The following is a 72,089-nucleotide window of genomic DNA, read 5'->3' on the forward strand; positions in this document are numbered from 1 at the left end:
TACATATACAAATATATGCGACTATGCATGCATCCACCCACATCCTCAAAGGCACAAACATATGCACATATGTGGACATGCGTACATATACAAATATATGCGACTATGCATGCATCCACCCACATCCTCAAAGGCACAAACATATGCACATATGTGGACATGCGTACATATATAAATATATGCGACTATGCGTACACACATGCATGTAAATATAATTTGGAAGTTGCTAACATGACATCTATCTAGTATTCCATTGGCACTTACATGAGTGTTGGTGCCCACAAATTTCAAAAGTGTATGGTACTACGGCCATAATCTGGCATACATGTCCAGACGACTGTTTTTTATGAATAAAATATCATATTTCTAGTATACTATTATAGAGCATCTATTTCTGACCAGGCATCTATCCTGGTATGTCATCATCATCAAAAACCTTTCCCCAACTATTTGGGGTCGGCTATCTGTCTTGGTATTATGTGATTTTGCGTTTGTATATTGAATGTCCAACCTTATCATGGGTACTAGTGTCGTCTAGTGGCAAACGCTACCTATATTTGTTATCTATGGGGAGGATTTATTGTGCACATAGGGTGCTAAATGTAGAATGGTAATTGAAATATTAGTGCTTTGTTACCTAGTTTGCGTTGCCACCAATGAAATTGCCTTTTCATAAGGCATCTTGCATTGTGAGGATACATGTATCAAGTTTACCTAAGAGGTGCAAAGGAGTCCCAGCCTTGACCTGGACCCAAACCTGACCCAGATAGGTAGACCTGGACTCAGACACAATTGGGTTCAGGTCTGTAGTTCTCGGCCTCATCCTTCAGGTCCACTTCTGAGGTCTAGGCTGGTCAGGTATCTTGGCAATAAACAATGAGAAACATCATGGAAAGGATAAGAGAAATGAACTTCATAAAATTATATAAGAGAATAAAGTTACAGCAGTTTGCCCATTGACAAGAATTACTAACACTTGAGATGCAACCATGCTAAAAAGATTATGGGAGCTACAGAATAAGGTAATTGCTTTTGGAGCTAATTGGGGTTTATGATGAAATTTGAAAGAGAAATCTAAATTTAGAGAATGAAAAAACTACATAAGCATGCATATATATATATATATATATATATATATATATATATATATATATATATATATATATATATATATATCATAGGAAAAAATGAGACCAACGGTCCAGATTGAATTTAAGCCGATCTGACGATCACGAATGTCCGGTAGTGTTTGAATTTTAATTTTTTTTCTACAAATCCAAATCACTTGAAATTTGGAGCTTGCGTCATAAAAAATAGATGAATCTTCGAAAAATATCAAAAAATTATTTTACATGAAATAAATTGACCAAAATACATTAAAAAAGATTTGGAGGTATTTTGGTCAATTGTTTTTCTCAAATTATTTTTTATATATTTTTATTAGGTGTGGCTTGATGAGAAGAACACACGTTTAAAATTTCAAGTGATTTGGATTTGTAGAAAAAAAAAAAATTTAGAACTCAAGCACTACTAGATATCTGTGTTTGTCAGATCGGTCTAGATTCAGTCTGGGCCATTGGGCTTGTACTATTCCATAGGCTAGTGGGCTCACTCAAGCTTTTTCTTCTTTCTCTCTCCCTCTATATATATATATATATATTAAATCATGTGTGCTTTTTGGTTTTTTGGTTTTTCTAATAACATATTTTCATGGAAGACGATTCCCTTTCTTTGTGGAATCTCACTTGTACACTGCTCAAGCGAGTACACTTGGACTCGCCTTGGCTACTAACCAATGTTATCAAATTCGCTTCGCTTCGGCCAAAAAAGTTTAGACATAAACCGAAGAGAAGCGAAGCCTGGTGTTGCCGTTCGGTCAGATTGGCGCTGATTCGGTCAAATTCGGATCGCTTCGGGTTTGCTTCGAATCTTCGGCCAACAAAGAAATAGCTATATAAATGTTTTTTTTTTTTAAATCCAAAGTCTTTTTCTGAATCGGCTAAAGCACCAAATTGCTTCATTTTTCTCACCAAACTGAAGAAGACTCCAAAAGCGAATCTAGTAACATTAACAAGCCGATTTTTTGAACATAGGTGGAGGAGAGGAGAGGAGAGGAGGATTATGTGTACATATATATGTGTAGATATGCATGCATTTGCACATACATAGAAATGCTTCATTTGGAGATCGTGGTGGAAATAGAAGCCCTTGTTTTCATACTCCTCATGTAGGAGAGGTGGCGATTGGTCAGGTTTGGCAAATGTCGATTGGTCAGGTTTGACTAATGATATGTGAAATTAAGTTTGGGTACTTTGTCCAAAAAAAATAAAAATAAAAGGGGAAAATAAGTTTGGTTAAGGTTTAGGTGATGCACCTATTACATTGAGTCCACCCTCCCAAAATCCATCTTGGATATGGATTTTGGATTTGAAATTTTGCATGTATATCATCTAAACCACCTCAATCTTTGCATATATATCATCTAGACCACCACAATCTTGAATATATATATATATATATATAATTTAACTTTTAAAATAATCTATTTTGTACTTGTTTTGGACCGTTTCATTGTAATTATTCAAAGATCATCAGATCCACACTGTTTTTAAAGCTTCATATTCATGCATCTGAGGTGGAAACAAATTTACAGCGACTCGGGTGTTTTGAGTCCTTAATCCTTCGAAACCAAGGCGCATGCTTGAAAACCTAATTGCATTTCGAGTTTCTAACCACTTGGATCTGTTTGTCGAAAAATTTGAGGTTCTATCTTCAATCTTATGACGTTGGCAAAAATAATTATGAAAGTGAAAAACTTCTCATGCTTATCTCCAAAATATTGCTTACTTTTTATTCTTGCAACAACTTCTTTGGAGGTTTGTATGACTCATCGATAAGTTGGATTTCATGCGAAAGCAATACGCTTTCCATTGTGGGCCTAAAATTTGGGCCAAGCCTATGCTCAAAATTGTGTAATTGTGTTTTTTTTTGTTTTTTTTGGAAAATTAGCATTGCCAGTGGTCACTTTCACCATCCCCATTAGATGTGGGTGGTTGGCATCATGCTATTAACCTTGCTCAGAGTATAAAAAACTTTTATCCAGACTTTATTCGATTTCACATCAGATAGCTAAGAGTAATAATAGTAATAATTTTTTATAGCAAAAACAGTATTATAATATGTGGTGTTCTAATTTTCACAAATTATGAAGACATTACCTTGTCAGAAGAGCATGCATATGCCAACATCCATTTGTTTATGAAAAGATGGTCCTAGTGGTCTATCATCACCCACTCTTACCCATCATTCTGAGTAGTTTTCCAGAAGATTTGCTGCTCTCACATGAGAATACTCTGTATTTTCTCCCTTGGGTAAAACCTAAGCTTGAAGTCTTCTTCGGAACTTAAAATCTAAACCTAGAAGTATTTTTCCGAACTTAAAACTTAAACCTTTTGTACTCCCTTTACTTCTATACAAAAGTTAACAATTTCATTAAAAAAAGAAAAAAACTTTGCGGATTTGGCGTTTTGAACCTCGTCACAAACCTAGAGATGAGAAAATTTGAAAGCGAATGCTCCATGCGCTTGAAAAGAACATTCCAATATTGAATAGGTCAAGTCTAATTTTCAGATAGTAAAAATCTGAGTGTTGGAAAACGCAAAATCGAACTTTTCTTCTTTTAAAAATAAGTACTTAATTAACTTTTAGGTAGACCTCAAAAAGTTCATATAAAAAAAATCCTCAAGTAGCTCGTTTGCTTGTAAGAATTAATGTACAGTGTGCTCCGTCACGGGAGCATGCTATGCGTGCCATTCATCGATAACACGTGACTCTGTTGCAATTAGTTTCTGCAATTATTTGTACTCAGGAAAAGATATAGCATGTTATTTTCCTCTTTAAATCCATTTTCAGAGCGAACCCAATTTGTTTAGAGAGAGAGAGAGAGAGAGAGACAGAGAGAGAAATTTGTTGAGGTTCCTATTCCTTTTTCTAGAGAGAGAATAAATGGTACCTTTTTTATGTCGATTATGTCGAGGTAAACACTCCCCCTCTCTCTCTCTAGATTATGTTGAAAATAACACCCTCACTCTCTCTCCATCAATTTATATGGGAATCCCAATAACTACCTCTCTCTCTCTCTCTCCTCTCTGATGATGATGATGCCGAAGTAGCAACCCCTTATCCTATTATTCCAAGAAAAAGGAACCTCTATACCCCTCACTCCTCACAGACGTCATGTAGTAAGTAACTCTTGCTCTTAAATCAAGAACCTCCCCCCTCTCTCTCTCAGTGATGGACGTGTTCATCCCAGAGGATTATGTCCTCAGACGGCAAGAGATGAAGAAGAAGATCACCAACCAAAAGCCCCTCCTTTTTATTCAGACCCCCAAATCCCAAACTATGCAAACTTGTGATGGATTGTCAGTGATCACAGATCAAAACTCTGCTTACTGTGCATCTTCTGCTGCGAAATCATCTGAAGCTTCTTCTTTTGATGCTCTTTTCAGTTGTTTTACACCTTAGGAAATTTCAAGGCCATGGGGTTCTTTCATCAAAGAATTATATCCATGTAATTTGTGTGAGCAATAGCAGAAACTATGTTTGAAGATGGACTCCCAAATGGGTTCCAATTTTTATCCTTTGATACTCTCTCCTGTCTTCCCTGTTCATTTATTTTCAATGGGATATTTTAACTTTATTCTCTACCCACCATCGAACCTATCAGTAAATCATGTGAGTTTGTGTAAGTTATATTAGAAAAATTTAACTTTCACAAACAAGGCTAGGACTGCGGTTGTTGTCCAAACACCACCGAGTCTATCAGTAAATCATGTGAGTTTGTGTAAGTTATGCTAGAAAAAGAGAAATTTACGTACAGATACTATTGGGGGTGTAATTACCAAATGAGATTATGTTTGTCCAAAATTAGGACCTTCTCCTGTAGCATATTTTTTCCTCAAGTTGCCCCCTGTCTGGTGTATTGTCTGGTGTATTATCAGACAGAGGGTTTATATCTTTCAAAATAAAAAATGGTCTTTGATGTTCGAAATACCGGATAGATTCACATACTTTAAAAACAAAAGAGCTATCCGGTGTTTCAATTATCAAACTGTTTTAAATGCTAACTGCTCGTTGGAATTTGGCCAGAAAATGGTCGAGGACTCTCCTGGAAACAAAAAGACACCCAAAGCTAGTGCCTGCTTCAAGCTGGAGTGGCCTGACTTTTCTAGGGAGTTCCCCAATGAGCGCTGGAGTCGCCTGACTTTTCCGGCGAGTTCCCCAATGAGCGAGTTGTTCTCCAGCATGGAGCTTGGGGTGAGGAGCGCCCGTTTTTTTTGAGGAGAAAAGCAAAGATAATTTTGTTAAGCTTCTATCAAATTTGGGGGAAAATTCATCTATTGCTCTAAGAAATGTACCCTCCATATGAACAAAATAGGGATCAAACATGTAGAGGGAAGAAAAAAGGAAGGTAGATGGTGATTTTCCGGCCAAAACTTCGTTGGAGTTTTGATGCAGAGAGAAACATTGGTAAAAATTCAAAAATATAATTTTATTTTTTTTTGAGTTTTTTTAAGTGCGCATAGATAAGGTGGGGTGGGAGTTTTAGGAAGATTCGGGATATGGTTGATTTTAATATTGGGCAAAGGGATTTAAGTCTCCTATTTTGATTGATTTGAGAGATTTACCTAGAGATTTATAAGAGATTTAGATAGAGATGTATTTATGGTGAAGGTAAAGATTGAGAAATTTTGGTGCACAAAATTGGGAGGAAAGAGAAAATAAGACAAGAGAGGTGGCACATGAGGTAAAGGAAAAAGAGATAAAGGAAGGTTCGTCCAAGTTAGGATACAAAAGAAGGTAATGGTGGACATTAGGGCCGAGTTGATTGCTAGGAAACATGGCAGATTTGGCCAGAAAATGGATTCATGTGAAATGCCAGAGGTTCAGAGATTACTGGAAGAGGGAGAGCTGTCCGGCAATTAAAACACTAGATAGCTTTTTTATTTTGAAAAACATTAGCCTTCTTGTCTCATGTTACCGGAGAGAAGGGCAACTTGGGAAGAAAAAAAAACGCCCCTAAGAGGGGGATGGTACTTGTAATTTCAGACAAACATGCATAAATTTTTCTTAGAAAAATATAGGAATCAAACAAGGTTCACAGATTCCTTGCTGGCTTGGAACCCTTCCGAGTCCAATTACACGGGTTTGTCCACGTGGATCCACTTTAGAATTGCCTAATGAGCGGTATGTTTGCATAAGGTGCGTACCTTATAAAATACAAGATATATTTCTAAATTTTATGGCAATGGACAGTTCCGGTGTCGAAAATTTTATGATGGCTTGAAAATCCATGTTCAACCTTGATTACAAAATTTAAAATTTTAAAAATGGTGCAGACTGAACAGATCTATAAATACTTAAAATTCTTAAAATAAACGGTCTAAATAATCTGTTACTAAGTATGTTATTTTTAGAGCTTGAAATTCAACTTTTTTCATTATATATATACAAAGATACCATTTACTTCTACTACAACGAAGTTACAACTCCTTGATTTCTATCAGATTTTAAATTACATGATTTTGTGTATGTCATTGACTAGACTCAAAGTTCAAAAAGAAATTTTTTTTTTTTAAATGTTCAACATGTTTGGATTACTGTGGATTAAATTACATTGAGTGCATGTACAAAAAAAGCTTTTGCTCTGTACAAAAAAAAAATCGGGCAACCCATCTCTAGGAGTGTCCTTGGCCTTGGGATACACCTCGAGAAGGATCTCTACAAGAGTCATAGCAGAAGAGATCAATCTTTCAAAAAAAAAATCTTTCAAACTTCGTATCACAAGCCATCCAATTTGACATCTAATAGCTAAAAATAATATATAACAAAGATAAATGCTCTCATAACATACAATTTAAATTTTGAGTTCAACACTTAGATTAGGCTATCTATAATTTGGATCTCTATGCAATCTCAAGGCATTATCACATAAATGTAGAATGCATATTTTTTTTGTTTATTTTGTAGCTTTGTTGATGAATATTTACATCCTAAGGGAATGAGTGACCAATAGGCTCCCGCATAAGCATGTAATCATTTCTCCATAAAGAGTGTGAATATGCAAAAGATAATGCAAACAAGAGAGGAATTGTGATCAAAAGAAGATCATTTTGTTAAATTTTACAAAAACTTCTTATCTTTTCTATTGCCCTTATTTGATAAGATAAGAAGGTTGCAGTGTTTAACAACTTGCCGGTGAAAAAGTATCAGGAATGCAATACTTGGAATCTCACCAACATGTCTTTATCAAGCCAATCTCATTATCACTGAAAAGGAGTTTCAATATGTTCATATTCGATATTCGTGCATATATTTACGGAAAAAGTTTATATAAGGATGCTACTTTATAATGTAGAACTATGGATGCCCCTCAAAAATCATTAGAAAAGGTAGTTTTAATGTTGCAAAACCCTTTGATTGATCATTTCGACATCGAGATGAATGACTATGAAGAATAAAAATATTTTAAGTCTTAGAAATAGTGTATTTTACAACATATTATCTACATCATCCATTTTCAAGATTTTCATATGTTTATAGATCTACTTGATTTTAACCATTTTTGAAATTTAAAATTTTATAATTAGATATAAAAATAGACTTTGAGATAATCCTAATAACATTTTACATCTAAATTATATACCATGATAAATTTTGAAAGGCACCGTACCTCTACACCTACGGAGGCGTCCGTATGCCAACTGCACCCTACATTTACAAATGTCAAATGGGAAAGTCATAAATAAGAGAGGATATATCGTGCACTTATAGGAGCATACTGTACACTTATTTCCATAGCAATTTCCATTATGCACATATGCATACTATTGAGAAAATTATAAATACCCCTTGAATCCACATGACTAACCCAAGCACTATTTATTTTTGCACCCACCACCTCAAGTACAAAAAACAATTTTTTAAGACAAAATTTCCCCCTCTAAACCCATACTTCTCTTATTTATCAAATGAAGTTGGTCTGGCATATAATGTGTTGGACCGGCATCTGGTCCTCTCTCTTTTGTATAAACGACAGGAGGAACTAGTAAAGTTGTTGTGGGACCGACGTCATTTTAGACACTGCCGGACAGGCTTCTTGCCACCATTGAAGCCAGTCTCGCACAATACATACTGGATCGGCTTCTTTTCCCTATTCGAGCTGATCCAACACACATCGTATCGGACTGGCTTCTAGTACTTATTGAAGCCAATCCGGCACAAGTAATTGAAGCCGGTCCAACATACATTATGCCGAACTGGTCTTTTTGTTTTTTTAGAGAGAGACAAAGATTGAGGTGCAAAAAGCATTGGTTTAGAGAAGCATTTTTGCTCAAAAGAAGTACTTTTAAAATTGGAGGATGGGTGCAAAAATAAATAATGTTGAGGTTAGTAATATGATTTAAAACATACTTTTTTGTTTTTTGTTTTTTGGGGGGGGGAGTAGAATTTCATTCTTAAATAGACTGTATATGCAATTAACGCACAGATACACACTTGGAGTAGAACTAAGAAGAGAAAGTTGACCTCATTAGCTTATATAAATGTGATTAAAACTCTCTCTCATATCACTAAAGGCAGAAATGAAGGCAAGAGAACGTCGCATATCTCGAACTCTCGGTTACATGTTGCTATTTTTTGTGGGATCATAAGGTCGTGTAGATGATTTTTTTGGATTTTTCATTCAAACGTGTTGCTATTTTTTTTGGGGTCATAAAGATTGTGTAGAGGATCATTGTTTTTTTGAAAAAATATCTCTATATCCTCTTTTTTTAGGTTTTATTTTTTGATAAATCTAATATTTGAAAAGATATCTTTTAAGGGAAAATATCTCTATACCCCCTATTTTTATGTTTCACTTACCCAATGTTTTAAAAGATGGGCATAAAAATTGTTGATTTTATTTCTTTTAACCGCTGAGCTAATTTAAACATGTTTTTTTAGGCCAAACAAATCTAAAACGACATACTTTTTCTAAAAGCCAACCTCTCAAATTTATAGAAAGAGAAAGGCTTCATGGAGGTGAGAGGTTATCGAGAGGAGAGAAAGAGGTGTTTGGAAAAACATAAGAGGAGAGAGAGAGTGAGAGACACAGGAATAGAGAGAAAAAGATAAGTTTGGGGTATATAAGTGAAGAGAGCGAAATATGTCTTTCTCACATTTGTTTAGGTTAAAAAATAGGTTTAGGTTTATCAAGAAATGAAACATAAGAATAGGGGATATGAAAATATTTTTCCATCTTGTAACCCCTCGCAACTTTAAACCTATTTTTTAACTTAAATAAATATGAAAAATACATACTCTTTTTAAACTCAATCATTTCTCTATCTTTACTGATATACCCCATCTTTTTCTCTCTTCCTTTATCTCTCACTCTCTCTCTCTCTCCCCCTCTAGTCTATATATACATAGGGTTTGTTTGGATGTTATCACTGATAATTATTATTTTAATAAAATTAATATTGATTATTATTATCCTCTATAAAATTATCCGAGATAAACTTATATGCAATTTTACATATAAACTTATGTTTTTGAAAGGTCATTCTTACTTTATACAAAGTAACTTGCCAAAAATTGTATGTTTTTAGTTGAGAATAACTAAAAATAATTGACAATTATAAAAAAATTAAAAAATTAAATAATATTACATATAATATAAGATACATACCAAACAACTAACAAAAGAATATTATGTATAATATGTTAATTTATATAATATACTCTATTCTTGATATGTGGGCCCGAAATGACATGGTTAGAAGCCGTGAAAAAGATAATAGGATTTATAACCACACTGAGAGTATGACCTTTAATAGAGCAGAATGATAGACCAAAATTCATGTAGCCGACTTCAATTAATTAGAAAAAAGCTATAAGATGATGACTCTACTCTTGATAAAATTGTCATTCCGAGCTGTACAAAGAGTATATGAAATTCAGAAAAAAAACTGTTTTTCTGGCACAACTAAGCTCCGAGTGAAAAACGATTGGGCCAGGTCCAACATTGCCCGACCCTAGGAGCCTCATAATGTGGTTAGAAATCAGGCTCGGCTTGAAGGCTGGAGAGGGGGAACCCAGCTGGCAGCAACCTATTTTGAAAGAAAAGGATCATCCCCACTAATTTATTCAAGGTTCTTTCTCTTTCTTTTTTTTTTTTAATTTTTATTTTTGGGGGTAAGTGACTTATTCACGGTTAGTACATGCTAAAAGCCTATTGTACGACAAACTCCCTCAAGCAAAGAAGCTACTAAATTTTTTGATCCATCTAAGTATCATTATCTTCGTATTTTCAAAAGAAAAAATAATTTAAAATTCAAGTTATTAGACATCTACATGTTTCCCTCCAAATTTTGAACAATTTTTACACACTCTTGGGGATGTTATTTATTTATTTAAGAAACGTAGGGAGTGAGAGCTTTTTTATTTTTTTCTTTTCAAGTTTGTCATGGGATCTCAAGACTTCATCTCCTTGAGATCTAAAAAATGTTCCTGATATAAATTTGGGTGCAGTTTCCATACGGACGCCTCCGTAGGTGTAGAGGTATGGTGCTCTTCAAATTTTATCTTGGTATAAAATTTTGATGTAAAATATTATTAGGATTATCTCAAAATCTATTTTTCTATCTAATCATAAAATTTTAAATTTAAAAAATGGTTAAAATCAAGTAGATCTATAAACATATGAAAATCTTGAAAATGGACGGTGTAGATAATATATTGTAAAATGCACTATTTATGAGGCTTAAAATCTTTTTATTTTTCATAGTCATAAATCTCGATGTCTAGATGATCAATCAAATGGTTTTTCAATGTTAAAACGCCCTTTTTCAATGGATTTTTGAGGGGCATCCGTAGTTCTATATTATAAGGTAGCATCCTTATATAAACCTTTTCCTATAAATTTTGTTGGAGGGAGATGATAAAAAACATACTCCCATGAGATTAAGAAAGATTTTAGCTTTAAACAATACCAACTAGGATAAGGAATAGGGATTACATACAATGAGACCATTTATCAATGAGGTAACAATTATTGACAACTGCCTCATATAAAATCATTTGATAGCTTGGGTGTGTTACAAAGTTCTAAAAAATTTATTTTGAAGTTTGAGTTTGGTCAATGGTATAAATGAAGCCATCTAATTTGACATCCAATTGTCAACATTAATTGTGACCACCTTATACCACGGATAAATATTATCATTATATATTTTTCGTAAAGAATAAAGAATAGCACTTAGGCGTGGCACATGGCTGTGCAAGAGAGAGAGCTCTTAAACTACATATTCCGCAATTATGGACTACGCATTCAACGAACTTATATAATCTAGGGCCATTATTGTAAAGAAAAGTTGTGTTTCAAAACTCAAATTCGTGAGGTGATCATCCACTCTACATATTCATGTCTTGGATTAGTTATTTGACTTAGTCATAATTAATGATCTTAAAAAATATTAAAATTAAAAAAAAACAACAATTAAAATAGGGATTTATATGGTTGGGGCTAAAAAAAGACATCAAATAATCTTAATAAAAAAATAAAAGGGACATTTAAGGTGGGATTGTTTTTTTTAAAAGAAAAAACAATTTAAATAGGGATTGAGAGGGTGAGGATTTAGAAGGCCTAAAAAAATACCTTGTATAATCGTAATAAAAAAGAAAAAAACAATTAAAAGGGGCTTTTAAAGGGAAATGTTGCGACTAACACCGTCTCATAACAAGCTTCGTCCCAGCCCATTCCTCATTCAGATCGGCCGTTTCGGGTCTAAGTCGCTAGGTTTTCAAACATTCAGGGCGTGTTTGTTTTTTTGAAAGTATTCTTTCATAAAGTATTCTTTCAGATTTTAAAAACGTTTCGCGTTTGTTTCACACTTTTCATGAAAAGTTCAAAAACTAATATTTCAACAAAAGTTCCTTTTACTTTGTTAAAAAGTGAAAGATTAAGTGACTAGAGGATACACTATTTACTATGCATAATATAAATACATAATATTAGTATTATTAATATGATCTAATATAATATAATATTACTATAACATAATATTATAATATTATATAATATATTTATATTTGTTTTAGAAAAAAGTTTATATAAGGTTGCATCCTTAAAATGTAAAAATATGGATGCACCTCCAAAATTCATCGGAGAAGATTGTTTTGATGTTGAAAAACCCTCTAGTTGATCATCTCGATATAAAGACGTATGAATATGACAAAAAAAGATTTTGAGTCCCGAAAATAGTGCATCTTATAACACATTATCTAGACCGTCTATTTTCAAGATTTTCATATGTGTTGTAGATCTACGTGATTTTAACTATTTTTGGAGTTTATAATTTTATAATTATATATAAAAAAATATTTTCAGATAATCCTAATAATTTTTTACACCAAAATTACATGTTATGATAAAAATTGGAGGTGCACCTTAATTGGATTGTTTAAGGTTGCAACCTTATAGAAACCACACCCTTTGTTTTATTAATATATTTTATATTATATAGTATATATTGATTATGTATTATATGTAATATATTATTATTATATTATTATACATAATATATATTTATCATATTACATATAAATATAATATATTACATGTTTTATATAATATATAATATTTATATTATTATATGATAATAATAAATAATCTATTTACTATATTAAATAAATATTATATTACATTATATATATATATATATATATATATATATATATATATATATATATATATAGTAATAAAATATATTATATTATGTTACATATTTATATTTATATATAAATATAAAACATAGTACCTATAACTTTATTAACATTCGAACATGTTATCAAACACAGTACTCAAAACTTATTTAAACTTTTTAAAAACAAAACATTCAACTTTTCAAAAAATTTAAAAACATTCAAACTTTCTATAAGATATCTTTGTAAAAACAAATGCCCGGAGGTAAAATGTACGGCCGTATACTCGTAACTACCCAAAAGAGAGAGGCTTCTCCTCCTCTTATGGAATGATAGGATCATTCAAGGCAATGATCCACATGGTGTTGAACCGTGATGGAAAGTGCATTTAAAAGGCTTCTCTCTTAAAGAAAACATGGTGTTGAACCGTGATAGAAAGTGCATTTAAAAGGCTTTTCTCTTAAAGAAAAGGAAAAAAATTATACGAGGATGCAACCTTATAATGTAGAACTCATGCACTTCAAAAATTTATTGAAAAAGGTAGTTTTAATGTTGAAAAACCCATAGATTGATCATCTCGACGGTCAGGATGTATGACAATGAAAAATAAAAAGATTTTAAGTATCAGAAACAATATATTTTACAACATATTATCTTGAACGTCTATTTTTAAGATTTTCATATGTTTATAGATTTCCTTGATTTTAATTATTTTTAAAATTTAAAATTTTTATAATTAAATATAAAAATAAATTATAAAATAATCCTCAAAACATTTTACCTCAAAATTATATACCTCAATAAAATTTAAAGGTACACTTTTACCTCTACAGCTACCGATGCATCCGTATGCGAACTGCACCCTAAAGAAAAGGGTGATTCTGCTCCATATTGGCCCATATAAAAAGGGTTATACGGTCTATATTGCTACATAGAAAATACAGAAGAGAGAGAATATGGAGATCTGCATACTTCATTCTTTCCCCTCTCCCTACCGCTTTAGACTCGTCCTCTTCCTTTGAGACCCTGCAAGGCCGCAACCTAAGTGGGAGAAGGACCCAAAAATCCAAGCCACAAGATCAGTAGAAATAACAAGAAGAAGATAGCCTGAAAAACCCATTGGAGTGCCTGAAAACTGCCATGAAAACCTCTCGCCAGAGCCCAAGAACCACTTTGCTAACTCATTTAAGAATCTGAGAGAAAAGCTCAAAAATCCCTCTAGAGAGAGAATCTCACCCTTTAGAGAAAGAGAACCAAATAGTGGCTAGTGTGCTCTTTAAGAGAGAGAACTACAACGCCTTTAGAGATCAAAGCCCCTATAGAGACAGAGGAAAGCCCCTTACTAAGGGCAGAGAAAACCTCTTCTCAGAGGCATAGAACCACCATAAGAGCCCAAGAGAATCTCCGGAAAACCACCATAAAACCCCCACAAAATCATTTCAGAATTACATAAAACCTGTACAAATCACCGGAAAACCACTATCAAAACCCAACATTAATCCCTGAGAAACCCACCGACAAAGCTCCTTGTAAATCCCTGAAAACCACCATCAAAACCCTTCAAGAAAATCACCAAGAACACCTACTAGACACAAAAGAGCCATGGCCAATGACCAGAGCCCTGACGCCTCAGAAGACCAGCAGAAGCGCTCAGAGATCTACACCTACGAGGCACCATGGCACGTCTACGCCATGAACTGGAGCGTTCGCAAAGACAAGAAGTATCGTCTCGCCATAGCCAGCCTGCTCGAGCAATACTCGAACCAGGTCCAAATCGTTCAGCTCGATGACTCCACTGGTGAGATCAAATCTGACCCCAATCTCTCTTTCGATCACCCATACCCACCCACTAAGCTCATGTTCGTCCCCGATCGAGACTGTCAAAAACCAGACCTCCTTGCTACCTCAGCTGACCATTTAAGGATTTTTCAAGTTTCCCAAGATCGAGTAGAGCTCAAAAGCTTCCTCAATAGCAACAAAAACAGTGAGTTCTGTGGCCCATTAACCTCTTTCGATTGGAATGAGGCAGAGCCTCGAAGGATCGGAACTTCCAGTATTGATACCACCTGCACAATCTGGGATATAGAGAAAGAAGTTGTTGATACCCAATTGATTGCTCATGATAAAGAGGTCTATGATATAGCCTGGGGTGGAGTTGGGGTGTTTGCATCTGTCTCTGCTGATGGGTCAGTTAGGGTTTTCGATCTTAGAGATAAGGAGCATTCGACTATAATTTACGAGAGCTCTCAACCTGACACCCCACTTGTTCGATTGGGTTGGAACAAGCAGGACCCAAGGTTCATGGCCACCATTATAATGGATAGTGCAAAGGTGGTGGTTTTGGATATAAGGTTCCCTACTTTGCCTGTGGTTGAGCTTCAGAGGCACCAGGCTAGTGTCAATGCCATAGCTTGGGCCCCTCATAGTTCTTGCCATATTTGCACAGCTGGTGATGATTCTCAGGCTTTGATTTGGGATTTGTCATCCACCGGGCAACCCGTTGAGGGTGGTTTGGACCCGATTCTCGCTTATACAGCAGGCTCAGAGATTGAGCAGTTGCAATGGTCGTCAACCCAGCCTGATTGGGTTGCTATTGCTTTCGCCTCGAAGCTTCAGATTTTGAGGGTCTAAGGAAAATGTGGGTTTTGACTCCTTTTCATATGGGTAAGTTTTAGCCTTTTTACCAACTCTTTTGTTGTAATTTGGGTGTAGAAAGGTCATGGTTTGGTTGCAGGCTCAAGATTAATTGATGAAAATTGATAGTGCCTTGTACTTGCCAGTTAATATGACCTTTTGTCTGCCTTATGCGGAGAATAGTCACTGATTTCTTTCTCCTTTTTTTTTTTTTTTAATGCATGTGACCTTTTTCTCTATGTTGTTGGAATAATCTATGGAAGGGTTATTAATACAAAATGCAACTGCTGAAATTCAATAATTTTTGTGGCTTTGTGAATCGATTTGTTTTTGAGAATCGGTTAACTTTATAAAGTAGGAAAATTACATACTTATTAAGAGCATTAGAGGCAGCCCACAACCTGGGTGCTCAGTGTACACAGCGAGAGGGGCTGAGGGGAGAATGAATTGCTAGGAGAAGAGGGGAAGGAGTAAGAAAACAAATAATAAGATAAAACCTAAAGCAATACAAGATTATAAAACTAAAATTAAACCTAGAACAGAAAAACTTGACAACTCTAGGAATAGACACTCTAATTGTATAGGCCTCAACCTTGACGAAGCAACGACTCTCCGTGACACAAAACAGCAGTAGCTTGTAGATGGGGGCAGTAGCAACAGCAGCAGCATCTAATGAGGCAGACACTTTAACTTAGCATGCTCTTACATGGAAGACCCTATTCGTGCTTCTTCCACCCTGAGTGAGATCGTTTTGTGAACGGGTGCAGGGAGATGAGGGAGAAGAGAAACAAGGAGAGAGGAGACGGGAACAGGATAGAGAAGAGATGACCTGGAGAAAAGAGAAAGGTGGAGAGAAAAGATATGCGAGACTGAAAAACAGAAAAGGGTGAGGATGTTAGAGGAGTATGATGAGTGAGGTGAAGAACGAGTGGGGGAAGAGAAGAAAAGGCAGAAGAGAGAGAGAGAGAGAGAGAGAGAGTGAGAGAGAGAGGTGCGGGATACAAGTCTGTAAATCGATTTGTTTCTGAATTATCAAGACTGGATTATTTCTTCTTTTTTATGCATTTCCTTTTTCATCTTTTATCAATATCTGGTATTAGTGGAGTTTCGTGTTTAGTGGAGTTTCGTGTGCTATGATAAGTGCTATGCTTTTTGGGATTAATCGAAGTGCAATATGCTTGTGAGCAGCTTCAGCATTCAATGGGCCTCGTTTTTTTGTTCTGTTTCTTTATGTAGTCTTCTTATTCTTAAGATAATTGATGAGGATTATAGAAAATGAAGTTAATGAGTATTTTAAGGTGTGTCAGTTCATTTGTTATGGTGAATGTACACTTACAAGCAGAAGCTTTGGAGCTCTTCAAATATTTAGAACTTTTCCCATGTAAAAACCTTTGTGAGTGATATGCTACGCCTATCTTAGGAGAAATCCGGTTTAATGGAGTCTTCATATGGTATAATGAGTTCTATATTGCTTATTATTCGAAAGCAGCTTAAGCCATGTATTCTCTTCTTTTCTCGTTTTTACTTTTTTTCTTTTTGATATGGTGGGCTCTTATAATTATGATAACCATTGAGGATTATTGACACTGATAATTGATGATTATTGTGTATTCATGTTTGTTATGGAAATGTCTATTGATTACAACTAGAAGCTTTGGAGCTCTTTTTAACTTAATATGGACTTTCGTTAATGTAAAACTTTTGTGAGCCATATGCTGCACTGTTAAGGTTGCAAAATAGACTTAGTATTTCTTTTAATAAGAAGTACATAAAAGCTAAATTTTAGTTAAGTCTGTTCGGTATATAATTATTGTAAAGAAAAATTATATTGTCTATTTATGGGATTAGAAACGTCATCTCAGGATGCTATTTATCAGACTATTCAAACTTTCAGGATAGAGATAAGGATGATTTTAATGGTCCAAACTCTTTAATATTTAGTCGTATCGTCAGGTCCTACCCTTAATTCACCATTGCAGTCATAAATTAGTTCAGCTTTCCCTAACCTTGTAATTATTTATTTTGGTTGCTAACTGTGATTTCATTAATGGGCAAAACACAACAAAGCCTTCCACTATTACTCCTCCTCAGATGTTCACCTTAATTGGAATAACATGTTGACTACTAGGACTATGCGCATTCTTGGGGGTTCTCTTTGTAGGGCCTTGAAATTGGACAAACTAAGCCAAATTTCGATGGTTGCCTCCTTGACAACCCTTGTCCCTCTGGCATTGGCAAGGTTTCAAAAAATGCTAGGCAGCCTGCCTGGCGCCCAGCGCCCAGTGCCTAAGCGGGCACCCAGAACCTCGGGCGCCCCGTAATTTAAAAAAATGAAAAACGCCTAGCTCGCCTGGGCGCCTGCCTGGCCCGCTTGGGCGCCCGCCCAGGTACGCCCGCCTAGCTCGCTTGGGCGCCCGCCCAGGTACATCTGCCCGTGTAGGGCCGCCTGGGTCTAGGCGGGCAGATTTTTGGTTCAGGCCACTTGAGGGCCAAGCGGCCCGTTTTCTAAAACATGCCGCATTGGGGGTATTTTCAGAGATGTGGATAACAATACCCTCTTCTACTTCTCTCGCTTCATCAGCCACACTGAGTCCAACATGGCGGAGGCCTTAACCTTCCTCGAAGGCCTTCGCAACTTCAACCCTGCTTGGAGCCCTACTTTGATTATTTTAGGGACTGTAAGAATGTCATAGCCTGTGTCACGACCCCACCCCTTGACCCCTACCGTACTTGCCGGAGGGTAACAGAGTGTGGGATCGCGACGTGAGGTAGTGAATGCCACTCAGGTGGGAGTGCGTTCAACTTCTTTTTAGAAGGCGGAATCAAAGCAATCCGTGAAAGAAAGCAAAAACCATGCAAAAGTTACAAGAACTTGACAAAAAAATAAAACCAACTTATATAAATACAGGTTCCAAAATTTTAATTACAACACGTCCAAGGCTCTACAGGCCCAACCACAAAATACAATACTTCACCGAAACGACTATAAGGCCACTGCCAACAGACACCTACTATCAGGATAAAACTATCGGATCTTCAACCGCCAGCCACAAGTGCCCAGCCACCCGCTCAAAAATACCGTAGGTTATTACTCTACATAGAGAAAGTCAAAGGGATGAGCTATAAAGCCCAGTAAGCAGATGAAACATCATGTATTTCCTGCCTATGCAATGCCATTCATAACCATCCCCCAAAATTCATGCAAGTGTCACAACAGGGAGTCATGTATCAAAATTCTTAAGTAGTGGTGGCAGAAGTGTAAATCAGATATCAGAATATTATACATTGCATGAGCTAACGGTCTATCACATCCTTTCATCAAAATAACATATTAGTAATGCAAGCAAAACACATAGTGCATACAGGCAATTCTAGTGTCGCCTACACCCGAAGTAAAAGTCAAGTCAATCCTCTTACTTGAGACTTCTACCTAGACTCAGGAGGGAAGACAATGACAAATGAATAGCCCATTTCGTAATGTCTTCACGCACACACACAATCCCCAACGCACTTTGGGGCTTTTGATAGGCTGTGGCCTTGCAAGATACGACCCCCTCCTTATGCCTTTCTGGCGAGAGAGCGTTACACTACCAATGTGTGACCCAATGCATAGTGCCCATAAAGATTTGGGGGGCGCGACCCTCCCAATCATTCATATTCACATCCTAACTCTGGTCCTATCATGGGGAGCTAGGGAAGATCTTAACTGCCGACATAACTTTCTTATCATATCAGAACAGATTGTACTACCAACGGATGACCCGTTGCGTAGTACCTTTTACAAAATCCCAGAATCTCATGCCCTATTACCAATGGATGTCCCATTGCGTAGTGGTTCATATCACAGTTTTATCATATCAGATCCCCACTACCAATGGATGTTCTATTGCATAGTCGTTCATATTACAATCTTATCATATCAGATCCCCACTACCAATGGATGTCCCATTGTGTAGTGGTTCATATCACAGTCTTATCATATCAGATCTCCACTACCAATGGATGTCCCATTGCGTAGTGGTTCATATCACAATCTTATCATATCATACCACAACTATGCACATGCATATCTCATAAGCATTCACTCATGCCCAAGCATGTCTCATTATAATTATTCAAGAGTTCATGAGCATTGACTATATCATAATCATGCATATTCAATAATTCATAACAGAACAAGATTTTCAGTATATAGGCCTCTTAGAAAATTTGGGCTAACTTCCATTCCATTGGGATTTTAGTCATGTTTCTAAGACCAATTTGAAAATAAACTCATCCACCTTTCTTTTAGAAGTAGTTAGCCTTATTCAGAGACATATAGGTCAGCACACAACCTTCATAAAACATATAACAGTTATGGAATTTGCTGCAACTCACATCAGTGACATACGCATGCAAACATGGGCATAATTCTCAAATCATCATGAATTTCAACATGGTTCCAAAACCAAATTTAAAGGAGACACATCCGTCTTTCATTTAAAAGTGGTTTGAAGTCATTTGGACACCATTTGGTTGGTCAAAAGTTTAGTACAAAAATGAGCAACAGTCCTGGAAACTGCTGCAATTGATAACAGTGACATGTCTATACAAACAGAGGCATAACTTCCAAATTATGAGGAATTTCGACAATGTTTCAAAACCAAATTTAACGTAGGCACATCTATCTTTCATTTAAAAGTGGTTTGAAGTCATTTGGACACCATTTGGTCAGTCAAAAGTTTAGTACAAAAATGAGCAACAGTCTTGGAAAGTGCTGCAACTGATAACAGTGACATGTCTATACAAGCAGAGGCATAACTTCCAAATTATGAGGAGTTTCGACATTGGTTTCAAAACCAAATTTAAAGTGGGCATTTCCATCTTTCATTTAAAAGTGGTTTGAAGTCATTTGGACACCATTTGGTTGGTCAAAAGTTAAGTAAAAAAATGAACAACAGTCATGGAAACTGCTGCAACTGATGACAGTGACATGGTTATACAAACATTTGGACACCATTTGATAAGTCATTCGGACACCATTTGATAAGTCAAAGGTTCATTACAAAAACATGCAGGGTTCTTGGGAATTCACATGGGAATTCACAGCAAAGTTTTGGCACACCTTATAGAATAATCAATAACTCCCAAACTAAAATGGATATTAACGCAAAAACCTTTTTCATCTTAATTTAGACATACAGGGGTACTCTTCCACAGATTTTCATAACCACCAGAGTTATTTTCAGTACTAAATTCATCATGCCAATGAGGACCACAATTCTGTAATAACAGTGCACAAATAACACCATTTCACTACCATGCAGCCGTATTCCTATCAAAATTACATTTATACTTTGCTTAATTTTCATGCTTTAATCAAAACTATGGAAACATGAGTGTTAGATCCACTTACTTGTGCCCAAATGGTCTAATTCTCGTTCTTTATTCTATACAGGAACAATGTCCACAGAGGTGACCTTTCTGGATTTATTCAGTGCGTCTATATCTCTCATCTATAGTATTGTGGACTAAAAGCCATATAGGTTTTGTTTCGATACATATTTCCAAGCCATATCTTTCCCAGAAGAAAATTTAGGGTCTCCTGAGAAACACAGGCTTTTTGATGTAGTATTCCTAGGTCCAGTGTTATCTGGTCAATCAGAAGCGTAACCGTGACGTTGCTACTTGGTTTAAATGAAGTTAGTGTAATTCCTTTGACAATTAAATAAAGATAGTGTAATTCCTTTGGAAACAAAGTCCTGCTTGGTTCTCCTGTAAAACACCTGATATGGTTTGCATCCTCCTTCAGCTCTTAAGTATAACAACCTAAGACCAAGAGTATTCGTATGGTTCTCTGTCTCCCTTAGCATGAGGCCTAGGTTTTATGGTAAAAAGTAGAGCCACACCTCAAAACACCAGCAGAAACTGCAGTTCCATTGCCAAAAGCCCCCACCATGGCATGAAAATCTATTTCCCCTTTGATTATGAAATTCGAAGCACCAAAAGTGGTGCAGACTTTGTGGATCTGTAAACACTTGAAAATGGACAGTTGAGATAATGTATTACAAGACACAATATTTTTAGGACTTGAAATCCTCTTTTTTCTTCATGTCCATAATTATTGAAGTCGAGATAATCAATTTGAAGGAGGTACGGCTTTACTTTTTTCATCTTAATGCCTAGGCCTTATGTACTTTTCCCTTAAAACGGCATAAGTTTATCGCACAGCGATCTCAGCCTTGATTTATTTTCTACCCTTTGTCTTTGGATTATACTACAATGCAGGAAGTATGGACATTTAGGCATGGCCTTGAGCATGAACATATTTCCAAAACATTTGAGTAAGCATTAGCTCTAGTTGCTGCCTCTGGATGTTGAGGGCCAGCTAAGTCCACATATCTAGTACTTTCATTATGTCTATTTTCTCTTGATGTTTTCTATGGTTATATGTTATTTTCTTCCCATTTTGTTGGCTGATTCGAGTTGTTGACAAGTTGTTGACAAAGATTATCTATGCACTAAGTGTTCTGGGGTCCCTTATAAGACCATTTCAAACAATAACCAAATTGTGGACAAATGTTGTCTCTTCCAAAGATTTCTTTGAATGTTGGAATATTGAAGGCTCTAATTGAACCTTTGATCCCTAAGGGTTGATATTAACCCCCTCTACAATACACAAATGCATGTAGAAGGTCTTTAAGATGGCTGTAAAACCCATTTCAAATGTCATGAAGTTATTGTGCCTTTGTAATTGAATGCCTGAGAGATATTATGCTGCATTTTCTTGTTCTTTCTTTTCATGAACTTCATCTAGTGGGCTCTAAACTGAAACATGATCGTGAAATACAAAGCACAATTACATTTGGAAAAGGAGCAAAAACTGTGCTGTCCATTGATACATAGATGAACCTGATTATGTTAAAGAAGGAACATGTATAAAGAACTTCCAAATTCTCAGTGCATCTCTTTTGAACCTAGAAACTGCAGAATTTTGTTGTTTATGTTGTAAAAAGAAACACGTCGTGAGTAAAAATTAGCTCAATCCTTTGCATTGCATTCCTTTGTAGAAGAGAAATTTCGAAAAAATAGAAAAAGAAAATACAGATTCAACTTAATCTGAAAGGCAATTTTGCTTCTGTTACCAATAGTCCTTGCAGGAACAAACCCCATCTTGGAAATGATGGAAGCGGTTTGCATCTCTCACCACAATCTTCCGCGTGTAAATGCTCGAAATGAACTTAAACGCAGAGTGGCAGTCTCCACAAACTCTGAGATTCTTAGTGATGCGTATTGGCATGCTGCCATGGATATTCATAAGCCCAAAAGCAATGGCAAGCTTCTCACTGTGAGAGTTTAGAATATGCTCCTTATCTTCCTCCTCAACATCATGCAGGACACAGCTCGTATCGGGGACATACCCCACCCTTTTGAGTTCAGCCACCAACCTCTCCATCTCTCTTTGAATCCTTTTGGATTGAGGATGAGACCAATCTGAAGAATGGAATACGTGTATCTCTTTCTCTAACTCAATCATACTACAAGCTGCTGGTTTCTTCAACCCTTTGCTCTTCATCACTCCCCTAAGCTTCCCAACCTCTTCCCAATGGTTAGAGGCAGCATAGATATTGGACATGAGCACATAATATCCAGCATGTTCTGGCTCAATTCTAAACAAGTTTTGAGCTGCATATTCACCTATTCTTGTGTTCCCATGGATTCTACAAGCCCCAAGTAACGCTCCCCATACCCCATCATTTGGTTTTGATGGCATCTGCTTTATCAATTCATGGGCTTCATCTAGATGCCCTGCTCTCCCTAGCAAGTCTACCATACAGGCATAATGCTTTACCATAGGCATCAACAGAGTCTCATTTGTCATATTTTCGAATAATTTCCTGCCTTCTTCTAGAAGACCTGCATGGCTACAAGCTGATAAGAGGCATGTATATGTGATATGGTTTGGGTTTATGCCTTCTTCGCACATCCGAGAGAAGGAAGCCATGGCCTCTTTCCCATGGCCATGATTGCCATAGCCTGATATCATCACGTTCCATGAGCTCACATCCCTTTTCGGCATGCTTTCAAAGATCCAGATTGCGCAGTCTAGGTCCCCACATTTAGCATACATGTCCACGAGTGAATTCCATATCATCATGTCTGGTTTTATCATGGCATTTTCCATGAACCCATGGACCTGCCTGCCTATATGTAAAGCCCCCAAATATGCACAAGCCGAAAGTGCAATCAACACTGAAACCGAATTGGGTTTTGGACCACAAAGCTTCATATGGTCGAAAAGCTTTAGAGCTTCATGGGCATGGCCATTCTGATCATAACATGTCATCATGGCGTTCCATGTGATACCATCACACTTTGCCATCCTGTTAAACACCAACCTCGCTATTTTGACACTCCCACATTTAGCATACATGGCCAAAAGAGAATTCTCCACTGCTAAATCTTCGACAAAACCAGTCAAAATTACAAAGGCATGGAGTGATTTAGCCATCTGCAAATTCCCCAATTGAGCAATGGCTGAGGCCACGCTAACCACACAAACTGAATCGGGCATTAAGCCCTCACCTTGCATTTGCCAAAGGACCATCAGTGCCTCATCAGGAAGCTCAGCTTGCTCGTAACCAGTGATCATGGCTGTCCAAGAAACTAGATCTCTATTTAACATGTTATCAAACACTTTTCGAGCATCATTGTTTTGGCCACACTTTGAGTACATATCAACCAATCCAGCCTCAACAAAACTATCGGATTGAAAACCACTTCTGATAATCTGTTGGTGAACCAGTCTCCCATTCCGAAGCCACGAATTCATGGCACAAGCCTTGAGTACAAATGGGTAAGTGTAATTGTTGGGTTTGATTCCTTCTCTGATCATTCGAGCATAAAGCTCGATAGTTTCTAGGCCAAACCCAGTTTGGGCATAAGCTCTGGTCATAGTGTTCCAAAGAAAAGAGTTGTTTCCACATATTCTATCGAAAAAAGACCGTGCAATGCTCAAATGGCCAAACTTTGCATATTTTGATATGATTTGCGCCTCCCAATGTGGATTTCCTTGAAGGATACCACTGATAAGCAAAGAAGTATGGATTTGTTTCAATTCTTCTAAGGATTTGCAGGACTGTAACTGAAGCTGGTAGAGTCCAGTGTCGAAAATGCAGTTTCTTGGGGATATTGGGTAGTTAGAAATCTGGCTTTTAGAGGTACAAACGACGTGGATACAGCGAAGAGCTTGCTTTGAAGAGGTGGGCTCTGTGTTCTTTGCAAAATTTGTGATGAAAGAGAAGAGGGGAAGGAGGTAACAGTGGGAGTTGGGCATTCGAATAGATGATACATGTTACTGTGAAGGTTCCAGGCTTTTAAGCCAAGCATAAGCAGTTCTTGTGGGCGTTAAAGAAAGGTTTTGTATTTGGGAGACCGCGAGAAAGCAGGTTTGTATTTGGAGAGACCTTTTTTTTTTCTTCTTTGCGAGAGAATAATTTTTCTAGTGCCTATTCGGTGCTCCTATGGGAGCAAACTATACATATGCTCTTTTTCCTAAAAGACCCCACTATAAAAGGGATATATATAAAGGACATGGTTTGTATAATGTTGCAGCCTTAAACAATCAAATTAAGCCGCATTTCTAAATTTTATCATAAGTATAATTTTGATGTCCAAATTTTTTAGGATGGCATGAGAATCCATTTTCATCTCCAATTATAAAATCTTAAACTCTAAAAATGGTTCAAATCAAGTAGACCTATAAATATTTGAAAATCTTGAAAATATATAGTCTAGATAATGTGTTGTAAGATTACACTATTTTTAGGACTCAAAAAGTTTTTTTTTCTTTTCATATTCATACATCTAGATGTTGAGATGATCAATTAGAGGGTTTTCCAACATCAAAAAACCTTTTATGATGATTTTTTAGGTGCATTTTAATTCTACATTTTAAAGTTGCAACCTTACATGAACTTTTTTCATATATGAAAATATATTTTTATATTTTTATCTGAGAATTTGGGTTCCAATTGAGATTTACTAGATGATTGACCTTGATAAAAGAAAAAAAATTTCAGTTATTATAGAACTACTTATCATCAAAAAATTGTACGGTGTGTGTTGGAATTCCATGCAATTCTAGATGCAATTCATTTTTTTTGTTCTCTTAAAAGTTGGTCACTAGAAAGCATAAAATCTGTTCGATTTCCTATGGTTTTTTATTTTTTCCTTTTACTTTTATTTATTTAAAGGCTGCAAGCCACCTAGTAAGCTTCTTTAACCACCCAAAAAATTGAAGCACTTCTTCGTATTTCGTAATATAAGAAGGCCATTGCTAAGATCTCATTTCGGAAAATTCATCTAAATTGCACCGTCATAATTAAAAATGGAAATGTATAATGAGATTATTTCCTTTTGATACAAGGACGTTATAATTATTATTAATCAATAGATGTAAATTTTGATAGTTGGAGATGTCATTAATTGGACATAAAGTTCAAAATAAAATTATTTGAATGTTGTGATACATTTTAATATATTGGATTTCACATCTAATGATTAAAAATAATTGTGACCTCTTTATAATAAAAATAAATGGTCTCATAATATACAATCCTATTAAATATAGGAAGTCCTAATATAATAATCTCAATTATGTAACATTCAGATGTATATCGGATTATTGATGGGCATTTCAACAATTCTGAAACAGATTCGAGACCTGGTCTTAGAAAAAAGTTCTGGCGTTTTCTCTCCCATTATTTTGGAAATAGATACGATGTGATAATAATGATAAAAAGGAATCTATCCATTGAGACCATTTCCCTTGCATCTGGATAGGTCATATATGCCCCAAGTAGTCAAATGTAAAATCAAACATTTAGGATGCCATTTCCCTCAAATGGCACACACTTGGCTGTTTGATTTCACATTTCACAGTTAAAGTTGTTCTCTAGTGTAAACACGGGTCAAAGCATCAACACATGCCAACCACCATGCAACCCAAACAAAAAGGTCAACTGCCACATTAACACCGAAAAAAACACCAGAAATATGGGATTTGATTAATTGGTTGCATAATACAATGAATCACAACGTTACAAATAATACAAAAGAAGGTACGAAAAAAAAAACCCCTCTAGTTTCAACATTAATTGAATCACTAATATATTTATTGAAGAATGCATAGAAATTATTACAATGGCTTGGAGATGCATTAGACCCCAGGTGAATCCACTTGGTTCCAGAGAATCTCAGCATAATAGTTATCCTCCTCTTTCTTCTCCTCATCTATACAACTCACATCTACCATCTCCTCATCATCTTCTAGGACTTCGATATCCGTCACCTCTTGTTCAACATCCAACAGAGTGTTCTTTTTCTTTTCCAATTCCATACTTTCAACCAGAGCTTGCCTCATGGCTTGAGCAGTTGCAGGCCTATCACTACCCTGATACTTGGGTGCAGGCACAACAAATGGCAACATAATATCATCCAAATTTTCGGTAATTCCCTTAGCATTTCTACAAATATCAGGAGGAGGAACTATCAAAATCACACCAAGTTCGTAATTACAAATGTGGAGTCTTGAGCCCAATATAGAGCTCGTGGTTGGGCCTTGCTTTGAGCCGGATGAGTTTTTAAGAGGACGACCCCAAGCAGCTGGGCTGAAATTATGTGAACCACAATATATCCAACCAAAAGAAGTTGCATTTGATTTGCACCAAAAGCGTCTCCGAGCTACCTATAATTAAAAGCAAATTGGGGAAGAGGAAACATAACATCATATAAGAAACCAAAAGCAATTGTTTGTTCCTGACTGAGGAAAATTTTACCTTTTTCTGCTAAGCGTGAATTACAGAAGCTAATTGCATTTCTAGATTTTTGTTTTTACTTGGTTACCATATTTCTATTTAACTTCAATGTTCTGATTAAAACCCAACTAAGCTTTACCTTTCAACAGTACAAAATCTTTAATAGCATTTATAAGCAACAGTGGTTAACAGTATCCTATGTGACTCAAACCTCCCCTTTGTCTCTTACGATCATACACACTCACGCACAACACAAAAACAGATGTTTTTTATGTCCATGCAAAAAAAAAAAAAAAACATAAAATGCATCTACAATATGTGTTTTTGTGCATGTAAGCACATGCACATATTCTTTCATGCCTACATAGAAACCAATAGAAACCAACAAAAACACAACCATAAAAATAGTAATAATACCTTAACATGCATGGGATAGCCAACTCTACTGCATGGACGAGGGATAGCATCGTGAAACATATTAGCAGTTCTCAATCTCTGCCATGTTTTCTAACATGAAAAACAAACACAGTTAATCATATGAGGCTGAATAATTGCAATATATACAAGCAGCAATATGAAAACCATCAAAGGGTTTGGTACCTCAGAGAAGGAGAGGAGGCGTCTGTAAGGCCAGATTCCATGGGCCCCATTCCTCACTTGCTCAATTGTGGGGTATAAAATACGAATGGATGATTTCTTCTCCTCATGCTCAGCATTCCAGCAACCCCACTGTCAATAAAAAACATGTTAAAGGCCAGAGCATGCACACGCACACACAGTACGACTCAAAAACATTGATTGAAAGATAATATTACCTCAGGATCAGACTCTTGTGAATCATCAGATAAGATTGATCTTTTCCCTGTTGCTGTAGAAAATGCACCTAAAAATTGGGCATCAAGAGATGTTCCTACAGAGGAGGCACCTGCAGTAAGAAAACTGGAACAATTAGCATTAATTTTGTAAACAATTATAAGATTCCGGCTATAACATTCAGAAAGAAAGAACAATAACTGATGCATACCATATATGAAGTCGATTTCCTGGGATTCTGGCCACTTGTACTGGGAAAGAACCTGATTTAAAGTGGAAGAACCAGATCCATGAGTGTCACTGATGAGTAAATGGAGAAAGAAGAAACAATGGCCTCGAATGCTCTACAATCAATCTTAACTACAATGATGCAACAACTACTAAGACCTATAATCCTTTTTCTTTTCAAATCATACTATTTATAGGAACATATGCATATCCTAACTCACTAATACACATCAAGGGCACGAATTGGCTCTGGTGAACCACATCAATGGATCATTCATGCACCATAGTTCATTGTGTTTTCATTTTTAGTAGTTATGTATAACTCATATTTAGCATTAATTCAGACTAAATCTGAGTCACAATGTAAAACTACGAATAGAATAACAACCATGTGCGAATAGCAACATGGCTAATGCAAAATCATCACCATAGCCTTATCCCAACATGCCTAATGCCAAATCATCGTCTGAAAGCATATTTTAACTTTCAGGGTTGACTACATATATGGCACAATATAGAGGGTGAAAATATTAAGGCATTAATATATACGAGCGCATAAACACTGCTCCCTAGGGAGGCAACTGAACATCTCCTCCCTCGCTCAAAAGACCTACTTAGGAGAATTTACTTAGTCTAAAATTTTAGGAAACACATAATAATTACTAGATGATTATTTTTACAAGAAAAAAATTTAAATTTTCAGTTTTGTGACACTTAGATCTAGCCCTTCAAAAATTGGGTAGCCTCTATTCAATCAAGGCATAAATTTATTTCTAGTAGATTGAGAGTTTCAAACGGAACCTTTTTTTGCCGAGATTATTCTATGGGTTTTAAAGATTACATGCCCAAATTTGATAGTTTAGAGCCCCGGCTCTATATAAGGCAAAGTTTATATAGAGCCGAGGCTTTGAACAATCAAATTTGAGCCTACCTCAAAACTTTCACTAGAAGAGGTTGTTTTGATGCTCAAATATCTTCAAATTGATCATCTCGACATCAAGATGCATGGACATGAGAACAAAATGGATTGCAGTTTTGGAAATAGTGTATTTCATAGATATGTCGATTTACATTATTTTTTAAACTTTAAACTTTATAAATAAATATGAAAATATAATTTAATGCTATCACAAAGATTTTAAATATTGAAACCACATTCGCCGATACTATTTGAAGGTAGGCTCTAATTTGATTGTTTAGAGCCTAAGCTATATACAAACCGCACCAATATATATATATATATATATATATATATATATATATATATATATATATATATATATATATATCTTGTCACCATATCATTGCAGTACAATGAAACTACACTTCTAGAAAACTGTGTTTCTAGCATTTGTATAACCTTCAAAAATTGTATAAACCCTCTCTTCATTCCAATAATCAATCCCCAAAACCGCAAAATTCAATTTGCACCCTAGATATGCTCAAAGTGAGTCCCTCTCCAACAATGAATCTAGACCATCCATTTGGTAAATTTCAAGATCTAAGCTTTACAAACTCCAAATCAATTATTATTTTTTAGCATTTTCATCTAATGATAATAAATGCATCAGTATACTCCTTCTAAAAGGCCTAGATCTAAGCATCTCACCAAAATGGGTCTATAATAATTGAGCTAATTTTTTTTTAGGGTGTATTTTCAAATTTTGATTTTTTAAAATTGTTTATTAAAATAAAGAGAGTGTATATTTCAAAATAGGGGCCAAACAAATAGCCCTTAACGTGATTTTTGGAGATTGTTTCATTATATTGCTATTAAACCATTTCATGAAATCACTCCCCTTATATAGAGTTAACAACCCCTCAAAATATAAATGTTAATGTTAGAGTGAGTTGTGATAAGTGTATTTATTGAAATATTCATTACTTTTTGTTTAACAATTTATTTTAATAAGTAACTTAATCATTAAATAAGAGCAAATTAAAAACTTTTATAAAAGTAAAATGGTATTTTAGAACTTAGTGTCCAAGAACTTTATTTATAGAGTACACTTGTCTTTTAGTAAGAAATTCACTTTACCCTTATAAAAATAACAAATATACCCCTTGTCTTTTAATGATATTTACACAAACACCCTTACTTGATGAGCAAGATATCATAAAAAGTAACTTTTTTTAAAAAAAAACACCTCATATTTAGTAAATCCACTCATCACAACTCACTCTAACATTAACCTTTGTAATTTGAAAGGTTGTGAATTGTAGATTATCTCCTATATATATATATATATATATATATATATATATGGGAAAGTATAGAATGAGATCATTTGCCTTTGGTACAAGGTGGTCACATTAATCTTGATCATTGGATGTAAAATTGGGTGGGTGCAATTATTCCATTGACCAAGCTCAAACTTCAAAAAAAAAAAATTGAACTTTATGACACATTTAAGTTATCGAATTTCATATCGGATGGTTGTAAGTAAGTGTGACTACTTTGTATCAAAGGTAAATGGTCTGATTGTATACAATCCCAATATATATGTGGGTTATGTTAGGATGCTCACACTATAGAGCATTTTATAATTGTACTCAATAAATTTTAGACACTTATATACCCTTGTTTTGTAATACATCATTTTTTTAGTAAAGATATTTTTGGTCATTAGAATGGGTGTGACATCATCCACATGAGGTGTGACATCACCCACACGGAGCATTAATTTCCACTAGTGTGTTTTGTATGGGTGATGTCACATCCAATGCAGATGATATAACACTTCTCTTAGTGATAAAAAATATCCTTAGTAAAAAAATACTCTATTTACAAAAAAAAGATATATAAGTATCCAAAATTTGTTGAGTACAATTATAAAATACTCTATAGTATGAGCACCCTAACATAACCCTATATATATATATATATATATATATATATATATATATATATATATATATATATATATATATAAGTCTTTCCAATGCCTATAGGAGAAAATGAATAGTGATTTCGCCTACCTTCATCACCGTCCAAATTTCATCATGCCGTCACGATTGTTCGATAGTGTTTTATTTTTCATTATTTTTTTGTAAATAAAAATGACCTGAAATTTGGAGGGTATGTACATCTTACTGAGGTGCATCTAATAAAAATATAAAAAAAATTATCCGAGAAAAATAAATTGACCAAAATACCCCCAAAAATTTTCGGGGGTATTTTGATGAATACATGCTCCAAATTCCAGGTCATTCTGATTTGTAGAAAAAAAATGAAAAATAAAATACTACCGGAGAATTGTGACCGCACGATAAACTTTGGACGACGATGGAGGTAGGCGAAATCACTGTTCATTTTCGCCTATAGGGGCGTTGCATCGTATTTTCCTATATATATATATATATATATATATATATATATATATATATATATATATATATATATATATATATATATATATATATATATATATATATATGTGTGTGTGTGTGTGTGTGTGTGTGTGTGTGTGTGTGTGTGTGTGTGTGTGTGTGACTGTATACTATGAGACAATTCACTTTTGGTACAAAGTGGTCACAATCATTCTTGGTGTGAAATCTGATATATTGAAGTGTCATAACATTCCACAATTTATTTTGGACTTCGTGCCCAATCAATGACACATCCCCAATTACCGATTGTACATCTAATAGTCAATAATAATTGAAAATCGACAGTGTTTTCGCCCATTGGCTCATCACCGTCAGAAAAAATCGGACGGCGCAAGCTTTTAGACTGCCACAAACCTAGCATGTCTGTGGCGATAAAAACTTCACGCGAAACCGCAATAGACGGCAACACCATCCATTGCGAGTCTGTTCAATAAACCACCACGGACATAGCAAGTCCGCGGCAATGGCGAAACACTGTAGCATTTCGCTTATATATATATATATATATATATGAAAAACTCTTAAAAATGCCTATACGTGAAATTGAATAGTGTTTCGCCCAGCCATGGCCATGCTATGTCTATGAACACGAATCTACGGGAGCCGTGACGGTTTTCTGTATTTTTTTGCTTGAAGAAATACCGCCACAGACATGCAACGGACATAGTAGATCCGTTGCGGTCTTTTAAACCACACAGTCCAAAAAAATCGGACGGCACCGAGCCTATGGGCGAAACACTGTTCATTTTCACCCATAGGCGTTGCGTAGTAGATTCCTATATATATATATATATATATATATATAGAGAGAGAGAGAGAGAGAGAGAGAGAGACATGCAACAGACATAATAGATCCGTTGCGGTCTTTTAAACCACACCGTCCAAAAAAATCGGACGGCACCGAGCCTATGTTCATTTTCACCCATAAGCGTTGCGTAGTAGCTTCCTATATATATATATATATATATCAGGCAATGAGAAGGAAGTCATGAGAGGATCACAAGCAATGGATAATGAAAAATATCACAAATAAAATATTGCTCTCATTGTAATTCAAATTTAAAAAACAAAGAAGTTAGACTGATTCCACCAGCAACCCCTGAAATCTACTCTCAGTCATGACTAACTCTGAGTCATGTCCTGGCCTACATGTCACTGCAAAAAACTCAGTAGTTGGAAATTTTAAAAATGCATTGAAATAGCAAGACTGGAAAACAAAATATAAGAAACATAAACAATGAAAGAGCAAATTCCCTGACAGTATTTCATGACAAAATTACAAAATTTAAAATTTGTGACAGTCATTAGTAGTTGAAAATTTTAAAGATGCATTGAAATAGGTAGCTTGGAAAACAAAATATAAGAAACAAAAAAATAAAAAAGTGAACTCTTGATGGTATTTCATGACAACAATTACAAAATTTAAAATTTGGAAGATTGGTGTTTGAGTAACATGACTTTCAAATATTTTAAGTCAATTGGACCAATGGAAAAGACTTCAGAAAATAGAGAAAACACAAATCTCCTGATACTTTTCATTGGACATTTTTTGAACATTCAAAAAACCAAAATCAGTGAGCCCACATAACTGTTCTAAGCATCCACTGAGAACCACTGCAGATGTGGGTGATTTGGAAAATGTTATCAAATGCCAGGGACATGAGATGCATGTGGCATTACAGATTTTATAAATATTTGAGTAGATTTTCAAAATATTAATACGAATTTGTTAGGTTCTTCCTGTCAATTTCTTAAAGATGCCAAAGAGATCACAAACTGGTGGCGTCAGAGGGGTAGCCAGAGAGTAGCTAGCACAAGGGAACACAACCCATATTCCTAAAAAATTGTATCTTTTAAACATGCTACACGACTTGAAACCACTCATATGTATATCTACAATTGCCAATGAATAAATTTTGCTGTCAGAAAAAAAATAAGATTAAAAAAACTGTGTATATGTAAAAGGTTGTAACTTATTTGTGTTCATACCTCATGTTTTGGCACAATATATATATATAGGAAAACACTACAAAACGGCTATAGGTGAAGCCCTACTACGGCTTTATCATTGTCCAAAGTTCATCGCACGGTCACATATGTCAGATAGTGTTTGAATTTTAATATTTTTTTTTAATAATCATAATGATCTGAAATTTTGTAAGTATGTGCGCCTTAGTGAAATGCACCTGAATAAAATATAAAAAAAAAAAAGTTGGATGATAAAAATGACCTAAAATACTCCTATGATGTTTCAGGGATATTTTCATCATTTTATTTTATGGCTATTATTTTTTTATATTTTATTTTGGTGCGACTAGGTCATGTGTACGTATGCCCCAAATTTTAGATAAATCTGATTGATAAAAAAATTATTAAAATTAAAATACTACCAGACAACTGTGACCGTGTGATAAACTTTGGATGGTGCAGTGTTTCCCCATATATATATATATATATATATAAGAAAGGATCCAAAAAAAACTGGAGAAGAATATATATTGTTAATCGATAAGAAAGGATCCAAAACTGGAGAAGAATATATATTCTTAACCAATAAGAAAGGTGCAAAACTGGAGCAGAATATACAAGAGTGTGCTGTGTGCTTCAGTTGTCAAGGATACAACCCATTCTTTAATCTTTGTTTATGTTTATAGCATTACTTCCATCAAAGCATACCAATTTTATTATACTGTACCTGGGATGTTTAGCAATAAGCCCCATTGCCCTAATAAAATCATTCATTCCCATATAATCCATTTCCATCACTCCAATTATCCAATGAGTTCCAAAAGCGTTATGTAGTTCTAAACAATCAAGACGATTGAAACCAGCCTGAAAATTTAAGCCCCTGACTAATCCCAGAAGTGCGCATACCAAAGTTTCATCACAAAATGTTTTAAGAGATTCTATCAAGTAAACTAACACTAGCATTATCAAAGTCATTTGAAGCATGCAAGCCTTATTCAACCAACATTTGCATCAAATAAGATATGCAGCCTACACCGAATACCTCTTGTAAGCGCCAAAGGCCTAGACATCTTTGTATGGACACAAGAAGATGGCACATAGCAGCGACATGCTCATGTTCCATCAATTTTGGCATTTGGGAAAACTTTGGCCCCTGATGGCAACAAAAGTAAAATCTAAGTTGTTGATCACATAACATAAAAATCACGCTTATGTTGTTTATGTTTAACTCATATCTCTTGTAACAAAATAAGAAGCTGCGTAAGTGACATACCTCAAACACATATAACAGTAGATGCACTTTATTATTGTTCCCTACTAGAGCAGCTGCTAGTGCCTCTTGAGGAGATACAAAGGCAGAAAAAGAGAAAAAGTCTGCATCACACAGAGGTGCTACCCATTTCGCAACATCTCTTGGTAAAAAACCAAGCTGGACATAATCTGTGTCAATAATATTTGTGTCAGTTGGGGAAATGCCAATCCAAGAATGAAGAACAAAAAAGGCAAATCATTTATTTGTGTTGGAAGATAATCATTGAAGACACAACCAAGAAATACTTCAAACAAAAGTGAGAAAGTAAATGAACCCAAAACTTTGCAAGTAAATGTACAAAATATACATAAAATTTTATCTTCTTTTTTTTATGGATAAAGAATGACATTATAGCTGTAAATGTGTTTCAAAAAGCGCTAGGCAGCACCTAGGCAGTCGGGGGAGTCCAGGCCACCCAACGCCTAGGCGGGGCGCCTAGAACCTAGGCAGCCTAGTAGAATTTTTTTTTTTTTTGGGGTTTTCTCTCTCTAAAATAGCATGTAATGGCTTTTAGGTTTCAAATGAACCTAAAACCCACAATTTTGCCCCTTTAATATTAAAAAAATGACCCAAAAATACCCTCAAGGAGCCGCATTTGCACCTGTGGACGGCCGCCAAGGCTGGTTCTCGAGCGCCTAGGCGGGCTCCCAGGGATATCCAGCTAGTTTGGCCGCCTAGGCTTGGGCGATAGGCCCAGGCCTTTTGGACCGCCTAGGCGCTGGGTGGTCTGCTTTTTAAAACTCTGGCTGCAATGATAAAATGTTGGGAAGAAAAGAAGAAGTGTGATTGGCCAATTAGGGACAATATGAAGCCACACTACGCTCTGGCACTGGGAGGGGTCTTGACCAAAGTCAAAGCCTTTAGCGGAATGACCTCCTTCACCTCAAGGTGTTCTAAAGATCAATTTGATTTCTATTAAGCAAAAATGAGGCTTCAGAGTTAGCCGACCCCAAATAGTTGGGAAAAGGCTATGATGATGATGATTTACCTGTTAAAGAGTAATCAGATTTGATCTAAACTTTAAACATTGCCAAATCATCTACGCAAGTTTAAACAAACCCACCAACGCATTGTACTCAGTGCGGATGGCTAGATTGATTTTGTTTATGATTTTTCACTTCATATAGACATCTCATATCAAAGGAGGTACAACAAATCATTAGGAGTACCTGAACCATTGATCCAACCAATTTTGGTTGAATAATTATAGTATAGAATTAATTTCACTGCTACATTTGCATTTCGACCCAATTAGGACACCATTGACATCCAAGGGCACATCAACATGTTTAGAAGGGTAGAGTACTTTTATTATCCACAATAAGTTTGTTGAGGTTCATATCCCCATCTACATAGTGATATTATTAACAACTATAATTGCTTGAAGATTGGCTTATTAATCGGGTTTTATATCTTTTTCAAGAGCTATTAGATACCTAACAGGTATCCCCAGTGAGAGAAAAACAAAACAAACATTTATATAAATAATAAAAAGACTCCATACTATATTTAAATCCCTAAATGATATATCACTACAAGTGGAAAATAGAAATTGGTCCCCCCCCCCCCCACCCCACACACACACACAGCAGCAACAACTCAAAAAAAAAAAAAAGTAATAATAATAATAACAATGCTGATAATAATAATAAGCCGTTGCTATCCAAGAGCAGAGTGCTTTCATTGTCCTCAATAGTTTTGTAGGTTCACATCCCTATATACTGTAGCGACATTATTAACGACTATAATTACTTGAAGATTAGCTTATTAATTGGGTTTTATATGTTCTTTTATTACTATTTGACTCCTAATGAGCATCCCCAATGAGACATAAACATAACATAAGCTCAAGGAAAGAATAAGAAAGACTCCATTCTATAATTAAACCCCTAAATGATATATTACTACAAGCGGAAAAATAAAGGTTTGTTTAATACACCCCGCTGCATCACCAAACTAATAATAATAAGAACAACAACATCAACAGAAAAAATGAAGACCTAGTCAAGACAAAAACCTGGACCAATTCAACTTTGATTTAAACAGAATTTCTATATAAGCCTCACATCTGGGAATGAATGCATAAATCAAACAACCCACCAGAAAAATACTAAATCCAAAGGGAACAACTAGGAAAAACTCAAAAATCCCATAGGATCTGTTTTCAAAGCCAACCTTCCCCATGAATAGTCTCTTCTGAGCAATGAACTAGATCAGAAACTATGACGCTCACAGCATTGGGATCAGCAGGTATGTTGAAATTTCTTTTCAAGACAACCTCTGACTTTCCATAAGCATTTCCTCTGCAATTCCCAAGGATAGAAGCAAGAGACCTCAGTTGTTCACCATTTGTATCAGCGTTAGAACGAAACCGGTGAGTGAGACCTACTACAGATGCTTGCACAGAGCCAAGAAAGCTTGCACCCACAAACTGCGAATGTATCGAGACAGGCATAGCCTACACAAAGATTTATCCAAGACAGAAGGGAAAAGTTAATAAACACCAAGCAATGAACTTAGGAGAAGTATACTACAGTCAAATTGACTACATACAATCATAGTCCATGGGGTCATGACTGTCTGATGGAATGAAGAATGCTTTGGGGGAGAGAGGAGAGGGTTGTGTGTGTGTGTGTGCTTTTTTTTTGGAAGTGAAGGGGGGGGGGGGGGGGGGGGGGTGGGGGAGGGGCTGGGGGATTGGGATTTCCTGTTCTGGTTGGTCCCATTCACTACCATCACGCTCTGTATTTATCAGATAATCACAACCCTATGGACTACAGCTTTTCAAAATCCATTAAATCATCATATAGTTTCCTGAACAAAGTTTGACAATCATGTAACAAAAAAAAGTGATGCAGCATAACCCATTGCAAAAATGTGGGAGACAAAGTGCATTTGACACTTTAAATGCAAGAAACTTTGAATAGGGGTTAGCATTCTGAAATATATATCTTAATTTATCTCATAGAAGTGACTATGTGTTTATAAAGTTCTCAAGTTTATAATATTTTCTAAAATATCCGGAAAGAGTTCCAAGAACCATGGATGAACACAGAGTGAAAAAATTACTTTCTTACTTTACTACTGTTCATCAACAAATTCAATTAACACTCTAATATTCACATTCGTCTATGAAGTAGTAGAAAAATGGAAAACTTTCACGCATGAGCTTAACTATAAGTTTGCATTCTGATATTGATGCAAACCAGCTTAACGAAAAAAGATATGATGCAAACAAAATAAACAACTGTACATAATGTTGCATCCACAAATATCCATAAATATTATAAATTAAATTCAAATAAAATAAAGGAAAAAGTTTGAGACCCTAAACAATGAAATTAAGTCGCACCTCAAAAATTCATTAGATTAGGTATATTTCAATGTTGAAAGACCCTCAATTCGATCATCTCGACCTTTAGATGTATCGACATGAGAAATAATAGATTTCAAGTTTTGGAAACAGTGCATCTTGTAATGTATTATCTAGGCCATCAATTTTCAAGATTTTCAAGTGTTCATAGATCCTCTCAATCTATACTAAATTTTTAATCTTTAAATTTTATAATTCAAGATGAAAATAAATTCTAAGGCCACCATAAAGATTTTTAATACTGAAACAACATATTATGGCACTATTTGAAGGTGCGCCTTACTTTGATTGTTTAGGGCCTCAGCGGCCTTATACAAACCACACCCAAAAATAAAATCAGTAATCGTAATAGAGGCCTTGTGAAGAATCATCGTTATCATATAGGGACTATTCGAAAAACACAAGCAAAAATATGAGAGGTTGTATATAAATAATACTATGTTGATGCCAGCAAACACTTGGGCCCCATTTGGATGTACTGGTAGAAATAACAGCCTTACCTTTACCTGCCCTTAGAGGCATTTATGTAAATAGCCACCCAAGAATGGTGGTAATCAGCCACTGGTTTACCTTTCTTTTTTGGCATCAGAGGTAAAATAGGCTTTCTTATTTTTTGACCGCTGATGCTAGAAGCTCGCTATTGGCCGTGTTTTGCCTGTAAATGGGGTTGATTCATGGAGTTGCACTACCGAAGAGTGGTGCGCCATGCCGGCACATGACCCATTCTTTCGCAACTCAACAGCAGTTTAATGCCACCAGGAAAAGTTGGACGGTAAATTGGCCCATCCAAATGGGGCATTATCAGTTATAGTTACTTTTGTTAATGCTTAACATTGTAGTAGTGATTGAGACCAAAGCAACTTACAGTTAAGACATGCATATGCTCCATCATATAAGGAGAGACGCGTTCATGCAAGCCAGGAATTGAAGCAATCAAATGAACTGAAGCCTTCTTGAAATCATACTTAGATAATTCTATGATCCAATGTGCCTGTCTTGGTACATCAATAACAAGAGATGCTATGAATCCCGCCAAATGAGCAGCAAAATCAGATTGTGAGCCTTTGTCTTCTCCCCATGATGATGAACGACTAAAAAGAGATGGAAGATCAAGTGTACTGCGAGGGAAATCTTGCCACCAGACGGTATTAGTAACCTTATTCCACTGCCAAAACGAAATTACACAATTAATGCAAAGAAGTATGTAATATGACATTCAATACGGTAGTGGATCAATAGCGCTGAGGTATTTTGAGCACATAAATCTCAATTTTGAAATGTAATAATAAGATAAACATTTATTAAATAAAGAAATGAGATCAATTATTAGATAGAATTCATGAAGCAATCAAGAGCATATAACTAAAAAAGAAAAAAGCAGAAATCCAAGTCATTTGTTAAACCTCAAACTAAAAAAAGGCTTCTAAGAACGATACACATTATCAAGCCCAGTTTAGATCGTCTAGGACTAGACAAGAATATAACAGAAGAATGAAATATTTGCTATCCCCCAGTGAGAAAATAACTGAGACCAGCCACAAAAAGCATTTCAATTACAAGTAATGCCATAATAAACTGATGCCACAAAATTTTATTCCTAATCCCTTCTGAAACAGTATACGTGGAGCAAAATGAATGCAATCTCTTACATTAAAAGGAAAAAAAATGGATAGCAGAGATCTAAGAACTTGCAGAGCATTTGTGTATTTTTAGGCTCCAAACTTCTTTCACGTCACAACAGAGAATAAATAAAAGCCATCCCCTTCTATTGCTGAAAAGGAATATCAAGTGATGATTTATGTTGCTGCCAGAACTAGGACAGAACTTATCCTGATTAAAAGACCTCTGATACTGCATATTTCATCATCTCAGCTTTATTTTTCAAAGACAGAAAGTGCTTGTCAGAGAAATGAAGATACTTTGGTATCACTTCTTAGTCCATTTAACTACAAGTTGTTGCACTAACGCCACCTAGTTCCAACAGTTTTGACACCTTTCAATGGGTAAGAACCCACAGACGTGTTGATGAAAACCCTAGAATTAGTTCACAAATCCAGAAAGCTAAAGATCGTATGGGAAGAGAAACATGAAGCAATGTTTGGGACAACCAAAAACTCATTATTAAGCAATCACAATTATGCAGTATGCACCTGTGTTGAAACCAAATTTGCAGAAGTAATAACAACACGTATGCTATCTTCTCTCTGCAAGACAAACAATTTTGGATGATGGCATGCTACCCCTTGCCTCTTGCGATCTTTACCAAAAGCTATAGTATCTGGGAATGGAGGATAACTACAAATGAAAGTGCATTAATTATACAACACAAAATAATAAGTAGCTAAAGCTCAAGATTTTATTCCTTGAGAGCAGACTCCTAATAATGTAAAGTTCATTGTAGAGTGATTATAACCAAATATGCAAAAAGATTGTGAATAAATGAACAATACTCACATGACTATAAGGTTTGGATATTCCGGATAAGGCAACAAGTATCGGTCAGCACAATTAGGACTCCAACATCTCTCAGTATTATGACATGCAATGGTCATAGGTAAATTTTTGGGCACTTTACAGCATGTCAAAAACCTGCAAGTGTTTGTGCTTCAGATAAACAAACAAAAAAATAATGCTAATATATATATATATATATATATAAATACAATATTGGAGACATTAAATGACAGAAAGGCAAGTTTATGAAATGAAAGACACAAGAATATCGAACGAACAAATTTCATTCTTCTTGAGAAACGTACAATACATTGTACCGCATGAATTTTACACTTCTACTAAATACAATACTTTCCTAGTTATTGAAGAAAAAAGGCAAAAAAATGTAACAATTTCTACATAGACTTGGACACGCCAAACACACACACACACAGGCTAATTGTTTGGAATCGCTTCAACATTACTTCCTCATGACATGATTACATACTTTATGCTTATAAACTATTACTACAGTACCGAAATGGGAGGTAGATGGATCTGGGATTCCTCTTTTCATTTTAAACTAACTAAAGTATATCACAAATTATGTACGGATGTCCATTTGGATGGCAATAGAGAGCACCAACTTAAGCAAGAAGTTGAACACTTAAAACCTCTTGGGCTGGACTTTCACGTTTCTGCCATTTAATGCTCCTATGACCTATACGTTCATCTAATGTTAAAATTAGTCCTTGATTCTCTCCTGGGTATGCATTTTTTCTATCTGAATGTCAATGCCCATTCAGCTTTCAAGGTTTCCCCACAAGAGGAATCACCAAGTCGTAATCTGATATAGGCTGACAGGAGATGGTGAACAGCAAATAATAAAAGAAGGCTGGAATTTCAGCGTCCAAGGCAAAGTGGTGTTCTAGTTCCAGGTACAACATACTCAGCTATTCTTCATATGATTAATAATTCTCTAAAGTATGTCATGAAATGGATGCATTAGTGAGGACGAAACCATGCTTGCTCAAAGCTATCTACATCATTATATAAAGAATACACTGATAAATTTACAAGTTCAAAGCAAGCCAAACTCAATTCCATCAACAGAAAAAAGACAATGCCCCATAACGAATTGGAAAGAAGGTTAAAATATTTACATACCACATTATATCATTTGTAAATGTTGCAATGAATATGCCGGATAGACTCTCCACTGGTGTAAACAGATCGGGCAAAGACACTGTTGCAGGTTGGTCTGATGAATTCAGGCTCATAAACTCAAGGCGGTTCAAAAATATTGTCTTCCCTGATGAAAGAAAATCAATATCAATAGATTTCTCTGACTGAAGTCCTTCAATGCTTTTCCCTGACAAACCCTTGTCCGGATAACCAGGCATTCTACTGTGATTTGGTGATGAAATGTTGCTAAGGCACACATCAGCTACAATTCCCTTATTTCTACATAAATTAACATTCATCGAAACATTTGATAAATTTGGACTATTTTGGTATGATTTCCCATCCTGAAAGTTATCACGAATTACTGCCTTCTCACTTGAATCGATAAAGTTTGGAGATTCATGAAGATCAATGCTGTCTACAACACTTGTGAGGTGATCCTCAAACATATAATCACCTGTGACTTTCCTAACAGATTTCCCATAAGAATGCATCTTCCTTGGACCACCATGCAAGTACATAGGCTCAAATTTCATAGAGTTTTCGAATCCAGATGTGGGATATGAATTACACTTATTTATGGGTAATAGAATCTCAGAAGCCAGGCCTCTATTACAATGCTCTTCTAAATTACAGTTGGGAACAAGCTTTTCAACGATGTCTGATGATAATGATGATCTTTCAAAGCAACTTCTCATACCCAATTTCTCCTCAAGCACCAAATTCTCATCCCCATTTAGTTTCTTTGAATGCACAATTGTGCTAATAGCGGCAGTTTCCCTTCTTCTGAAAGCAACCTCATCTTCAACCAACAACTCATCATGTCCTGACCAATTAGTAACTGAGACACTAGAGGTCCCCACATTTTTCTGCAAGAGAAAAGCACAGTCATATGATTGCAATAAATTTTTGCATTTGTCTAGAAGTCCCAGGGCCTTAGTTATCAATTCTCCATGGAAGTCTGATTCATGGAAAACACCATGAATTGAAAAATAACTGGATTTGTTACCCTTCATCAACAATTGATTCTCCCTCAGATTCCCCATTATAGATACAGCTCTACATTTGCAAAAAGAATCATTCGTTAAGTTATAAACCTGACAAAGGTTACGCTTCCCGTTATTGCACAGAAAACTCAAATTTTTCTTTCCATAACGAGTCAATTGCGATTTCTTCCCAGCATCAACGAGTACCTTATCTGAAGTTTTTCCCTCTATATTACCCAACTTAGATATAACACGAACAAATTCATCTTTGAAATATCTATCAGTCTTGCCATCACCTAATCTATCGGTACCCTCCCCAAAACTGAAGTCCTTCACCAAAAACCCTAGAGAACATCCAATCTCACTATCCAATTTGTTGCCACAAACAAATGATACCTCATCACCAATATCCAATCCCCTAATATCACCATTCCCAAGCCTAAAACCATTAACAAATACCCCATTCAAAGAAGCTTCATTACCCCTTGACCCTAAATTGGGTTTCTCAAATTTTGATCCATAGAACCCCCTAATTTGATCCAAACCACTATCAGACGGCAAAACAAACCCATCTACAATGAACAGTTTGCGATCAACCCCATCAAAGAATAACTGGCAATGCCTTTTACTAACCCGGCGATCCAAAAATATAAAATCACAGCAGCTCTTTTTCCTACCAAATGTGTATAACTTGTTGGGTTTCAAGCAGATGGAGTCACCGGTTGAACCAGTGATTGAAGAGACAATCGGAGCATCAAGGCACTTCAAGATCATACATTTTGGGGTGGTAAAAACCCTCCTCTTCTTTTTTGAACAGAGAGGAAACTCCCCTTTTCTCCTCTTTCCTAAATCTTTCGGAGACATGACCACAGAGAGGAGATGGAGCTTCCAAACCAGAATTCAAGAGAAAATTCATGACAAATTCATGAAAATTTCTCTCTCAAATTTTCCAAACACTAAAAAAGTAATGAAAAAATTATCTTGAAATTATGATCCAAGCATGGAGTAAATTAACAACTAGAATTTTTCGTGCAAAACAATGAAAAATCTAATAATGGAAGAAGAAAAATTGCAATGGGTGATTCAAAATCCAGAATTTAGGGTTCACGTGTAATTTCCGAGAGGAAAACACTGAAAAATAAGTAAAAAATCAGCTTTGAACAAAATAAATAAATTTGGACCAAAAAAATTGAAGATAAAAAACATTACTTACCCTCGACTTGATATTGGAGGAGACGAATTAGGGCAAAGTACGAGCAGGTCTCCTCCCGCCATAACCATTGTTTCGCCCTTTTACTTATTTATTTGAAAACAACCGCCAAATAAACGTCATACATTGTGGTACAAGCATGCCCCTGATGTTTTATAAATTAACAAAATCACCCTCGTAGTTTTTAAATGATATAGAGGCCTTCCATTTTAGGGATTGTATATTACGACGCCATTCATTTTTGGATTGTATATTACGATACCATTCATTTTTGTTATCACAGCTTTTCTTAGCCATTGGCCCCTGATGTTGTATAAATTAACAAAATCACCCTCATAGTTTTAAAATGATATAGAAGCCTTCCATTTTAGGGATTGTATATTACGACGCCATTTATTTTTGGATTGTATATTACGATACCATTCATTTTTGTTATCACAACTTTTCTTAGCCATTGGATGTGAAATTTAACATATTAAAAGGTGTTATAACTTTCAATAAAAAAACTTTCAAAATTTGTACAGAGTTAGCGACATATCATTACCCATCCGATTTTCTATCCAATGATTGACAATAATTGTGACCTTTTTGTATCAAAAAATAAATAGTCTTATCGTATATATTCCCTTCTTTTTAATATGTGCTAATAGAGTTGATCTCAATCTCCCTTGCATCCAAAGTATTTTCATTTTAGTTGAGATAAAAATAAAGAAATGTGTAGTATGAGGCTATTTACCTTTGAGGTAGATACAATTAATCTTGATCATTGAATGTGAAATTAGGTAGTCGTATCTATTCTATTGACTAAGCTTAAAATTTAAAAGAAAATTTTTCAAACTTTTTGACACATCTAAGCTATCAGATTTCATATCAAATAGTTATAATAATTGAGCCCTTCTTGTACCAAAGGTAAACGGTTCCTAAAAATAAAGTACTTGTTAAGACTAAGATTTTCACATTTATAGTTAGATTTGTATTATATGTTTTAACAAATTATTGATGAATATATTTATTAGATATTGGAAAAAGTTTATATAAAGATGCAACCGTATAATGTAGAACAACGGATGCACCTCAAAAATCCATCGGAAATGGTAGTTTTAATGTTGAAAAACCCTTTGATTGATCATCTCGACATCGAATGTATGACCATGAAAAATAAAAAGATTTTAAGTCTAAAAAATAGTGCATTTTACAACATATTATCTACACCATCCATTTTCAAGATTTTTGTATGTTTATAGATATGTTTTCTAGTAGTTAGAAAGCAAAACAAGATTGTTTACTTTTCTTATTATTAAGTTTTACTTTTTTTATTGTTAACTTTTACTTTTTTTACTCTTTATTGTAGATCTACTTTCCGGTAGTTAAAAAGTAAATACTTTTTTTTATTGTAAATCCAATATTTAATGGCAATTGTGACCTCTTCGTACCAAAAAGTAAACAATCTTGTTTTACTTTTTTTTATTGTTAACTTTTACTTTCATTAAGTATCAAAATAATAAGTACATATGCCAAGTAATTTACAAATATTTATCTATTTATATTAGACAAGAAAGCTCTGATACTCAACAAAGATTTTGTACCACCATGTTTGTCTAGTGCATCTGCCTCCATATTCTGATATTCGCCACCTGCATCCACTTCCACAATTATAATTAATTGCCAAAAAAATTTAGATTTTCATTTCCTTGAGCCGTTTATTTTATCCCCTATAACTATTGTGGCCAATTTTGGAGCAACCTCCTAGAGTAAAAGAAAATTGTTTCATGGGGGCTTAACCACGTTTCTACAATATATGGTCCCAAGGTATAAAGCATCCATCTTTAAATAGGTGGTCCATCTAGCTTTCTATGCTTCCCCTATATCATAGAAATTCTATCTTCTTCCTTATCCAATTGTCCATTCTGAATGGAGGTCCAAGATTGCCCCAATCATAATGTCACGTCTCTACACTATTTTATTTTTTATTTATTTTTATAAACTATTTTAACACCAAAATTTGGACGTCCATTCTTTTATTAAACTCGCACTAGCAAAAAATATAAAAAGAGTTTCTATAAAATAAAATTATCAAAATACCCCTGAAAGTTTTAAAGGGTATTTTGGTAATTATATTTTATCAAAAAATTATTTTTAATATTTTTTATAGGCATGCCCCAATGAGAAGATGACACGTACCAAATTTCATATTCACAAAATAATTTATAAAAAAAACTAAAAATAAAATACATTGAAATGTCGAATCTAAGATCAAACGGTGAGTGGCTCTCTTGATCAAAATTGGATGATTGGATGGTAAGGGGAGGATAGAACTTCTATGTTGTAGGGGAAACATAGAAACCTTTCCCTAATTTAAAAACAATTGGAACTAACAGTCCACATGTTTTCTTAATAGAATTACTATTTCTAATTTTCAAAATTTATTTATTTTTTTACATGATCTCCAGGTTAGAGATTACATATCCCTAAAAATTAAGTCAAAAAATCCATCTCAAAAATATTTTTTTTAAAGGTGATTCATTTCTACATTGACTCATACAAACCATGTCCTATAGTAAAAGTGATTTAGGCAAGGTTTAAAAAAACGTCGAGTCGAGCCAGACTCGCCCGATTCGACTCGGGAATCGCCACAGAACGAGCCCGTTCCCGTCCAGTTCGACTCCAGAATTGCCACAGAACGAGCCAGTTTCCCTCCGGTTCGACTCGAGAATCGCCACAGGACGAGCCGGATCGCCACAAAACGAGCCGGTCTAGAGAGAACCGCGCGGTCTTAAACTAAACGCGGACACGTGCGACAAAATCACGTGCCACATATCACGTGTGAGGTTGCCCTAATGTTTTCGCACGCATGTCTTATTCATATTACATAGGTATTTATATAGCAAAGTTGAATACTCATCCTTCGATGTGGGATAATTCCCAAACATCATTAAATAAAAATAGAATATAAATATATTATATTAATCAGCAACTTATAATCACATGCGGCGAGGCGGGGTGATGATTATGACCTCTGCTATTTCTTTTGATGTCCTAAGGTCGAATCCCCTTGGGTGTTACATTTTTGTTGTATATAGTGGTATACATATTTTTATAAATAATATAAAAGGCATAAAAAAATGGAAAATAAAAAAGTTAGGTATAAATATTTTTGTAAATAATATATAAGGCATAAAAAAATAGAAAATAAAAAAGTTAATTTTTTGTATAGCAGTTAATTTTTGTTGTATATAGTGGTATAATTATTTTAGTAAATAATATGAAAGGCATAAAAAAATAAAAAATAAAATCATGTAACGTACGTATTTTATTAATTTTTACATTGATAACCAAATCCTTTATTTTATTTATTAATTTTTACATTATAAATCATGTAATGTACTATTTTTCTTACAGTTGTTAACAATACATTTTAAATTAGATAATATTATAAATTATTTTTAATTTGTTATTATTTGTCTAATAAAATAATTATAAAATATAAATTAATAATTATAATTTCAGTAAATAATATTATAATTAGTTAGGTTGTAATAATTTTGGATTATAGTTAGTTAGGCTAATAATTTGGGTTTTGTTAGCAGATTAGGGTTTTTCGTCAAAACGAGATTGTAATGGCCATTCTTTTATTGATTTAGTCTACTTTTTATAATAGCCCATGTATAATTATATATTTTATCCATGATAATTCTATGATTTTTCTTTTATGCGATGCAAATTTAATGGTTAACATAAATTTATACAGGAAAGAGAATCTCAATATTTACAAATTGATGAAAAAAATGAAAGTTAATAATATAGTACCTTTATTTCTTATTGGATTCCTAAAAGATAATATTTATAACCATTTTTAATAATTTTTTTGGAATTTTTTTAAAGCTTAATACGACCGATTCAGTCGATTCTCGATTCGGATCGTCGATTCGAATAAGTTTGTTAGATGCCCGATCTGATTCATCGATCCGCTTTTTAAACCACTGGATTTAGGAATAGTACTTGGTTCATCACACATCAGGTGTCACCATCCACATATTACAAGGTATGGAGTGAGTATGAATAGAGATCCATTCTGCTCATCAGCCTCTTTGACTCTGACTAGGAGGTATTATTCTCTTCTTCCATGTAAGCATACTATATTCATGGAAGGAGAAAAGCATACCTTTTAACAAAGGGGACAATAAATACATTTGAGTCGTGAAAGCATATGGAAGGCTTGTGCGACGGTTACGCGAGAGCATACTATACAATAACTCCTTTGGGTATGGGATTGTATATTACACAATAACTCTCTTTGCATACTTTTTCTTGAAAATAGTTTTCTAGTGACCTTAAAATGGGATCCAAAATTCAGATGAAGTAAGTTATGATAACTAGGGCATTTGATCAAGGGAGTAAATGGATATTTTACTCCTGTGGGAGCACACAGTGTAGGAAAATTAAGAGCACACATCCATCCAAATTTTTCCCACTAATGTTGTATCATACATGATTCCATTCAATCGGTAGGGGTGGCAACAGCTCGGGTCTGGATCCGGCTAGACCTGAAAAAAATTGTATAGGACCCAGACACGATCAGACTCGACCTAAAAATTAAAAAATATATATAAACATATTTCATATATTAGGACCCAAAAAATATTACTGGATCCAAACCCCGACCTAGACCCAAAACAGTGTTCGGATCTAAGATTTGAACGCGGACCCAACCCGTCGGGTACCGGGTCGGGTCCGAGTTGGGATCCATTGCCTCCCCTAAATTTCAATGACCAAAATTAATATTCTAAAACCAACCAAATAAAGCACATAGAAATTTAAGATGAATCCAATACCCTGTTTAGAACCAACCAAATAAAGCACACAGAAATTCAAGACCAATGCAATCCCTCAAATACAACAATAAAAAGCAACCAAGTGGCCAACTGATTAAGTTTCCATGTTTCGTGTCGCCGCACTAACTAAAACCCTAGGATCATTATGCCACGTTGCTCCAGTCACGAGGCTCGTTTATTTGGCCACAAATAGCTGTGATGCTACTTATAAAAAAAAAAAAGGAATAAAATAATAATTTTTTTGAGTAGATTAGAAAATAAACATTGTAGCAAAATAGTAATGGCTTTTGTCGTAAGATTTTATTATGTTGTAGGAGCATATTGTTCATTTGCTCTGTCAAGCTCCAAATTTTGGGGGGTGCAATCCCTACGACACGGCAATTAACTGCAAAAATGAATAAATAAATAAATAAATTACACTTTGTACGACTCTAAAACAAATACTGTTTCAATCAGTATTAAACTAGTGAGGCGTTGGGCTAGTCAAAATTGATCAGACCAACTATTAAACTGGTGAGGCGTTAGTCTAGTCAAAATTGGTTCAACTATTTGTCAAATCGATAGGATTGGATTATAGAAAAATGAAAGAAAATAGATATAGTGGTTAAAAAATATACAATATATATAAAAGAATTGTATACAATGAGACCATTTACTTTTTTGTACAAGGAGGTCACAATTACTTACAACCATCCGATATGAAATCTGATAGCTTGAGTGTGTCACAAAGTTTAAAAAAATTTCTTTTGAACTTTAAGTTTGGTCAATGAAATAAATGCAATCACCCAATTTCACATCCAACGGTCAAGATTAATTGTGACCACCTTGTGCCAAAGATAAAATGGTCTCATCATATACTTTCTTATATTTAATTTTTTTGCCTTTTTACATGTAAATGGTTGAATAAGTCAAAACTAGTTGGTCAAACCGATTTAAACCAGTCAAACATTGATTTTGATCGATTTTTAACCAAATTTGTTTTCCACCGGCCAAGGCACCGGTTGACAATCCGCCCCGTTGGACCACTAGTTCAGCCCGATCTTGATTTCTATAGTCCCAATTTTGAGTAGACCGTCTTAAAAGTGAGCTCAAAATCAAATTTTTTTTTTTTTTTTTAAAAGAATGACATGATGGTTGTTCAACGAATTCAAAATTTTCCTACGAGCGATCCACGCCTTAGGATGTAATGTACAGTGTTCTTGAACCTTTGACCATTTACAGGAAGCATTGGCCATCAGAAGAGAGAGCGGCCTCAACTCTTTTTAGGGCTCGATAGGGTTGCCAAAACTTTAGAGGTCACACTCTCCATCTTTATTTCTTTTGTCTAGAACCGAACACTGAAAGGAACAACAAACACCATGGATTAAAGTATGCCTAGAAAGTAAGCCAATGGGAGAATAAACAATGGTTTGGTCTGATTGATTTTGGACCCTGGACTAGAAAGCACACCTACTTGCTGGTTCGTTCAAGGAGCGGTTATCCAAATAGCAACGATGCGCCAAAGTATTGAAAATTAGGCTACTTTTTTTTCTAAAAGGTTATATATATAAAGGGAAAGCTTTTTATGTTCCCCTGCAATATCGAAGTTCTACGTTCCCTTATCCAACCGTCCATTCCCTTATCCAACCTTCCATTTTTAATGGAGGGTTAAGATTGTTTCAATCACAATGTCACGTCTCTATATTGTTTTATTTTTAATTTTTTTTCTATAAACTTTTTTGACACCAAATTTTGGACGTCCATTTTTATATTAAACTTGCACTAACAAAAAATATTAAAAAAATATTTTCAATAAAATAAAATGACCTAAATACCCCTTAAAGATTTAAAGGGTATTTTGGTCATTATTTTTATCAAAAAATTATTGTTAATATTTTTTATAGATGTGCTCCAATGAGAAGATGTCACGTACTAAATTTCATATTCAGAAAAATTGTATTAAAAAAACTAAAAACAAAATACTTTGAGACGTCGGATCTAAGATCAAACGATGAGTGGCTCTCTTGATAAAAAATGGATGGCTGGATGGTAAAGGGAACATAGAACTTCTATAGTATAGGGGGAACATAGAAAGCTTTCCCATATATAAATATAGGAAAATTATGCGTTGGGGAACGCATTTCTACATTTGTGTCACGAGTTATAAAGTATATATTTTAAAGACAGGTAAATGGGTTGTCCGTCAAAAAATAGATGAAACTAACTGTTCCATTTTTTTTAATAGAGTTATTATTTTTAGCATTTAAAATTTACATGTTTTTTCATATTCATGATTTCCATGTTAGATATTATATATCTTTAAAAATTGGGTAAAAAAATCTATCTCAAAAAATAGATTTTAGGAAGACTCATTTCTGCATAGACTCATAGAAACCATGTCCATATATGTGTATGTGTATGTGCATGTGTGTGCGCGGGCGCACTCGTGTATGTGTGTGTATCATTTGATTGGGCACAAAATCCTAAATAAATTTTTTTGAATATTGTGATACACTTCAATTTATTGGATTTTATATCTAATAGCTATAAATGATTATGACCTCGTATCAAAAGTAAATGATCTCATAGTATAACAATGGCAATTTTTGAAACACACACACGGATATATATAAGGAGGTCGAGGTTGGCCCAAACTTCTTGGTTTGCTTCAGAAAATGACTAATTGCAGCCTTATTTCAATTTTGACATCCATTGTAAATCTTATTTCAATTTTGACATCCATTGTAAATTATTGTGGACTATAATATAGAGAAAGCATAGAATGAAACTATTTACCTTTGGTACAAGGTGGTTATATTAACCTTGACCATTGGATGTGAAATTGGATGGCTAAAATTATTATATTAACCGAGCTTAACCTTCAAAAGAATTTTTTTCGAACTTTGTAACACTTCCAAGCTATCCAATTTCACATCAAATAATTGTAAGTAATTGTGACCACCTTGTATCAAATGCAAATGCAAATGGTCTCTATATTCATCGTGTTTATGACATTAATTGTGCATATTTGGATTCATGCTTATAGAAAATTAATATCATAACAAACAATACATTAATTTGATATTTTAAAGTGCTGGTAATTAATAAAAAAGACAAATACGATAATACCCTAATAAATAAGGGTGCGGTTTGTATAGAGCCTAGGCTCTAAACAATCAAATTAGAACCTACCTTCAAATAGTGTTGATAAATGTAGTTTCAATACTAGAAATCTTTGTGATAGCCTTTAAATATATTTTTATCTTTATTTATAAAATTTAAATATTAAAAAATAGTGTAGATCGAGCAGATCAATGAAATCTTGAAAATTAATGGTCCAAAATGCATTACAAATACATTATTTCAAAAACTTGAAATCCATTTATTTCTCATGCCCATGCATATTGATGTCGAGATGATCAATTTGAGGATATTTGAGCATCAAAACAACCTTTTCTAGTAAACTTTTTGAGGTAGGCTTTGATTTTATTATTTAGAGCCTCGGCCTATATAAACTTTTCCCAATAAAAAATCCTCATAGTAAATTGCATCATTTCCTCAAAATATATAAATTAGAAGCCAAAATCATATTCCTTTTAAAATTAATCAAACTTTGTGGGAAATCCTGTTGGATAGTTAGTATCTCTCTCCCAAATCCAAATTCACCAAAATTATTTAATTATCTTCACAAATTCTTATTTTTTTATTGTGATTATGCCAGCATTTGACACTGGTTGTTAAGTATTAACCGTAATGCCTTGACTCCATGCTTAAGACCCAAACTTGGTTTACTAACCCAATATTATAATGTTTTCTAATTGGCATTTTGTAGCATCTATCTTTACTTAGAAAACAAAAAGTAAGGTGTGAAAACAAACATTGCAATTCATAAAAATCACAAATTATAGGGGCCAATATGCTAGGACATAATCTAACTGGGCCACGTGTCCAAATGGGCATTGTTGAATGGTCATGGACCATGAGAAGGCTTTATGAAAGCTAGGTCAACCTACTTCCAATACCTTTGTCCCAAAGTGGAAATCTTACCAGCTCCACTACCTAAACCCAAGTGTATGAAAGCAACTCAATGTTCTATTAATTGAAGGGGCTAATTTCAAAGGAATTTGATTTTATGTACTGTAGTAGAGTTTGAAAGCAACTCAAAAGCTTTGTCATACCAAGGCTAAAAAGAAAAAGAAATCAACCGAGTGACATAGGAAAAGTATTTGATGAGTCAGCGGTCTCATCTCAATTTTAATTTTTGAAGTTGAAACTAATAGAAAAAAAATTTAAAAATTTTAATTTTTGGAAAAGCCACAATAGAAATATTTTTCTTTTTTTTAGAAGTAAATGTAACATGATATTGATATCTCGGGTTCATATAGATATACATCATTACGGATATATGATATATATCTTTTGATTAGGTATCTACTTGGTTATCAAATTAGTTTGTTGATGGAGGTAAATAGTAAGAGGCCTTCGCACCAAACTAACTTGATAATAAAATAATTTTGACTTGGTCTCTTATTATCTCTTAGATACCTAATATTTTCAAGAGATATATACCATATATCCATAATGATGGATATCTATATGAATCCGAGATATTCATATCCCCTCAAACTCAAGATGCTTTGACACAAAGTAGTTGGAATTTAAACAATACTAAGTTTATCTTCTAGATACCTAATCTTATCAAGAGATATGTACCATACATCTATAATGATGTATATCTATATGAACCCGAGATATCCATATCTTAACCTAGCAAGATAAGAAAGTGTATATTGCACCTAATAAGATAGGGATATGTATATTATACTATTATATCACCATTATATATACAATGAAAGAATCCACACAAGTAAGTGCAGGTTCAAAAGTTCTATTATCTCTCTAAAATTCTTTAGAAACACTTCTCAAATCACTACAAATCTAATTCTACCTTTGAGGCACTAATTTGGAGCTCTGTATACATGTAGATCTGTTGATCTTTGAAGAATTAAAACGAATAGTCTAAATTAACATGCAACATAGATGAATTTTAATGCTCAAAACAATTTTATTTTATTTTTTTCGAGATTCACAATTGTGGTATGTTAGATGATATACCTCTTAGAATTTGGATCTAATTTTTTTTCCCTAAGGTGGAATTAAGATAGAATTGGGAGGTGAGTCTCATGGCATCTAAACCCTATCCGTTAACATAAAGTAGTATTTTTTTTTTCCGTATAATTCCGTGGTAGGAATCGAATTTGAGATAAAAGTGATATTTTTTTTTACTTTTTGCTTTTTTCCACACTAATCAAACCTACACCGTCCATTTCTTCTTTTTACTTTTTTCATTAAGTAAGAAACGCGTGTAATAGTTAACACTGTTTCCCTCTAGGGGGATAGTAATCAAACCTACACCGTCCATTTCTTCTTTTTACTTTTTTCATTCAGTAAAAAACGCGTGTAATAGTTAACACTGTTACCCTCTAGGGGGATAGAGTAGCCATCATCAACTTGTCGGTCTCCTTACCCTCCTTGGAATCATTCCACATAGAACAACTAAAGTATTTTACATCATTTCATCAATGATTTAAATATTGTTTTTTTTATCTTGGTCGGACTTTATCAGAAGGCGGGTGATTTTGGCCTAAAAAATAATCATAGAACAAAAATCATAGAATCGTCCTAGTCTCTTGGTTTTTTAATTATTTAATTATTTTTTGTCAAATATAACACTGTCTAACTCGGAATCGCCAGAGTCAAAAGGAGAAATAAAAATGGAACCTTGGCCTAATTGAATATCGATTCGGATTTTTGAAAAATTGATGTATATTAGTGAAACTTTAATTTACCGTTTGAATCTATAAAAGAAGCATAAACCCACTAATTTTCACCAATGTTCAAGAGAGCTGACTGCCTATATTAACACAGTCCCAATCCACAGTTGGATGGGAGAGTGAGATGATTTCTTTTGTAGAGTTATTGAACAATGCATCCACACAAAGGACGGTTGAAATTATAAAAATTTGGGTACCACTTAATCAATGACCATCAAATATGATAAAGGAAAAGTATATAATGAGATCATTTATCTTTGGTACAAAGTGGTCACAATTAATCCTGACCATTGGATGTGAAATTGGGTTGTTGCATTTATTCTATTAACCAAGTTCAAAGTGCAAAATAATTTTTCTCAAACGTTGAAGCACATTCAAGCTATCAGATTTCACATCGGATGGCTATAAATAATTGCGACCTCCTTGTATTAAAGGTAAATAGTCTCATTGTATACAGTCTCTATAAAAATAATAACTTTTCTACATACATTGTTTGCTAAAGTCCTCAAAGTAGAGGTACCAGCATCATCGCATTTGTAGAGCATAAATTGTTTGTCAACCAGGCCGGGTTACCCAGAATTGGCTAGATTACCAAGAATTGGTCTCTAGCTGGTCTAGTTTTGGCCGGTTCTCGTGGTCAAGTTCCAAAGTGTTGAAAAAAATTCCAAAAAACAAAAACATCTAAAAGAATTATAAACTTATTAGTATTGTGTTTTCTGATGTTTTCTATTATTACTGAAACATGTGAAAATTGAAGGGAGAAGGAACATAAAAAGAAAGATTTTATACAACAAGAGTCATAAAAAAGCATCATAAATTCCTAAATTACAGCCTCTGCTTACACCACCGAAAGGTAGCTCCTAATGCTTTCAAAGGAAAACAAAAAAACAACCACATGCCTTGGCGTCTATTTTCCTAGTATCCTAGTTGTAGTACCACATGAAGTCCACAAGAAGTCGACTTTATACACATTTTGCTCAAAATTTGCAAGAGTTGTGTATGGAATCCCCCTTCCGGCGCCTCAAAATTGTTGAACACTCTCACTTATTTTTTACCATAGAAAAAGGACTCGAATATTTCCAACTCTAAATTCACATTATGGAACAACTATTGGCGTTCTCATCACTAAAATAATCACCCACATCTTCATGCACAACCTGTGTATACGAGGCAGAAGAGGGTCCATAGTACCTGTCCCTATCGTATGCGTATGCAGGACCTGCGTAGCCTGTATAATACGCCGTAGGCTGTGTTGCGGCATAGTGTGTGTGGTACATGACCTGGGGAGCGGGGGTGGTGTGCGGCAATCCATATGGTGTGGGGGTGGTGTATGGTGGTCCATACACATCCCTCCCGTAGTACACAACCGGGGGTGGTGGCGGTTGTGGATAGTAATTCTCGACTCTGTACGAAACAGGCGGCGGCATAACGGCCGGTACATCATGACCGAAGTTGTTTCCGGCCGCAGGAGGATCGGGATTGCCACTATTAGAAGAAGAATTTTCACTTGTGCCCTCAGCATGATCGCCATCTTTTTGGCTCTTTTTATTGGCCTTTTTGCTAGGGCTTTCCTCTATTGCTTGCTCAGTGAACTCGTTTTTATCTTCCTTCACAGTTTTCTTCTCTTCTTTGTTGTTGCCTTCATTGCCTGATTTCTTTGCAGGGGCAGTGTTGTCTTTTGCCTTTTCTTTGCCATTTTCTTCTGCTTTTTGTTCCTTTTTCTCTTCCTTGGCAGGCTTCTTTCCTTGCCATAACTCTGCTTTTTTCCCATTTCTTACGAGCTTTTTAACAAGAGTATCAGGGTTCACACTGCCAAGAACCTCCACTGAAACTTTGTGGAGGTTTGGATCCACAGTTGTTCTATAAACACCTGTAAAATAAAGAAAAAAAAATTGTAAAAACCAAGTGGTCCGAAACTTGACGAGCCGACTCAAACTCGCTTCAGTTACTCAAACTAAAAAAAAAGTTCAAACTCGTTCCGAGCCGGGTTTTTCAACATTGGAGAAAAATGTAAACACTGGTTTTAAAATCTTTGCAAATGAAGAGACTAGTCACTTTAAAAATGCAAGTTATGGGTTGTAAAGAAGAGGTTTTGTAATCATGGCTAGAAAGAGAAAGGGACTCTAAACAGAGAAATTGAAATGGTGGTTTAGTGAGAGAGAGGTTATACCTTCAATTGTGGATAACAGTTTCTTTACTTTCTTGTTGCAACCTTCACAGTGGATGAAGACTTTCAACTCAACTATCTGCAAAAACAAAAGATAGAGTTTAACCGCTGTGCCTGAGAGAGAGAGAGAGAGAGAGAGAGAGAGAGAGAGAGAGAGAGAGAGAGAGAGAGAGAGAGAGAGAGAGACCTTAGGTTTGAAGTCTTCTCCACCTGCCATCACCCCTGGCTTCTTATTGTGATTCTAATTCAAGTCCTGAAAGATGGCTAATTGGAACCAAATTCTCCCTGTGAAAACCAAGGAAAAAGAGCATGCAAAATAAACTACATGAAATTGAAGAGAGAGAGAGAGACCATTGGAAGTTAGAGAGAGAGAAGAAAGAGAATGAGGTAATGAGTGCTGCAAAGAGAGAGAGAAAATGAACTGAAGGATGAGAGAGAAAATGAAGTAAGGAAAGTGAAGCTTGGTATGGAGTACAGAGAGTTCAGGGGGTTTATATACCCAGTTGCTTTGAGGTGGGTCCCACCTCTATGTTCCCCACCGCTGTCAATGCAGCAATTCTTTTCACAAAATTCTGGTAATACCGTCCCCTGCCCATTCTCTATGCAGGGTACTTTCTCGTTTTAATATAGGAAAATGTTTATATAGAGCCGAGGCTCTAAACAATCGAATTAGAGCCCACCTCAAAAATTTCACTACAAGAGGTTGTTTTGATGCTCAAGTATCCTCAAATTGATCATCTCGCCATCAAGATGCATGGACATGTGAAAAAATAGCCTAAAGTTTTTATACTCCCGCGGGGACATAGCTTACATTCACTGCCTTGGTTAAAAGTTAGTGGAAGAGTATGTTTAGCACTGCCTTGGTTAAAAGTTAGTGGAAGAGTATGTTTAGCACCTAAAATTGGGATGTAACAACCTAGAAAAATAAAAAATAAAAAATAAAAAAACATAACATAGACACCCTGCACAGACTCGAAAAAATAATATCTTAAGATTGAGATCTAAGTGTTTAGGATCTGGAAATCTTTTTTATTTGATCAAAACTATGCATCTCTGAATCTAAGTGGATTGGGCCGTCAAAGACTTTAGGAACTCAAAATTTTTCCAAGTATTAAAAAATTGATGCTAAAATAGATCCCAAGATCTTAGATCGAGAAATCCTCCTACGTGGGTCTTTTGCCAGAAGGAGTATCTGTATAGTGCGGTCATGCGGTACATCCAGTAATCCAAATTGACATTTTATATTAAACTTATGTGCTCCCTCCCCACCTTCCCTTTTCCCCTAATTCTCATTTAAATTTTGCATTGAAATCCAATAGACTTCTACTCTCTCTATGATGCAAATTGAGAATTTCTTATGATATCAGACCAACCTTGCCATATTAAGTGGACATAATTATTGATCAAATTGACACCCATTTTTAATCTTGTTAAAATTAATTTCAAGGGAATTAATAGTGGTTATACCCATTTTTTAATCTTGTTGATATTAATTTTAAGGGAATTAATAGTGGTTATTACGAAGAGGCGGGTTAATACTAATATTTTATATTGCTTGTTCATCGATGTTCTTCAGAGGCCTTTGAGCACTACGCTCAAAGATGCTGTGACCCCGAACATTTGCTTTACTCGTGTCACTAAATAAGGAAAAGTATAATTATAAACAATTTAATTATTTTGGAGGAATATTTCTTTTATGAAAACTATTATTTTTACAGAAGAAACACATTAATCACGAGGAGTTTAATGGCTTTCTCAAGAAAATAGGCGATGTAATGAATGGTTGTGATGTTTCCTTTGGTGGATATCAACCATAGGATTACCAGGTGTCTTGCAATTTGGCAAAGGCCTTATTCAGTTGTGCTCATTGAGAATATTCATTTTAGAAGAATTAGCCTGTAAGCATTTTCTATTCATTAAAAATTGTACTTTCTTTCTTGGTAAATTCCAATTTTATACTTTTCGTTTTTGGTTAAGCTGAAAATTTGTAATTTTGCATCTTTGGATTGCAACTCATTCATTTACTAATCATCTAACTTAAAATTTTAAGGAGTAATATTAACCACCTTTGCTCCCTTTCACAAAGGATAAAAGTGGGCAAAAATTGGAAAAAAAAGAAAAAAAATAGTCAAGTCCGGATCCTAATTAATTTTTTTTTTGTTAATTTCTTAAGTTCGACCCACCTTAAGTTCAAAAAGAAAAGAAAGAAAAACAATAAGAAGAAAAGTTCAAATATTCTATTTATCTTTTGTAAAAGTTCAAATATTCTATTTATCTTTTGTACATAGAGGTCACAATAATTATTGTCCTTTGAATTTCAAAAGGGGTAGTTATAAGAGTGTCACTGAATAAACACAGAGTTCGATTTTTTTTTTTTCGGACTTTTTGACTTACTCCAAGCCATCCAATTTGACTTCTGGTGAGTGAGAATAATTGTGACTTTCATATACAAAAGATAAATGGTCTCTTTGTAGACAATCCTATATAAATACCCTAAAAAACTCCAGACCCCAGTAAAATGTTCCCGGTGTTTTATCACAAATTAGGAAAAAGGAAAGAGAAATAGACATCTCAACATAAATCTTCCATTTATTATTTTAATTTTAAAGGAAAGAGAAATATATATCTCAACGTAAATCCTCCATTTATTATTTTAATTTTATATGCTACTTTATGTTTTTTTTTTTTTTTTTGTGTAATTCAATGGGGAAGATAGGCCCTACCTGTTTTTTCAATGAATTATGGAGTTAGTTTTTTTGAAGATGTCAGTGGGTGGTGTTAGCAGGATTGAAAACCACAACGTGATAACTAGTTACGGGGGTGCTACCAGCAAGACTCAGCCTCGATGCTACTTTGTGTTTCCAAGTTAAAAATTACACCCAAAATTATACTAGCCAAACTCAGTAACGTTTTAAATAAGGTAAGGTAGTTAAAGTCTCTCTTTTTTTTGTTCTCCCAATTGTTGACAAGGAATTAAAATGAGAGAAACAATTCTTAGGGCTATTCAACAATGTTTATCTTGCTTTAATGCCCTTCACAAAACTTTTGCTAAATGGGCAAGTTCCCAAAAGCAAGGGCAACTTCCATCCTCTTCCTATTTGTATTTCTTTTATACCAGCTTTAAGGACTCAGCCTTTAGCTTTGTGGAGTGGTGTGTTTAGGGGTTCCTAGTTGGCAATGCAAATGCGCGTTGCCCTAGATTACTTATTGCACAAGACTACATGAGTATTTCCTGGACATTTTCTTTTGTCCTTTGAAGAAAAGGTATTTTGTAAAAGCGCCTATACTATGTTCTTGCTCCCTCAGGTAAAAGATCTTGGGAAGATTTTTTTAATTTTAAATTTGGGTGAAGTTTTTATAAGGCCTAGACTTTATGAAAACAAAATAAAGTCTCGCCTCAAATCCTTGTTTGGAAAGTACTTTCAGCCTTGTAAATCTCTCTGACAGTTTTAAAATCAATTTTCAACACTAACAATAAAATTTGAAGTGAAAAAAATAGCATAGATCTTGCATACCTGCGAACAGTTAATTTTAAGGCTAAATGGACGGTCTAGATAATTTGTTATAATATATACTTTTTTTAGAGCTTAAAATCTTAATTTTTTCACAACCATAATGTTCAAGCGGAGATGATCGATATGAAGGTTTTTCAATGCTTAAATTGCAACTTCCAATCCGTAATGAGGTGAGGCTTTATTTATTTTGATAGCGCTGCAACCCTATTTAATCATTTTCCTTTAAATTTTGAGAACCACCTAATAATTACTAAATGATTATTTCAAAAAGAAAAAAAAATTAAATTTCAAGTTTTCTAACACTTAGATTTGACCTTCAAAAAAGTAGATGATGTATGTTCAATCTTGAGCCATTATTTTTTTCAAGTGAGAAAGTGACTTGGAAATTTCTTTCTTTGAAGTTAGCATATGGGTTGAAGATGTTTTATTGCTGAAATTTGGAGTTCTGAAATTACCCCTTATATTATTTTACACAACGGAGTAAATAGAAAGTATGCTCCCTGAAGAGCATAAAGTCTTTTGACATTTTATAAAGCGGTGCCAGAAAACATGCAAGTCAATTATTTCCACCTTAATGGCCAGATATACTTGGATGTGCTAGATTTACGCTATTTCTGAAGTTTCAAGGTATAAATGAGTTATGAGGCCATTATTCGGGGTGGCAACTAGTCGGGTCCGGTCTAGTCACGGCCAGTTGGACCCAGACGTGATTGGACTATATATATATATATATATATATATATATATAAAAAGATGTTGTGTGTCCAGGTGCGTATTAAATAAATAAATAAATATATATATATATATATATATATATATATATATATATATATATATATATATATATATATATATATATATATATATATATATATATATATATATATATATATATATATATATAGGAAGATACTACAAAACGCCTATAGGCGAAAATGAACAGTGATTTCACCTACAGTCATTACCGTTCAAAGTTCATCGCATGGTCACGATTGTCCGGTAGTGTTTCATTTTTTATTTTTTTTATACAAATCAGAATGATCTAGAGCATGTGTTCATAAAAAATAGGCGAATCTAAGAAAAAATATCAAAACAATATTTTACATGAAATAAATTGACCAAAATATCCCTGAAAAGTTTCAGGGGTATTTTGATCAATTTTTTTGTGAATTATTTTTTTATGTTTTTATTAGGTGCACCTCACTAAGATGTATATATGCTCCAAAATTCATATTATTTTAATTTGTAGAAAAAAAAAGAAAGATAAAACACTACCAGTCAATTGTGACCATGCGATGAACTTTGGACGGTGATGAAGGTAGGTGAAATCACTGTTCATTTTTGCCTATAGGCGTTGGGAAGATTTTTTCATATATATATATATATATATATATATATATATATATATATATATATATGAAGAGGAAAAAGTTTATATAAGGATGCAACCTTATAATGTAAAACTACGGATGCACCTAAAAAATCCATCGAAATTTTAATGTTGAAAAGCCCTTTGATTGATCATGTTGACATCGAGATATGACCATGAAAAATAAAAATATTTTAAGTCTCAGAAATAATGCATTTTACAACATATTATCTACACCATCCATTTTCAAGATTTTCATATGTTTATATATCTACTTGATTTTAATCATTTTTGAAATTTAAAATTTTATAATTAGATATAAATATAGATTTTGAAATAATCCTAAGACATTTTACATCAAAATTATATACCATGATAAAATTTGAAGGTGCACTTTACCTCTACCGCTACGAATGCATCTGTATGCCAACTGCACTCATATGGAAAGCCTTCCCAATGCCAATAGGCGAAAATGAAAAGTTATTTCGCCTATACTCATCACTGTTCAAAGTTTATCACACGGTTACGATTATACGGTAGTGTTTCAATTTTTATTTTTTCTTTCTATAAATCGGAATGATCTGAAATTTGGAACGTGTGTACATATTAGTGAGGCCCACCTAATAAAAATAGGAAAAAAATAATTCGTAAAATATAAATTGACCAAAATACCCCTTTAAATTTTCAGGCATTGAAAGTGTTTTTCTATATATATACGCAACGCCTATAGGTGAAAGTGAATAATGATTTCGCCTAAACTTATCACCGTCCAAAACTCATCGCAAGGTCATAATTATTTGGTAGTATTTTAATTTTAATTTTTTTCTACAGATCAGAATGATCTAAAATTTGGAGTATGTGTTTATAGACAATAGGAGAATCTAATAAAAATATAAAAAAAATAATTCACAAAATATAGATTGACCAAAATACACTTGAAAATTTAAAGGGGTATCTTGATCAATTTATATTTTACGAAATATTTTTTTCATATTTTTATTAGGTGCGCCTAACTAAGATGTCCACACACTCCAAATATCAGATCATTTCAATTTATAGAAAGAAAATGAAAAATAAAACACTACCAGACAATCGTGACAGTGCGATGAACTTTGGACGGTAATGAACATATGCGAAATCACTATTCATTTCGCCTATAAGCATTGAGAAGACTTTTCCATATATATATAAGCATTGAGAAGACTTTTCTATATATATATATATATATATATATATATATATGTCTAATTTTTATTCAAAAACTAATCAAAAGAGATTACATTATTAGAAATAAAATAGTATGAGTGGATAGAGACACTCCACCCCAAGCAAGGAAGCCCGCCATCCCATTAGATTCCCTATAAATATGTTAAAAAGATGCATTAACAGAGTTTGAAAGATCCAAAACTTGCAACATCATATGCCTCAATTCCTAGGGGACCTTACAAGATCTCCCAAATTCCTAGAGAGAAAAAGCTTCATTCCGACTAGAGGGGCGCATAATTCCATAAAATTAGTTATAGCTCCAAAGGTCCAGCATAGAAGAACATAACAACCCTAGCCCAGTTTCTCACAACTCCTCTATAACCAGTTATACATGAGTTTTTTAAAAGGCTACCGCCAAAATATATTCATATATTAGGACCCAAAAAATATTACGACCTGAACCCGGACCAGACCCACTGGGTCCAATTTTCAAACCCATATCTAGACCAGATCGGGTCTATCCCTCGGGTCCTGAATCGGGTCTATGCCCATTCCACCCCTTGAGCCAATGACAAAATTTTTGAACTGGATCTGATTGGTCCGGCAGGTTTCAAAGATGCAGCCTTACCAAATTTGGTAGAACCACGAAAACATGTGCTTTTTAGGTTAAAGGAAGGGCCTGTTGGTTGGGGATCTTTGTGGAAAGCCCTTGTTTGGAGGATGGTATTCTCTATGTCCCCAAAAGGATATCTTGGGCGGTTCACTTGCCCCCATATGTTAGTCCCATAATTGGGGGAACACATTCTTATGAAAAGCTCATTTTGTCTTATCTTATTCTCCATCACAAAAAAGAATTTTAAACTAGAGAGAGATTTAGTTATGCCATTCAAAATATGGAAGTGAGCATTTTTTAAGAGAGAGATTAATTAAGGTTCCTCTGTGAAATCTCACCAATGGTCAATAAATACAAGTTGAGCTAGTGTTTTAAAACTTAGATTGGTGAGGCCAATGCTTCACCCACATATCGGTGTTGGATCATCGGATTTGTAACTTGGATTGGGTCTTGATGAAGCAGTGATCTAAAAAATTATTAAAAATAAATAAAATAAAAATAAAAATAAAAATAGGGATTTATAGGGTAGGGATTTAGATGAGAACTAAGAAAATATTAGATAATTTTTTTTAAAAGTAAAAAATATATATAAAAGGTGGTTTTAGGGGGCAATTCTGACTGGGTTATATGAAGAGACTCAGGTTTCTTTGAAAAAACCTGTCTATTAAACATATGAATATACAGAATTGTCTTTTATAGACAAATTACATATAAAAAAATATAGAAATAAATCACAGATTCCTTTACTACACGCAGACTTATCATAAATACAAGATATTATATCCACCCTTCTCAAATATATAGATTACAATATATACCTTCTATATTAACTTGGTAAACAATATATAATTTCCTCTCGCATGTCCTATACCATTGTAGAACTGATTTGGCCTTGACCAATTCTCATTTGGATTGAAAATCACTAAGTTTTAAAACAAAGATTAGAACAAAAATGCAATATAAAAACCTTACTCTATGTGATTTGTAGGCACTTACGCTCTCAAGAGAGTTAGTTTTTGACTGAGTTTTGACGGTAAGAGTATATACCGGACTGGACTCCTGCCGGTGCATATTGTACACTTACTCCCTTGTAAAAAGACCTACATAGGACTTTTGGGATCCACTTGCAATGATATTAGTCTATATATATGTGTGGAAACGTTTATATAAGATCACTACCTTATACTGTGGATGTAAGATGCACCTCAAAAATTTAGTAGAAAAGTTTGTTTTAAAGTTAGAAAACCTTCAAATTGACCATCTTGACCTCGAGATCTATATATTTATTGAAAAAAAGAATCTCAAGCCCTTAAAATAGTGCATCTTGTAACAAGTTATATGGACCGTTTGTTTTCAAGAGTTTTAAGTGTTTATAGATTTGCTCGATCTACATCATTTTTAGGAATTTTAAATTTTATAATTAGGGGTAAACATAGATTTTGAAGCCGATTTCTGACACCAGAACTATATATTTTGACAAAATTTAGTGGTGTGCCTTATTTGTATAGTATAAGGTGGGCACCTTATACAAGCTTTCTGACCCTATATACATATATATAATTTTGAAACCGTTTTTTCATGCAGATGTAGGGTTCTTATAAAATTTTGACTTTTTTTTTTTTCTTGAAGTTAGTTTTAAGACGTTACGTACCAAAACTTCACTTCTTATGGGTTGGGTCGGGTCGGGTCGGGTCGGGTTGTGTCCGGGTTCGGTTGGGTTGGACCCGGTCCCGAAAAAATATTATGGGATCCAAACCCAATCGGACTCAAACCCAATTTGGACCCAGACTAGACCCTCTGGGTCCAATATTTAGACCCATACTTGAACTCGGATTGGGTCCAGGTCTATTGCCATCCCTAGTCCTAGCGACACTCGTAGATAAGGTTTTACTTGAAGGACTGTATGTTCGGAGTTTAAAATCCTTTGGCTTTAACTTTTAACTTTGAGAATGGGGTTGGGGTTGTAGTGGTAGTGGTAGCATCACTTGTGCCCCGCCAAGGTCTAGACTTCTATTTTCACCTAACACATTAAAAGACCACTAATAATTTAAAACATGAGTAAGGATTCGTCGTCCCCGTTAAATTACCCAAAGAAAACAAACTTTTAACTTCACCAAAGTTAAAGGGCTAGGGCTTGTGAAACTAGATAAATGTAACTTGAGCAAAGTGGACCCAGCCTTCTTAAAAATAATTATTTTCTATTCTTTTTTTTGAATGAAATATTTTACCCAAGTGGAATATGTCACTTGATTCAATCGAGCTTTTCGTGTTAGCATGCATAAAGAGCGTATTATTTTTTCAACATGGCAAAGTCACGTTCTTCCAAGACATGTATATGCTATGCATTTGCATCCAAGTATCCAAAACACCTCTCTCTCTCTCTCTCTCTCTCATATGTACATGGCATACATATACATTCAAGTATCCTATATATCCTCTATATTCCTCTCATTTGATACACCTTCTCTCTCACATAAATGTACACATAATACTCTCTCTCACACACATGCATATATGGCATACATTTATATATGTCATCCAAGCACACAAAACACCCTCTCTCTCTCTCTCTTTGGGGAGAGATAAAACCCACCTTCCATTTCTTAAGCTTTATGCCTAAATTTCTATGGAAATACTAGAACTATCCTAGTATTTTCCTTTGTAGCTTACTCCTGTGAGAGCACACTGGGTATTCACTTCTCACGCAAAAAGACTAAGTTAGGAGGCTTTTTTCAATCTGAAATTGAAGTTGTGGGATCAACTTTAGACTCACTAAATAGTTATTTCAATAAAATTAATTAGAATTTTTATTTCTCACAACTTAAATCTAACTATCCTAAAATTAGATAGTCTCTATTCAGTCTTAGGATGTTAATTTATTTAAATACATATACATTTAGTGTATATATATATATATATATATCATGTCAGCCTATAAATTGATGGAATAGTGTAAACCCAATAGAGTCCTAAAAATACTTGATAGGGTTTTACCCGAGGGAGTAAATGTTGGATATCTTTTGGCTTTGCAAATGCGTATAGACATTATTCATACATGTACTAGGCATCCTTCATTTAATCTCGCCAAATATCCATCTTGTAGTGAACACCAACTGAGCTCAAAGAGGGTCCTTTCTTTTTATTTAAAATTCTCCTTTTTTTGTTTATTAAAGTTCCATCTTTTGTTTTGCGCCTATTGTTTTCCATCTTCCATGGTCTCCAGTCATAAAGGCTCCCATAATCAGTCCTATTAAACTTAAAAAAATTGGTCATGACATTTGAATAGCATAGGCATGACTATTTGTCCATAGCTTTCTGCAATTTAAAACAAAAAATGAGCTTGAGAGTGCTTTGTAGGTCAAGCAGTGACCATATATTCTCTTTACAATATTTAAATAACAAGTTTTTATGCACTTTAATGATTGTTACATCTTTTGCATCATGTATCAACCTAGGCCTCGTGTGCCTTAGAAAGCGTTCCGTTCCCGTAGGAAGGTACAATGGCCATGTTCAAAGCTTAGAGTTTAAAACAAAAAAAACATAAAAGAAGTGATAAAAAGGTCGATATCTTACATATTATATTTAGGGAAAAGTATATAGAGTATTTACTTTGTTCATTTCAAATCTAGTAGTTAAAGCAGCGTTTGAAAGATCAAACCGGATCCGAGTAGCTTGCAAACCGGCTGGTTCAAGAAGTGTTAAAAAATTTAAAAAATAAAAAATATGAAACTATATTTAAAGCTTGATTAAACAAAACACATCCAAATGAAGTTGAAAAATGGTGATAAAATAAATTTGTGCTAAAAGGTATTTTTGAAATTTTGTAGAAAGGGAAAATAAAAAAATAAGTATTCATGGCCATAATAACACTTTCTAATCTTTGCTAAAAATGATAAAAAAAACATTTAAAAATATATTACAAACAAATTCCTTATTTTTTGGAATTTTATATATTTTTTGAATTTTTTAAATACCCGTCCGAACCACCAAAATCAGCCAAAATCGTATCGGCCAGAGCTCGGACGAGATTGCGAACACTGGTTGTAAGAGTGCCATTTACTAGTTTCAAAGTTTTAAAAAAATTTCACGAATTTTGCTACACATCCCAAGCTATCGAATTTGACATGTAATAACTTGAAGTAATTGTAAAATCTTTATAACAAAAGATCGATGGTCTTATAGTATATAATCCCCTATATTTGTTGTGTTTAATAAAATGTTGTTTTCATAAATTGTGAAAGAGATCTATTGTGGACCGGCCATGCGTTAGGACCAAAGATTTAACACCGGGTCGACTCATAATCATCCGAATGGATAATCCGCTAATTCGAGCCTCCGACTGGTCTTCTAACTCTACCAATTCTAGGGTTCCGCATCGAACCTTAGTTAGTCTGAGCATGAGTTTGCGTTTTCAAACATTGAGTAGGACGGATCATTGACTCGAAAAATGTTTACTACTACTGTAGGACATATTTAGTTTCAAAATTGATTCAATCTTGAATGCATCTCATATAGAAGTTCTTGTAAAATATTTGAGATTAATCAGGATTTTTAAACCCAGCAATCCGGATGGGAATTGTCAATCAGGATTGGATTTGATAGAAGGGTGGTGATTTGGGTCCTAAAACCCCTTGATTTTTTTTAAGGATGACGTTCCTACAGGGTCTATGCTTCAAGAAAACAAAATAAAGCCTCACTTCAAATCCTCATCTAGAAAGTACTTTCGGCAGTGAAAATCTTCATAATGGCTAAAATTAATTTCCAACACTGACAACAAATTTTGAAACTCAAAAAATGGCATAGATCTTGTGGATCTGTATACACTTATTTTTAGGGCGAAATGGATGGTCGATGATTTGTTGCAATATACAATAAGTTTAGAATTAGAAATTCTAATTTTTTTGCACAACCATAATATTCAAGCTGAGATGATCGATTTAAAGGTTTTTCAATACTTGAATTGCAATTTTTGATGAGTTATGAGATGAAGCTGTATTTATTTTGATAGGGTTGCAGCCCTATCAAACTATTTTTCTTTTTTTAATTGGTTTTCCACTAGTTTGACGGATCCAGATTACTTATCCGACCGATCTGAATCGGTATGGGGGGTGGGTAGCCGATCCAAAATCTGATTCTGGGTTTTAAAACACTGATAAAAACTAAATAGATATGGGGAGAAATTTCATGATTTTGTGATAAAAACTAAATAGATATGGGGAGAAATTTCATGATTTTGTGGAAATATAACTATGCTCTCTCAAGTGTTTACCATGCCTAACCCTGAAGTACAACTCGTTTGGGACATCACTAGAGTTTCTAAGGCCCTAATTGGATGGTTTTATACAAATACAAGTTTTTTCCTCTTCTAGCAAAAGCTTGGTTATATTTCGAGAATTCCTTTGGGAATTTTTGAGATTTTTAAGAAGGATGTGGTTTGTATAAGGTTTCAACCCCAAATGGTCAAAGTAAGGCGCACCTCTGAATTTAAATATAATATGTAATTTTGTTGTAAATATTTCTTCAGGTAGCTTGAAAATCTGTTTCCAGTTGGTTCTCTGTGACAAAGGAAGGGTTTAGAGTAACAAAGTGGATGTTGAGATTAATCTGCATAACTTGATGCTTCAGAATGAAGGGTTTAGAGTAACAAAGTGGATGTTGAGATTAATCTGCATAACTTGACGCTTCAGAATGTGTTGAAAGTCAGACTAAAAGGCAGATGGACCCCTCTTGTTATCAGGAGTATCAAACTTAATTTTGATGGGAGCTCTTTAGGAAATCCAGGCCTTTCTGGGTTTGGAGGAATTTTGCGTCGTACATATGGAGATATGTTATTTTGTTTGTTGGCTCATGTGGGGAGGTTGTGGCTAATGAGGCGGAACTGGCTGCATTGGAATGTGGAATTCAGATTCTACGCCAGAAAAGCATCAAGATGCCATGTTTTGTGGAGGGGGATTCGTTGAATGTGATTAATTGGTGTAAAAAGATTTTCAGGCTGCTTTGGAGGTTGAGGAGTAAATGGCCAGATATTATGGATTTGTGTGATGGTCTACAAATCTATTTTCAACATGTGTATAGGGAAGCTAATGCAATTGCTGACGGTTTGGCAAAACAAGGGGTATCTTTGCATCAGGTAGTTGTTTTCGATGTTTTCCTTTCTGATTGGTTGTAACTTTTGTCTGATTAATACAGCTTAAGTAACATTATCAAAAAAAAAAAAAATCTATTTGCATATCTAATTATAAAATTTACTTCGTCAAAAAAAAAATAATATAAAACTTTAAACTCCAACAATGGTTTAAATCAAGTAGATCTATAAACATATAAAAATCTTAAAAATGGACAGTCCGGATAATTTGTTGCAAGATGCATTATTTTTGAGACTCAAAATCTTTTTTTTTTTTTTCATATTCATACATCTTGATGTCAAGATGATCAATTAGAGGATTTTCCAACATTAAAACAACCTTTTGCAATGGATTTTTGTGGGGCACGTGGATTCTACATTTTAATGTTGCAACCTTATATAAACTTTTTTCTTTTAAGAGAGGCAAACAAAACAAATGAATTTATGGTGAACGTGTCATGCAAAATCCTCCCAACACTCACTTTATTATTCATATGATGCTACTTTATGCCATGGTTGCCTCAAATTATAATAAAAATTTGGGCTCATTGGATTAGAATAATTAACAAATATATGAAAACCCTTGTTTGGAAGAGATATTGATTCGATATGTAGGTGTTGGTAATGGTCTTCTCTCCTCCATAATTGCATTATTACCAAGTAAAAGTAATGGGTTTGCTTTAAGTACACAAATGGCTTTTTGAGGAATTGATTTGTGGCTATAAAATTGAGTATAACAACTTTGCACATATTTTGAACAACTTTTCAACGCATGGTAAGAGTACTTTTGTCAAAAAAATGGAGAGGGATTCGCGCGTGAGAATGAGATGGTTCTCCATAATGAGGGGACACCACAAAGCCTTGTGTTATCTTTGTACGGCTGGTCCAAAATTCCATTTGAATTAGGATAGAATGAGACTCAAATTTGGTGAAAGCCAATATTTTAAGACACACGTCGGTGACCCGGATCACCAATCTCAAAAACTCGACTCGATTGGTGGATCGTCTATCGATTGAGAGAACCGGACTAGAAATTAAAAAGAATTGAGAAAAATAAAAAATCGAAAGAAAAATAATTAAAGGGTACGGCGGTTCTGTTAGGGAACTGGCAAGTACGGAATACATTGGAACCAGACTGGCCCTTTGATTCCCAATCCTGATCGGGAATTATCCTTTGGATAGTTTTTACTGAAAACTATCAAAATTTGGGAGGATTTTTTTTTTTATTTGATTGCAGAATGGTTACAAGTTTGAGCATCATTTGATGGTAAATGAGGGATTTCATGTGCTTACCATTGATACAAGAAGTTCATAATTATCCTTTACCCGTAAAAAGTTGAGTAAATTTTTTCTGACCTAGAGCACAGTAAATGTTATGATGCTTCTAATTGCCCAATTTAACATCTAACAGCTAATAATGACCTTCTTTTACTTAAATAAATGACCTTATTTGTTGTGAAAAACATTAGCCAAATGAGGTTGATGGCGATGTAAAAATACAGAGAAAGTAAAAAAGAACAACAATAGACATAAAGTAAAGGTAAGGTTTCTATACTTCTCCTACACCATTGAAAATATCCCCCCTCCCATCCCGCCATCCAATTTAGATCAAGTGAGCTACTGATCATTTGATATAGATCGGATACTTTAGAGTATTTTATTTTTAGTTTTTTTTCCTACAAATTGTATGAATATAAAATTTGGTATGTCATCTTCTCAATAGGGGCCACATAAAAAAATATTAAAAAGAATTTTTCGATAGAATATAACGTTCAATATACCTCTTGAAAATTTTAGGAGTATTTTGGTCATTTTATATTATTAAGAATATATTTTTTAATTTTTTTACAAGTAAGTGTTTAAGAAAGGAGTGGACGCCCAAATTTGGTATCAAAATATGTTGTAAAAAAATTAAAAATAAAACAGTGTAGAGCCATGACATTGTGATTGGGGTCATCTCAGCCATCCATTCAGAATAAATGGTTATACAGGGGGAAATATATAAGTTTTATACGAAAAAATATAAAAAAACTTGTAAATAGAACAAAAAAAATAAAAACAAAATAGAAGTACATAATAGGTTGTTGTTGATGTGACGACATTCAAAGGTGAAGACAATAAAGGGTTACATTTTTGCGGCACCAAAAGGCACAAGACAACTTGCCGCTAGAAAATTTATCTGCAAACCATCCCAAATCCTAAACACAAAAAATATACCAAAAATACCCCTATGGGAGAACCAAATCAGGGCCAAAGAGTAGGAGGGTCCGACAAGGTCACGGAGTCGGAGGGCTCATAGACAACATACGATAGGCATTAGAACACACCAAAAATTTCAAAGTAATTAGACAACACAACATTATTGTATTCTTTCTC

At 34.5% G+C, this 72,089-nt stretch overlaps 4 protein-coding genes across 12 annotated transcripts; 1 reads left to right on the forward strand and 3 right to left on the reverse strand.

The window, feature by feature from the left end:
- The first annotated feature begins 13,573 nt into the window (after positions 1-13,573).
- LOC18434587 (WD repeat-containing protein LWD1) lies at positions 13,574-21,116 on the forward strand. Of its 2 annotated transcripts, none has more exons than XM_006844655.4 (2): positions 13,574-15,408; positions 20,816-21,116. In XM_006844655.4, the coding sequence occupies exon 1, from the start codon at positions 14,347-14,349 to the stop codon at positions 15,373-15,375; it is 1,029 nt and encodes a 342-aa protein (XP_006844718.1). In that variant the 5' UTR covers positions 13,574-14,346; the 3' UTR covers positions 15,376-15,408; positions 20,816-21,116. The 2 variants fall into 2 exon arrangements, with proteins under 2 accessions (XP_006844718.1, XP_088726177.1); XM_088870051.1 differs by lacking the exon at positions 20,816-21,116 and adding an exon at positions 16,146-16,696 and having other exon boundaries at positions 13,611-15,408.
- Positions 21,117-22,383: 1,267 nt separating this feature from the next.
- LOC105420689 (pentatricopeptide repeat-containing protein At3g12770) lies at positions 22,384-26,374 on the reverse strand. Its single transcript, XM_011625258.3, has one exon. It carries the CDS (start codon positions 24,692-24,694, stop codon positions 22,499-22,501), a length of 2,196 nt encoding a protein of 731 aa, XP_011623560.3. The 5' UTR covers positions 24,695-26,374; the 3' UTR covers positions 22,384-22,498.
- A 28-nt stretch (positions 26,375-26,402) lies between these two features.
- Positions 26,403-44,163, reverse strand: LOC18434585 (forkhead-associated domain-containing protein / FHA domain-containing protein). 8 transcript variants are annotated; one of them, XM_088870048.1, is made up of 13 exons: positions 44,078-44,139; positions 41,861-42,747; positions 40,715-40,849; positions 40,411-40,555; positions 39,126-39,425; positions 37,063-37,345; positions 34,849-35,015; positions 34,618-34,728; positions 28,201-28,252; positions 27,992-28,101; positions 27,777-27,905; positions 27,594-27,683; positions 26,403-27,106 (listed from the first exon to the last, which is right to left on the reverse strand). In XM_088870048.1, the coding sequence occupies exons 2-13, from the start codon at positions 42,574-42,576 to the stop codon at positions 26,579-26,581; spliced, it is 2,766 nt and encodes a 921-aa protein (XP_088726174.1). In that variant the 5' UTR covers positions 42,577-42,747; positions 44,078-44,139; the 3' UTR covers positions 26,403-26,578. The 8 variants fall into 8 exon arrangements, 4 of the variants coding, with proteins under 4 accessions (XP_088726174.1, XP_011623559.2, XP_088726176.1 ...); XR_016058027.1 differs by having other exon boundaries at positions 27,992-28,115; positions 41,861-44,163; XM_011625257.3 differs by having other exon boundaries at positions 41,861-44,163.
- Positions 44,164-55,483: 11,320 nt separating this feature from the next.
- Positions 55,484-57,450, reverse strand: LOC18434584 (uncharacterized). The gene is made up of 3 exons (XM_011625256.3): positions 57,074-57,450; positions 56,890-56,965; positions 55,484-56,589 (listed from the first exon to the last, which is right to left on the reverse strand). Exons 1-3 carry the CDS (start codon positions 57,101-57,103, stop codon positions 55,811-55,813), a joined length of 885 nt encoding a protein of 294 aa, XP_011623558.2. The 5' UTR covers positions 57,104-57,450; the 3' UTR covers positions 55,484-55,810.
- Between the last annotated feature and the right edge of the window lie 14,639 nt (positions 57,451-72,089).

Source organism: Amborella trichopoda, chromosome 6 (assembly GCF_054954075.1).
Source record: "Amborella trichopoda isolate Santa Cruz 75 chromosome 6, AtrichopodaSantaCruz75HAP2 v2.0, whole genome shotgun sequence".
In the NCBI taxonomy this organism is placed as follows: Eukaryota; Viridiplantae; Streptophyta; class Magnoliopsida; order Amborellales; family Amborellaceae; genus Amborella; species Amborella trichopoda.

Bases quoted from the DNA above. Each gene is read 5' to 3' on its own strand.
- LOC18434587 (XM_006844655.4), top strand. From the start codon at position 14,347: ATGGCCAATGACCAGAGCCCTGACGCCTCAGAAGACCAGCAGAAGCGC.
- LOC105420689 (XM_011625258.3), bottom strand. From the start codon at position 24,694: ATGCCCAACTCCCACTGTTACCTCCTTCCCCTCTTCTCTTTCATCACA.
- LOC18434585 (XM_011625257.3), bottom strand. From the start codon at position 43,728: ATGTCTCCGAAAGATTTAGGAAAGAGGAGAAAAGGGGAGTTTCCTCTC. The intron at 35,016-37,062 runs GTTGGCTTTGAA...TTATTGACACAG, and splicing joins AGAGACTATTCATGGGGAAG to ATTATGTCCAGCTTGGTTTT. The intron at 28,253-34,617 runs GTATTCGGTGTA...ACTTTAAATCAG, and splicing joins GCCTTTGGCGCTTACAAGAG to GTTCTTTCCCAGTACAAGTG.
- LOC18434584 (XM_011625256.3), bottom strand. From the start codon at position 57,103: ATGGCAGGTGGAGAAGACTTCAAACCTAAG. The intron at 56,966-57,073 runs GTCTCTCTCTCT...TTGTTTTTGCAG, and splicing joins GAGAAGACTTCAAACCTAAG to ATAGTTGAGTTGAAAGTCTT. The intron at 56,590-56,889 runs GTATAACCTCTC...TTTATTTTACAG, and splicing joins ACTGTTATCCACAATTGAAG to GTGTTTATAGAACAACTGTG.